General features: G+C 36.4%; 12 protein-coding genes, 3 long non-coding RNA genes and 1 pseudogene across 24 annotated transcripts in view; 9 read left to right on the top strand and 7 right to left on the bottom strand.

Moving 5' to 3' along the window:
- LOC137748331 (putative CoA ligase CCL13) overlaps positions 1-2507 on the bottom strand; it is a 14035-nt gene extending 11528 nt beyond the window's left edge. Inside the window, exon 1 of the mRNA XM_068488473.2 lies at positions 2183-2507. Coding sequence (XP_068344574.2) covers positions 2183-2386 — 204 coding nt within the window. The 5' untranslated portion in view covers positions 2387-2507. The remainder of the gene's footprint in view (positions 1-2182) is intronic.
- A 4783-nt stretch (positions 2508-7290) lies between these two features.
- LOC137748332 (basic endochitinase C-like) lies at positions 7291-9284 on the top strand. The gene is made up of 3 exons (XM_068488474.2): positions 7291-7794; positions 8286-8433; positions 8707-9284. Exon 3 carries the CDS (start codon positions 8819-8821, stop codon positions 9074-9076), a length of 258 nt encoding a protein of 85 aa, XP_068344575.2. The 5' UTR covers positions 7291-7794; positions 8286-8433; positions 8707-8818; the 3' UTR covers positions 9077-9284.
- Positions 9285-14425: 5141 nt separating this feature from the next.
- LOC137748333 (endochitinase) lies at positions 14426-16292 on the top strand. The gene is made up of 3 exons (XM_068488475.2): positions 14426-14908; positions 15235-15385; positions 15797-16292. Exons 1-3 carry the CDS (start codon positions 14479-14481, stop codon positions 16164-16166), a joined length of 951 nt encoding a protein of 316 aa, XP_068344576.2. The 5' UTR covers positions 14426-14478; the 3' UTR covers positions 16167-16292.
- Positions 16293-21112: 4820 nt separating this feature from the next.
- LOC137748268 (putative F-box protein At1g60180) lies at positions 21113-24052 on the top strand. 2 transcript variants are annotated; one of them, XM_068488395.2, is made up of 4 exons: positions 21113-21372; positions 21628-22779; positions 22875-23021; positions 23512-24052. In XM_068488395.2, exons 2-4 carry the CDS (start codon positions 21697-21699, stop codon positions 23830-23832), a joined length of 1551 nt encoding a protein of 516 aa, XP_068344496.2. In that variant the 5' UTR covers positions 21113-21372; positions 21628-21696; the 3' UTR covers positions 23833-24052. The 2 variants fall into 2 exon arrangements, 1 of the variants encoding a protein (XP_068344496.2); XR_015957597.1 differs by having other exon boundaries at positions 21144-21372; positions 22875-23432.
- Positions 24053-24398: 346 nt separating this feature from the next.
- LOC148698748 (uncharacterized) lies at positions 24399-26477 on the bottom strand. The gene is made up of 2 exons (XR_015957592.1): positions 26336-26477; positions 24399-24850 (listed from the first exon to the last, which is right to left on the bottom strand). It is a non-coding gene; the product is annotated as an uncharacterized LOC148698748 (long non-coding RNA).
- A 246-nt stretch (positions 26478-26723) lies between these two features.
- LOC137748335 (endochitinase) lies at positions 26724-28441 on the top strand. Of its 3 annotated transcripts, none has more exons than XM_088687335.1 (4): positions 26724-27045; positions 27369-27376; positions 27460-27611; positions 27954-28441. In XM_088687335.1, exons 1-4 carry the CDS (start codon positions 26724-26726, stop codon positions 28321-28323), a joined length of 852 nt encoding a protein of 283 aa, XP_088543461.1. In that variant the 3' UTR covers positions 28324-28441. The 3 variants fall into 3 exon arrangements, with proteins under 3 accessions (XP_088543461.1, XP_088543459.1, XP_088543457.1); XM_088687333.1 differs by having other exon boundaries at positions 27369-27392; positions 27482-27611; XM_088687331.1 differs by having other exon boundaries at positions 27369-27458; positions 27530-27611.
- Positions 28442-28660: 219 nt separating this feature from the next.
- LOC148698747 (uncharacterized) lies at positions 28661-31018 on the bottom strand. The gene is made up of 2 exons (XR_015957593.1): positions 30316-31018; positions 28661-29124 (listed from the first exon to the last, which is right to left on the bottom strand). It is a non-coding gene; the product is annotated as an uncharacterized LOC148698747 (long non-coding RNA).
- Positions 31019-31858: 840 nt separating this feature from the next.
- Positions 31859-32372, top strand: LOC148698746 (basic endochitinase C pseudogene; annotated as a pseudogene).
- Positions 32373-33730: 1358 nt separating this feature from the next.
- On the top strand, positions 33731-36725 carry LOC137748700 (F-box/LRR-repeat protein At3g59210). Of its 4 annotated transcripts, none has more exons than XM_068488877.2 (4): positions 33731-34061; positions 34337-35473; positions 35570-35716; positions 36166-36725. In XM_068488877.2, the coding sequence occupies exons 2-4, from the start codon at positions 34352-34354 to the stop codon at positions 36493-36495; spliced, it is 1599 nt and encodes a 532-aa protein (XP_068344978.2). In that variant the 5' UTR covers positions 33731-34061; positions 34337-34351; the 3' UTR covers positions 36496-36725. The 4 variants fall into 4 exon arrangements, with proteins under 4 accessions (XP_068344978.2, XP_088543451.1, XP_088543450.1 ...); XM_088687325.1 differs by having other exon boundaries at positions 33816-34061; positions 34345-35473; XM_088687324.1 differs by having other exon boundaries at positions 33816-34061; positions 34307-35473.
- Positions 36726-37111: 386 nt separating this feature from the next.
- On the top strand, positions 37112-40023 carry LOC137748258 (Tetratricopeptide repeat (TPR)-like superfamily protein). 2 transcript variants are annotated; one of them, XM_068488382.2, is made up of 2 exons: positions 37112-38661; positions 39358-40023. In XM_068488382.2, exon 1 carries the CDS (start codon positions 37261-37263, stop codon positions 38656-38658), a length of 1398 nt encoding a protein of 465 aa, XP_068344483.2. In that variant the 5' UTR covers positions 37112-37260; the 3' UTR covers positions 38659-38661; positions 39358-40023. The 2 variants fall into 2 exon arrangements, with proteins under 2 accessions (XP_068344483.2, XP_068344485.2); XM_068488384.2 differs by having other exon boundaries at positions 37150-38661; positions 38753-40023.
- A 1793-nt stretch (positions 40024-41816) lies between these two features.
- Positions 41817-42747, top strand: LOC137747764 (uncharacterized). The gene has a single exon (XM_068487914.2). The coding sequence runs from the start codon at positions 41817-41819 to the stop codon at positions 42708-42710; it is 894 nt and encodes a 297-aa protein (XP_068344015.2). The 3' UTR covers positions 42711-42747.
- Positions 42748-48138: 5391 nt separating this feature from the next.
- On the bottom strand, positions 48139-49005 carry LOC137747765 (uncharacterized). The gene has a single exon (XM_068487915.2). The coding sequence runs from the start codon at positions 49003-49005 to the stop codon at positions 48139-48141; it is 867 nt and encodes a 288-aa protein (XP_068344016.2).
- A 2977-nt stretch (positions 49006-51982) lies between these two features.
- Positions 51983-55664, bottom strand: LOC148698745 (uncharacterized). Of its 3 annotated transcripts, none has more exons than XR_015957571.1 (5): positions 54733-55664; positions 54074-54161; positions 53388-53980; positions 53032-53096; positions 51983-52345 (listed from the first exon to the last, which is right to left on the bottom strand). It is a non-coding gene; the product is annotated as an uncharacterized LOC148698745 (long non-coding RNA). The 3 variants fall into 3 exon arrangements; XR_015957570.1 differs by having other exon boundaries at positions 53388-53935; XR_015957568.1 differs by having other exon boundaries at positions 53388-54161.
- Positions 55665-56027: 363 nt separating this feature from the next.
- On the bottom strand, positions 56028-58113 carry LOC137738770 (uncharacterized). Its single transcript, XM_088687308.1, has 4 exons — positions 57758-58113; positions 56774-56862; positions 56504-56544; positions 56028-56383 (listed from the first exon to the last, which is right to left on the bottom strand). The coding sequence occupies exons 1-4, from the start codon at positions 57934-57936 to the stop codon at positions 56249-56251; spliced, it is 444 nt and encodes a 147-aa protein (XP_088543434.1). The 5' UTR covers positions 57937-58113; the 3' UTR covers positions 56028-56248.
- Positions 58114-61634: 3521 nt separating this feature from the next.
- Positions 61635-62641, bottom strand: LOC137747767 (uncharacterized). The gene has a single exon (XM_068487916.2). The coding sequence runs from the start codon at positions 62639-62641 to the stop codon at positions 61766-61768; it is 876 nt and encodes a 291-aa protein (XP_068344017.2). The 3' UTR covers positions 61635-61765.
- A 4153-nt stretch (positions 62642-66794) lies between these two features.
- LOC148698744 (uncharacterized) lies at positions 66795-68177 on the top strand. The gene has a single exon (XM_088687306.1). The coding sequence runs from the start codon at positions 67013-67015 to the stop codon at positions 67967-67969; it is 957 nt and encodes a 318-aa protein (XP_088543432.1). The 5' UTR covers positions 66795-67012; the 3' UTR covers positions 67970-68177.
- The last annotated feature ends 651 nt before the right edge of the window (positions 68178-68828 follow it).

Genomic DNA, 68828 nt, shown 5'->3' with positions numbered 1-68828 from the left:
ATATCATTTAATAAATTTGACATTTGCTTTCAAATTTGACAGCAAAAGGTTTTGTCTTCAAATGACTTAACTCTACCTAAGAAGGTTTGGTTGGAGAGAGTTTGCTGTAATTTTTTTACTGTTGTATACCTACATGGTAATTTTGACATCTCCTTTATAAATGCTCTTAAAAGAAATCTGCATACGTAAGCTTTTTGGGTTTTAGTCGGTTTGGCCAAAGACTCAAAGTGTTTGTGTTTCCATTGAACTCTTATTCTCACTAAAGTTAAGCAAAGGGTTAAAGGTCTTTATCTATAATATATCTTTGTCGGCCTAGGTCTGGAAGTTGAAAATACACACATACAAACGGACAAATTAATATACAAATGGGAATAAAATTAGTAATACACAACAAACATCTACGCATGCATGAGTCGATTTCAAGGACATAAAAAACTTAGAGCATAATTAAACCCGCATATATCAGTACATGAGGATCATACACATAATTCTCTACATGTAACGACTTATGAGTCATATGTATTTGGGACATACTTGAACTGAATATTCAATCTAAAATCAATTAACAATGAGTGAAAAGTCATAGCTAAATTAGAATTCAATATAAAATTGAAGAAATGAAAGAAATATGATGAACCGTGAGCTTTTCTGTTTGTCATGTTTCTTCTTGATCAAATACAGTCTTATTCTATTAAACTCTCTCTAGAATCTTATGATTGTTTTGAATATATACAGTTTTATTTATTATTTATTTATTTTAATATAGCTTGAGTAAGCTAGCTTTTGTACTCACTAAGTCTCCCACTTAGAGTTTAACAAACTATAACCACTTGATTAACATGCTAGGATGGCTTTACAACTCTCATTCAGATGGACTTGGATCCTCTCTTGAGCTAATGGAGAGGATCCTCCTCATCAATTATCATGGGCTGTTCGATTTTTATCCAACGGCTACAAACAGGGGATCTCTTTAAAGTTATAATGATTGTAGCCGTTGGATAAAAATCCAACGGCCCAGGATGATTAATGAGGAGGATCCTCTCCATTAGCTCAGGAGAGGATCCAAATCCCATTCAGATGATGACATCTGGCAATAGATAGAAAGAGACTCGATATTTTGAAGTACTTAATACAAGACTTTCATTTCAAATTTGGGAGATACCCTTAACAAGCACAATCTATATATATATATACACAGAACCTTTAATAAGAGAGATCTCTATTTTTCTAAAAAAATGAAAACACCCTCTTAATCGTTGGATTGATTTTAATGAAATTGTGTGGTTGAGATTAAATCACAAGTTACATAATTTCATTAAAGTCAAATTCAACAGTTAAAATGATGTCTCTCTACCTCTTGTTAAATGATTCCTCTCTCTCTCTCTCTCTCTCTCTCTCTCTCTCTCTCTATATATATATATATATATATATATATATATATATATATCACCGTGCACGTTACTCTGGCGGTTCCATGATCATGGTTAGTCATGGGACTTTGTCCATTTGACCCACCAGTCACGCTCTCTCTCTCTCTCTCTCTCTCTCTCTCTCTCTATACACACACACACACACACACACACATATATATATCACCATGCATGTTACTCTGGCGGTTCCGTGATCATGGTTAGTCATGGACTTTGTCCATTTCACCCACCATTCACGCCAAGATGCATGAACAAGTTGCAACTGTTGACTTGGTAATTTTGCGCCATTGACTTGCAAAATTCATTAACTATTTTGGGTCTTATAATATTGGATCCATAATATTTAAATACTAAATAAAACAATAAAATTTTGACTTTACTACAGTCGGAGTCGTTGGTGACTAGTTAGTCCTGAGCTAGATCGATCTCCATCGCCATGGCTAATGATGATCAAAGTTCCATGAAACTCAAATTAAAATGTAATGTGATCTTAATTGTTAGCAGACCTTCAGCTACAAGTTTGTGTTGAAAAGTATTACTGGTTGTGCAGACACTACTTTTAACAAAAAAAAATTGATTTTTTTTACTGAATGATAAGTGAGATACTCACACAAAGATATGTATGTAACATTCAAAATTTCTACTTTAATACTAAACCATATATTAATTAATATGACAATTCTTGAAACTAAACATACGGTGAAATCCCTATATACTCATGTTCATAAAAGATTAGTATATAGCTTACTTACAATATCATGGCGACATATGCCTAAGTGAACGAAAGCTGAGGCGACCTTGCGACATCTTTCAAGCGTCTGCTTCCATGAAAGTCTCACTCCACCGTAAACGATCGAAATCTTATCGCCGTGGACAACAGCAGCTCGCTCTAAGAAGCTTATAGGTGACAAGGGTATGTAGTTTGCCGAGCACTGAACAAGACTAGCCTTATTCATGACTGCTGGTCTCTAGCTGGCTTGGCTAGCTAAGTGCAAAAGTACAATATATATAAGACTCTTCCACACATAATGTCGGAGAACTGACTTCATGCGCACATGGTTCCCCTTCATCTCCATGTGTTTGACTCGGAAAATAAACAAACAACTAAATAGAGCATGAGATGTCACTTAGTACTACAATCTAGTAATTGTAGAATTATCAGAAAAACGGGCCATACGACCCACTTCTAATAACACCGATATTGTCCCCAACTAGGTAATTACCACCTGCACAATCCGTTAGATGTGAGATTTTATCACAAAAGGTCTCGGTGTTAGTTAGAGTGGAGTTATGATATTTAAACTATTACTTATCTTTAAGTATGGACGATGTGGGATTCAACAATAATATTCCTCTTATTTTACAAGTGAGAAACCTTATATTTGATTCTCGCCAAAGCCGAATTTGAACCACATTATTGCTAACTCATTCTAAGACTAAGCCTACCCTCTTCTCTTAATGCAAACAATATAGTTTGTTCAAAAAATAAAGCATTGAGATTAATCTAGATAAGGACGAAAGCATAATGCAGTCATACGCAGCTGATAGAGCATGAGAGTAATCTAGATAAGGACGAAAGCATAATGCAGTCATACGCAGTTGATGATAACTCTCTAAACAGTCTTTGCTCTTCTAAAATAAACTCTCTCTTTGTATTTGCAACCAAAGGGTAATTACTTGATCCCTTGTACAGCTGCTATAGTTGGAAAAATTACATGATCCCATGTAATTACTACAAACACCACCACACGGTATGGATAATCAACCGCGTGGTATATATAATCAGCCTACGTTTATCGTACGAGTAGAAAACAAGTTTAAAGTGCGGATAAACCTAAACCACATAACGTGGGTTTTATTCTAATCTTGAGACTCCCTGCAGTTTGAATTTTATCAATTGTTCAGTTTATTTTAAGGAAAACTAATGAAAATAGCTTGAAAACTTTGAGTTTTAACGATAAAGACAAAATAAAGGATAAAGTAAATAGTACCAGGATTGATTTTTTAGTGTAAAAATATGGTTTTTCGTTAAAATAAACAGTACCTGAGCTTTTCATGAAAATTCCCTTTATTTTAATCCAATTTCCATATCATACTTTAGTGAAAACTAAAAAATTTCAAATTAAACCCTTTAACCAGCATGCGTAAGCAATTTTTAAAAATATTATTTGGAAACGACTGCTCAGTTGTTAGACTAGATTTAATTAATTCGAAATTATCTCCGTAATTGTAGCATATATTATAAGAATATACGATAATTTTTATCAGTATAAGATTCCTACTAAATAGGGATTAATATAACCGATATATATTGAAATATTTTTTAAACATCAATGCAAGAAGTCATAATTCTACCTGATATCATTTGTCTAGGTTTTCATCCTCGTTGATCCTGGTTTTCTTTCTTCTCTCCCCGTTCAATACAGTTTATTTTCGTTCCCCATTTAAGGCCTACATCAAACTTCCAGAGTATTCTACGGTCGCTCCATCATCAATCCTTGCGTCTCTCAACCATCCATTACCCTTTTCATTTCTTCTTGTTTTCTGTGTCTCCTCCAAACGAAGCCTTCCCTTATCCGAAGCTTTCCCTTTTGTCCCTTAGTTGCTTCAAAGTTCCGCTTTTGTTTTTCTTTTTTTTTATGGCATCCCCTCTACCTTTAGTCCAAACAGCATGCAGTCATGGCCCTTCCACAGCATTCAGCATGGTCCATCAACAACATGCAGTCGTGGCCCAGCAGCAGCAGCTCACATGGCTTGGGCACTCATATGAGAATGTGAGGACAAAATCCCACATCGATGAAAACCAAACTATACAAGAGTTTATAAAATTTTAGACTACTTCTTATATTGTTAATTGATTTTATAATAGAATCTTAACTTCTTCAACCTAAATCTGCTATTGTTGGCCTTTTAGGCCCTCCATGGTGTTATCATGCTATACCTCTCAACACACTCATGCCACATGTTCTCACGCGCCCCATGGGCCCGATACTGCTCATCTCCTTGCCGAAGTCCAATTTACTCTTCCGTCTAATCCAAAATATTACTTCGATACCAATGCCACTCACCACATGACGGGCCAATCCTCTACACTTTCTGCTCCCCAACCATATACCGGTTCCAAAATGTTTATTTGGGCAATGGTGATTCGATGAATATACCCATACTGGTACAATTCCTCTAACTCTTGGTCCTACTAAATTTCATCTTCTTAATGTTTTTCTCATTCCTGAACTTCGCAATCTTCTTTCTGTTGTTCGTTTTTCTCAAGAAAATCTGATCTTTTTCGTATTTGCTCCTAACTCGTATCAATTTTACACCAGTATTTACGTTGAACATAACCAAACTAATGCACTTCATAGAACATAACCAAACCACAATCCCAAATTTGTTCACGTTTTACACACAACCTGAATTGCATTTAATAGAACCACCACGAGGTGATTTAGTGGTTGAGGTTGAATTCCAGACCCGTACTTCATACAACACATTCTGGGTTCGATTTCTGATGCTGATGAATCGTATGATGGTGGTAAAGGGGAGTCTAAATTGGTTGTGTGAGTCTTCCCCGATCCAAAAAAGTAGATTGTCATGAGAAAGACACCAGCTAAACTGTTTTTATTTTTATTTTTTAAAGGGTGCAACTAATAGAAAGACATTTCAATTAAACTATTGTAGTTCATACTTTCGTTGATCGTATGAACAAATACCCGATAAGTTTCTTGCTTACTAACACATAATAAAGAAGTGCGTCCCAAGTTGAAAAGTTTGGTAATTTTAATTATACTCATAAAACTCATAAATTCAAGGCATATTTGTCGATTTGCCTCCTGAACTTGTATTTAGCTACCAATTTCCCACTTGAACTTTAATTTTAGCCAATTACTCCCTTGAACTTTAATTTTAGCCAATTACTCCCTTGAACTTTTTTAATTAACCAATTTCCCCCTTAAACTTTAATTTTAGCCGATTATCCCTTGAACTTTTATAAATAGCCACTTTCCCCCCTCACGTTAGATTTCAAAAAATTTCATCCAATTTTCCATCCATCTTGATCACGGAAACAACATGTAACAACTGTATGAGGGGAAAAAAAATGAAAAATTGAATGAAAGTTTTTAAAATCTAATGCCAAGGGGGGAATTGCCTATTTATAAAAGTTTAGGAGTAATTGGCTAAAATTAAAGTTCAATGGGGAAAATTGACAACTACATACAAGTTCAGGAGGCAAATAAACAAATAACTCTAAATTCAATGATGAAAACAACCCAAATTCATCAATCACACACAAAGACTAATAAACATAACATTCAAACAAGAAGGAGTAAGTAAAAAATCTGACCTATAATAACAAGAAAGGCACGTAATTACAATTAGATGTGCAATTTGGGTTGGGCCAGTCCAAATCCACCAATGCCCAATCTGATTTCAAACATAATGGAACATGTTACAATGACTAAAAACTTGTCCAAACCCAACCCAACCTCACAATCATTTATTGGGTTGAGTTGGGTCAATGCCTTGTCTTGGCATGTCAACTCAAACCCAACTCCACTTCAAGTCCGAATTCGATTATGCACATTTTACGCACCTCACTTCATAATATATATATAAGCTACATATAAGTTTTGCGATTACTATACTATTTGGTGTAAAGTATCCCCTTGCTATTTGGTTTTCTTTTGTGAAAACAGTGATGTGTACAATGAAATTTTAGCTAGTATTGGCATTATTTGAGAAAAAAAAATTGAAAAATCCTGCAAAATAAGATATTACAAGATTGCATTGGATAAAGTTGGGCAAACCTGAACCCAACCCGCACAAGCCTAAACCTTATTCAAACCTAAACCCAAATGAACCCAAACCCAACCCAAAACTGAATTGTAAATGTTGGGTTTAGGTGTGGTTGAACACCCAATCTGTCGAATTACACCCCTAGTTACGATTCAAAAGATGTAAGCGCCTCTTTTTGCATGCATGTTAATTGTCAAAAAATTTCAAGATACAACCTTTGAACACAAGATATCTAATCTGCTAAGCAAGATTACGAATTTACGATAGCATGCGTGTGAAAGTGGGTAGGAAAGGACAATCCGAGATTTAGATGAAGTAATGTAGTTCAACTATTATTATTTTAAATGATAACAAGAAGAATCGTATCTGTTCAATTTAATGAGAAGTTTGCTTTGTTTTCCCTTTTGTTAGCAAGACAATGTTCATATATTAAGAACAAAATTTCAGATACATTCATGTATATAGACTTTCGAGTCGTCAAACCGGGATCAAAAGTGAATGTGAACTCATAAAAATTCAAGAGAGATTTTTGTGCATTATGTCTTTCCCTTAAAAGTTCCTGTTCAAATTTTGAATTGACAAAGTGATCTTCAAAGTAAACGTGAGCGACAAGTTTAGTTCGCAACTATTCCCGCCTGCCCATTTCCATAAATTCTACGATCTTAATCAATTGACGCGTTTCGAGGGAGCCTAGAAAGAGATGAACTAGTCAATCCTTGGCCAAATTTCATTAGGTCTGCCGTAGCATCCTGACCAAACTTAACGTCGCCAAAATAAATGAGGGAGTTTTGACGAAAAGTTCGCGATACTGTTTTTTTTAATGAAAAACCACATTTTTATACTAAAAAGTCAAACCTGATACTATTCACTTTACCATTTATTTTGTTTTTATCGTTAAAACTTAAAGTTTTCAAGCCTTTTCATTAGTTTTCCTAATAAATAATTTTCTACAATTTTCACAACAAAAACGAAGAAAGAAAGAAGCAAATAAATGGCATGGCACACTTGAAAAAATGGTCAAACAAAACCGCTCCCGAAAAAAACTATAAATACACACACCCAAGACCTAATTCATAGATCAGAAAACCATCAAACACTTTCACAAAAAAATATATATATAAAGAAAAAGAAATGAAGTTGCAAGTTCTCATTCTTTTGTCCCTAACTTTGTTGCTAGGAATCTCAGCAGAGCAATGTGGGAGCCAAGCCGGTGGCGCCGTGTGTCCAAATGGGCTGTGCTGTAGTCAGTATGGGTGGTGCGGCACCACATCTGACTACTGCGCCACTGGTTGCCAAAGCCAATGTGGCTCAACCCCTAATCCTACTCCAACCCCAACCCCAAGTGGTGGTGGTGGTGGTGGTGATATCAGCAGCCTCATTAGCTCGTCGGTTTTCGACCAAATGCTGAAGTATCAAAATGATCCACGCTGCTAGAGTAATGGGTTTTACACATATGATGCTTTCGTTGTTGCTGCTCGGTCTTTTAATGGGTTTGCCACAACTGGAGATGATGCTACTCGCAAAAGAGAGCTTGCTGCTTTCTTGGGACAAACCTCTCATGAGACTACTGGTCAGTACTCAATCTTGATCATGTCTTTTTTTTTGTTTGTTTAGGTTTGGTGTTTAATTAACAATAAAGCTGGTCTAATCATTTTGACTGACGCATCACATTGACTGATCGTCTCTCTAATAGGTTTTTAGATCGTGGGGCAAAATTTGAAAATCAATTGAAAATATGACTTTATTAATTCTTATTATATTCAAGGGAGTTCCACACTACCTTAATCATGTCTACCACAAATCCCCCATCATATGACCGTTGAATTAAAGTTTGTATTTTATTGTTGAATCATATTCGTCAATTTTCTTCACTATGAATTAATGTTTTAATGATTTTGGATTTATCTAATTTTTTTGTAAGAATGTTCTATAAATGATGTATAAAATTGTAGACAGATGGAATCATAGAAATACTTTACAAAATATGTCCTAACATATAAGTGTCAAAATATGATTAAAAGCGTGTATCCTCGTATTCTAACACATTATTTAATTATGTAGGAGGATGGGAAAGTGCACCAGATGGTCCATATGCATGGGGATATTGCTTTGTCAATGAAATAAACCAAGATGTGTATTGTTCTTCCAACCAATATCCATGCGCTGCTGGCAAGAAATATTACGGCAGAGGACCCATCCAACTCACCCAGTAAGTCTATCTTATTTTTCAACTTGAAAGCATTAATATTCACCAGCTTGGCAAAAGATCTGGAAATGTACTCATTATCGCTTATATTTATGTTATAATTCGGGTGAATGTCGAGTTGATAAACAAAAGCACTCCTTATTTAATGTATGAGTTATAATATAATGTTACAGTATTACAGTCATATCGAAAAATTTGTTATAAATATAGTCTGTTGAATTGTTGACTTTGACTATTGAAGACTGACTTGTTTTTCAACTTCTTTGACTTTTCTAGCAACTACAACTATGGTCAAGCGGGTCCAGCAATCGGAAAGGATCTGATAAACAACCCAGATCTAGTGGCCACAGACCCGGTTGTGTCATTCAGGACAGCTATATGGTTTTGGATGACTCCACAGAGCAACAAGCCATCAAGCCATGATGTCATCACTGGTACGTGGAGCCCATCTAGTGCAGACACATCAGCGGGTCGAGTTCCCGGGTACGGAGTGATCACCAACATCATCAATGGAGGGCTTGAATGTGGCAAGGGTCAGGATGCTAAGGTTGCTAGTCGGATCGGGTTCTACAGAAGGTACTGTGAGATTTTGGGAGTGAGTCCGGGGGACAACTTGGATTGTTACAATCAAAGGCCTTTTGCCTAAGAAAATGACCATAATCCCATGTACCAAATAAAATGCAATAATAATCCTATGTAATAGGAAATTTCTTGTTTCTATTTTCATAGAAAAAGCTCCCTAAGTTATTGGTTTTATTGCGACATTGTGAAGAAGAGAATCGAGCTCAAAAACTTAGTTCTTGTTACAAAAGCGAATCACTTAACCTTATACTACTATTAAGAAATTCTCTAAATTTGTGTATATGTACGAATAATGTCTAAATATTGTTTGTTTAATTCAATAATTCTTGTTCATAAACTTTGATTCGAAAGATTAACTCCGATAAATTTAGAAGCAAAATTAGATAGTGACTCCTCTAAGCTATAGTTCATCCCATATTTGGAAAATTTAGCCTTTTCTACGTACGCAAAAATTCCACTCCAACAAGATAAAAAAAATGGTTGACACCTATTTGGATTCCTGGTCTTGCCCTTGAGCTAGTGAAGACCGAGAACTATTATGCCAGTTACCAAATAATAACTAACAAAAAAACTTTACCAGATAATAATTTACAAATATTAAATCACCTTCATAACCTACCACTTCAGAGATTATGTGCACAAAACCACAAACAAAAGTAGCAAGGAAATACTCTTTGAATAAAAGTAGCACCGACTCTGAAAAAGGAACTTAAAAGAAACAAAAAGTGTAGTGATCTTGGTTCTGTCACTCTCTAAGTGCTAAATTTTTTAATCAATCCATTATTCGAAGCACCGCGTGACATAGTGTCTGTTACATTAGAGATAGACACTTTGGGCACTCTTTTAATAATATTGACAATGAGGATGTTGTTATTAATAGTTAGCACATGTATGATTGTATAAATCCCAAGTAGATTGAGTTCATGATTACTCTTTATACAAGTGATTCTTTCCTATTAGATTTTGTATTACTTGGAGAGTAAGTTTCTCTCTCATGTTTTACTATAAATGAAGGTGCTAGCGTAGGGATATACATCCTACAATTTTCGTATGCCTTATTCTCTCCACCCTCTCTACTGCCGCGCCCTCTCTCTCCCTTTAATAAAATTGGGACCCACACGTTATCAACACGCTCTTAACATTACGCTAAGGAATCTGAAGGGTATTTTTTTGTTACAAACCAATTCACATTTATATTCATGCAATCTAGATTGTTCTAAAATATGGTTTTAATTATCGATATTTTTCAACTTCGATTACATAAAACATTCACCATAATACTTAAACCCAACTTTCACACGTTACAGATTAAAGATTATGCTTAAATTGTATTCACATTATTTTCCGCATTTGTATTGAGAATTGATGATTGTGAAAGAAGGAAAGGAAAAAAAAAAAAAAAAAAACTAATGAAAATGGCTTGAAAACTTTGAGTTTTAATGATAAGAACAAAATAAATGGTAAAGTGAATAGTACCAAGATTGATTTTTTAGTGTAAAAATATGATTTTTCGTTAAAACTCAAAAAAAAAAAAAACATAAATTAGTTTTTTTTAAACAAAAACCCGAGCGAGCCACATCATTTGAGCCACCAGCGCGCCAGGCCTGCAGCCTGAGCAGCTGAGCCGAGCCACCGAGCCCTAGAGCTAAACTGCTCCGCCAAAACCTTCAAAACGACGTCGTTTTGGCATCGTCCATGTCCTTGGACATGGGCAACCATGGACCTCGCCCAAAGTTGAGCCCAGCCGTCATGGATCACCAGTTTCTGGTGATAACTCGCCAACCCTGATGACCCGAAGTCATTCCCAACGTGGATTGTAGAGATTTCCGCCAAAACGCCGAAATCTCGCCGGATTTTCGAACTTCGATTTCGAAAATCCACGGGTTTTGGATTTTAACGTCGATGAATTTTTCCTCTGTCTCGACCATTGGGTTCCAGTCGAAGCCACCACCCCCTTGGCATAAGGTCACTGCTGCCTGCTGCTACGCCACCATTTTTCGTGACACCGACACTCAGCCTTGTTGGGTTAACCTTCAGCCCACCCCAGAAACCTTTAGGCCTTCTCTCGCTAGGCCTATATCCAAAAGCCTCTGGGCTTCCTTCTTGGATCGGTTGCAGTAGCCCAGCCTAAATGGGCCAGACCTCCCATTTTTCTCTGATGTCTTTGTTCATTTCAGTCCCCACCCCAGTTTTTTGGGCATGGGAAGTTCTACTTCTGTCTTCAGCCCATATGGGCTTGGTCCTTACTGAGCCAAAATTAAATAGACTAATTTTTGGGCGTTGGGCTTCCTGCCCGTGTGTTGTTCTCTACTAGCATGCAAACCAACAACAATCACCTCCTTCTAGTCGAAGCCCGAATAATTCATCATTGAGAAAATGTTTACTGGACACAATTTTGCCCATATAAACATTCTCCAACTTGTCTCATGCTTACTTAGTTATCATATTTTCTATGATGTAGGGCCTGACTAATTTCGTGAGGTGGATCTAGGAGCTCTTGGCCTTCTTGAGAACCTTGGTCCATGCCTCTGCTATCATGATCATAGGCTTCTCACCAACGAGTACATCATCCAAATTCTGCTGTATCAGTACATGATTCATCATCCTTTGCCAATCCGTGAAGGCATCCTTGCCGTCGAAAGGTTTTAACGCAACCCTAAGTCTGTAGTCGTCTTTCCTTTTGACATCGTATAACACCTTGAACTAAGCTCTCGATAACAATTGTTATAATCTGAATCCCTCTTGATCTTACTCCTTGATGTATTTGGCAATAGACTAAATTTTGAAAGATAAAGAGAACTAGAAAGACACAAGATTTATATTGATTCAGCAGAACTTTTGCCTATGTCCAGTTGTGATTTCCCTGGGTAGAGAAACTATGGTTTCTTTGATTAATAATAGAGTTACAGTCCTTTTGCACACCCTAAACTAAGGCGGTCGTCTCTCTTTTTTCCAGCTGCTGTCTTTGACTATTTTCACACTTTTCCTAGCCTTACTGCACCCTATTTATAAGTATAGGATGCGGTTTACATGCATATTTTCTAATTAAGATTCCTATTCTATATAGAATAGGAAAGTACACTTTCTTTTCTTTTCCAAGATATGTTCTAGGATTCCCAATTTAATTGTACAACGAAACTTTGGTTCATTCGTAGATCTTTTAGGAGAAGCATCGGTGCACCTTTAATTTAGCTAATACAATCCTAAATAAAATATGTTGATGCACAAAATTAGTGAGACTTTGGAACAACGTAAAGTTCAAGTTGGTGATCTTCGCTCGGTTGCTCCGGTCACCTAGTGATGATAATATGTAAAGAGATAGAGATAGGGAAACAAACACAAGATGTACGTGGTTCACTCTAAGTTTGGCTACGTCCACGGGGTAGATGAGTTCTCATTAATTTACACAATACATAGGTTTAAGCATAATCACCATTAGTGGGTTCTAATGACGAGTTTAAGTATAATAATAACATTCGGGATTAATTGTTTACTACCAAAGAAATACTAAATACAACCAATACTAACACTACCAAAGATATACTTTGATGATGAATCAAATTGTTTACTATTTATAAACGAGTGTTGTTATTCCCATCCAGTGTCCTATCTCTCCACCCATTGTTACTGCTTTTTTTTAATTACAAGTTTGTTCATCTGTAAAATGACCGCTAAAAACCTTAAAAGATATTGTAATAACAATAGGTTGTGCACAAAAAGGTAACAGGAGCCCTAAATTTGCATTGGGTTGTAAAAAGAATGTAAGCCGACTTTGCAAAAAGACATAAATGATGAGGATAAAAAGAATTCTTTAACAAAAAAGTGTGGATGCCCTTTCCAATCAAAGGGTAATAATCTAGCAAATGATGATGATTAAATATTGATGTTACTTATTAGAGTGCATAATCACACATCAACAGAACAATTAGAGGGTCACTCATTTACTGGTAGATCATTGTCGGATGAGACTTCATTGTTGAGGAATAGCATTTCAATTTTTTAGGAATAATAGTAGGTGATGAAATAGCACATTGGAGATTACTTTAAGAATAATAGTAGGTGTGGAAATAACATTTTAAATTTTTAACTTTTTATGATGGTGGGATTATAATGTGGGTGGGGAAATAAGACATTGGGGCGAATCTATTAAGCTTTCTTATAAACTCATATAAAGTAGCCCCAATATTTTTGATGCCCCTAATTTTTTTAGGCCCCAGATAGTCGTCTTGTTTGCACTTGGCCAGAACCTACTCTGACCTCCCATCAATGTGGAATTCGAAAAAAATGTCGTCTTGTTTGCACTTGGCCAGAACCTACTCTGACCTCCCATAAATGTGGAATTCGAAAAAAATGCATTCTATCTCGGATTCAACTAAATGGTCTTGTGAGATCCACTAAAAGGTAAATCCAAAGTGAGAAAAATTGGTACAGGACCAAAATTTTCTAACCGATCCACTAAAAGGTTAAATCCAAAGTTGATTGAAACTAATTGGTAAAAACCAAAATTTTCTAACCCTCACTTTGGATCAATAACGCTATCCCATGACCAAGACTAGCTTTTTACTCAGCTCAAAGCATATATGATCACCAATAAAGATGAAAATTACCAATACTAACTTTTACTCACACTAGGACGAAACTATTCATTTTGTAAGTTTGTTTATTTCAAATAGTTAAGATTGTCCCACCTAAAATTGATATTCGCTTTGATCTTTCCTTTTCATTTAGCAAGACCGAAGTGTAACATATTTTCAACAAAATTCCGGATACATTGAGTCAATTTACATATTTTCCTTCGCAATGACATTCAGAAATTTATTTTTCTTAAAGGGTTTGCTAGCAGATTAATTAAATAGAAGTTTATTATTTACGTTCATCTCAATTTCTATAGACTAGCTAGCTTTTTGATTGAGTTGTCACAAATCTAAATATTTTGAGTTGTCATTGTTTTTTTAAGAAGGTAATCATAAACTTTCTTTTTCAAAATACAGTTGAAAGACTTTAGTACATGATGTCTTTCCCTAGAGTTCCTGTTCAAAATTTTGAATTGACGAAGTGAGATTCAAAGTAAACCTGAACTTCAATTAGGTCGGCACAATTACTCCCCTTTTCCTTAATTCTGTGATATTTTATCTATTGACGTGTTTTCGGGGGAACTGGATATATATGAGATGAACTAGTCAATCAGTAACCATACATATTTAGGTCTCCTTTGGCATATCCTCCCAAAATTCAACGTCACTAAATATAAACATTTTTTCTGCAATTTCCACAAAAAACGAAACCAGCTAGAAAAGCGCGTAAAATGGGGCACTTGATCTTCAAGAAGAAACTTGTACCCACAACCCAAATTGAGCAAAAAGTCAAACAAAACCGCTTCACAAAACACTATATATACTCACACACCCCAAAACCCAGTTCATAGATCAGAAAAACCATCAAACACTTTCACGGAAAAGAAAAAAAATGAAGTTGCAAACCCTTATCTTGTTGTCCCTAAGTTTGCTGATTGGGATCTCAGCAGAGCAATGTGGGAGGCAAGCTGGTGGTGCCGTGTGCCCAAATGGGCTATGTTGTAGCCAACATGGGTGGTGCGGCACCACGTCTGACTACTGCGCTGCCGGTTGCCAGAGCCAATGTGGCTCAACCCCTAACCCTACTCCGACCCCAACCCCAAGCGGCGGTGGTGATATCAGCAGCCTCGTTAGCTCGTCTGTTTTCGATCAAATGCTTAAGTATCGAAACGATGGGAGGTGCCCTAGTAATGGGTTTTACAAGTATGATGCTTTCATTGCTGCTACTCGGTCTTTTAATGGGTTTGGCACAACTGGTGATGTTGCTACTCGCAAAAAAGAGCTTGCTGCTTTCTTGGCTCAAACCTCTCATGAGACTACTGGTCAGTACTAAACTAACGGTCATGTTTTCTTGTTTAGATTTCTGTGTTTAAACTGCCATGAGATCATAAAAACTAGTTTAGTCACGATCATCTCTGTAGTAAGAGTGTTACTAAATAACCAAGTTAGTTAGGTCAGCGTATTTCTGTATCTGCATTCAAGTTCGAATCTCTTTTTCGGTAATTTAAAAGAATTTGGTATATATCGCTTATAAAAAAATTGGACGCATCATTTTGATGGTTATAACATACGAATTCTTTATTTTTAGTATAGAACATTACTATACATGATCATTATTTTGTGCTTAATCATCAATTTAATTATGTAGGAGGATGGGCAAGTGCACCAGATGGTCCTTATGCATGGGGATATTGCTTTGTCAATGAAAGAAACCAAGATGTGTATTGCACACCATCCAGTCAATATCCATGTGCTGCTGGCAAGAAATACTATGGCAGAGGACCCATCCAACTTACCCAGTAAGTCTCTCTTATCTTTCAACATCAAAGTATTCACCAACATGGTAGTTGGTCAAGAAAAGTAATCGGGTGTAACCGTAAAATTATTTAGTAGTGTTTCTAATATATGTAATATATGAATAGGGGTGAACAAGTTTATGTTTTAATTAGTGTACTAAATTGATTTTTGCACGCCACATTTTTCACATATTTTTTTATTTTTAATATTTAAATTAAATAAATCAAATAAATAAATAATAAAGCGTTAATATTCAAACAAATAAGTGCATAAAGAAAAAAACATGAGTGTAAAAAGCCATTATCTTTCAAGAATATATATATAGGTTTACTAAATAAGAAAGATGAAATATAACACCATGTTGACAGTTGAGGGGAGATTGACATGTTTTTCAACTTGTTTGACTTTTCCAGCAACTACAACTACGGTCAAGCGGGTAAGGCAATCGGAAAGGATCTGATAAACAACCCGGATCTAGTGGCCACGGACCCGGTTGTATCATTCAAGACAGCTATATGGTTCTGGATGACTCCACAGGGAAACAAGCCATCAAGCCATGATGTCATCACTGGTAGGTGGAGTCCATCTAGTGCAGACAGATCAGCGGGTCGGGTTCCCGGGTATGGAGTGATCACCAACATCATCAACGGAGGGATTGAATGCGGGAAGGGTCAGGATGCTAGGGTTGCTAGTCGCATCGGGTTCTACAGAAGGTACTGTCAGATATTGGGAGTGAATCCGGGGGACAACTTGGATTGTTACAATCAAAGGCCTTTTGCCTAAAAAACAAATTGCTCAATTAAAGTTTAGTCTTGGAGATATTGTTCATAAGACAATAATCCCACCCTATCTACTAAATAAAATTCAATAATCCTACGTAATAAAGAAATTTCTCATTTACCCTTTAAATTATTAGTTTTAATTGCCATATGAAGATGAGAGAATCGAACACGAGAACTTAGTTGTTGTTGTTGTTGCGATGGTAAATCATTTAGTATTACACTACTACTGAGAAACTTGCTTTATTTATAAAGTTATAGGCAGAATCATGTACGCCTTGTTTATAAAGTTACAGTTGATGGTATCTTGCAATTACCTTAAGGGAAATTTTATTTGAACCCAACTCCTGTTTTCACACCCAACTTTAATATTGTTGCACCTAAACTCTCAATTTTACCCTTACAAAAACTGAAAGGAAAAAAAAAAAAAAAAAAAAAAAAAGATCAAAACCCGAACAACATTATTTTCGACAATACTCTGCCAGATGTAGTCAAATAGGATCAGATCTCGCCTGGTGTTTTTGGCCACAACGATGGGGGCTGGAACTGCCACTTTAGACCAAACCTTGGCGGTGATGGAGCGTGCAGGTAATGAGGTGGAACTAAGCGTCGTCGTTGGCGAACGTCGTGAACAACTTGTCATTGAAGAAGTTAAAGACGTAATAGGATGTGTAGGTGTCGGGATTAGGTCCGATGTAACTTTTGTTAGGGGAGAGGGTAGTGAAGATAAAATTGAGACGGAGGCACATGGTGGTGGCGCTATGTCTGGTGATGGATGGGTTTCAACCGTTAGGTTGAAAATAGGTGTAGAAAGATTATTTTGCATAAAGGTAAAATGGGAATTATGAAGAATAATTTTTGTAAATGGGCGTAGAAAGATAATTTTTGTTAATAGCCAGCCTCACTTAGTGGGAAAATGTTTTGTTGTTGTTGTTTTTGTGGTGTAAAAAGATAATTTTTGGGTCTAATTAAAACTACTCTTACCTTAAATTCCTTTTGACTAAATAGAAATAAGCATTAGTGGGAGAGGACATAAATTGACAGGCATAATTGACAGAAAAAGTAATGTCTGGCCTTGTAAAAGCAAGACATTGTACAGCTCATAGTAAGCTCCTAAACATTGTGGACTTAGTCAATGGAGTACCTTCATCCTTAAGTAATTGTGTGTGAGATTTACAAGGAGTAAGACATGATTTACAAGATTCCTTTCTAGCCTTTTTTCAACAAATGGTCTATAAACTTTGATTGAGAAATGAAGACATCACTAGTGTTGTCTTAGAGCTCGTTTTGCTTTTGAAATGACTGAAAGTGTTTTTGGTGAAAATATTTTTAGAACCAATCATTAGTAAAGATGCAAGTAAATCCTGAAAAAGCACATAACTGGTGCTTTTTGCAGAAAGCACTTAAGGTGCTTTTGAAATCCAAAAATATTTTCTTTAAAAGTGCTTTCATTCATTTTAAAAACATATCCAAACGAGCCCTTATTTTAATGTTATTTTTATGTGAACTTTTTGACATATTGTGGAGCCAAAAATAGTCCCATAATTCCTGGAGGCGACATGTGGACTTTTAGCGAAAAAAGACAAGACAACCATTGTTAAATAAGCAGGGCATCCCATGCGTAGCTCAGCATCCTAAGACATGCAAGCAGCAAACTATGACTGCTCAGAGCTTCACTACACGTGGAAAATGTCAAAGGTACTTAATGATAGGATTATCCCTAAATCCTATCACTAATATACTCTCAATTGAAGACAAACTATATCAACTAAGTAATCCCAATTATATTTAATTAGAGATAATTACCTTTAATTCCAAGATATTATTTACATAATATAATATTTTGACCAAATCCTACCCTAATGGATAGTACCCCATTTCTCCACCAAAAATGGGTCTTTTCTATATACAGAAAACTCTAAACACTCACTCTTTTCAGGGAGACTAACTTAGGCATCAGGGATCTATTGGCCAAAATCCCCTCCCCCCCCCCCCAACTCATCGTGGTCACGTGAGACTTTTGGTCTTTGATCAAAGGTGTTGATTGTTTTGCAGGTGCATTTTCGTCAAGAATGAAGACAACGAAATTTGCATCGACACAGATCATTTGAAAGATGCTCTTATGCTACTAATGAAGATGCTCTTATGGTACTTATCATATAATGTTAGAGGTCCTTTTTTTTTTTTCATATTTATTTTAGAATTTTAAAGATTTTCTTATAAGTCTTATTTTTCGCACATGTCTTCCCTTAATGAAAATGTTCATAACAAAATTTATATAAAGTGGGTCGGAAAATTGAATGAATAGGTGAGAATAACAAGATTCTATCTTAATATCTAAATATCAAAACTGTTACTCTTATCATATTTTTATACCATATTTGTACTCTTATTTAATAGAGATAGGACACACTCGTGTTGATGGGCTCTACCTTTATTAGCGAGGTAGTACAAATATAATATGAAAAATATAGTAATTGCAGAATTATTCCTAAATATTCATCATTGAGAACTGAGAATTAATATAGTCTTGAACTATAACTAAGGCTCCTAACATGTGAAAATATAAAGGAGATAAGCAAGAGGAAAAGTGCTTATAAAGGAAAAACAAGTGGGAGAGTGCAAAATAACTATTTTTGGGCAATAACAATTTCCTTAGTTATATGTTAAATCAATTTTGTACTAAAAAGATCAATTTTGTAATTATTTATTATTTTTTTTCGTTTTTAACTCATTATGTCTCGATTCAAATTCTTTCTGATATCTATTAGTGTACATCAACTATAATAAAATAAAATAAAAATAATTTATTATTTAGAGATTGTTGTAAACATTCCTATTTTAAGTGTCATTGTGTAAATCCTATATTAGATTTGATTCTAGTTATCCTTTCTAATTGTATCTTGTATTCCTTAGGGAAGAAGGAATATCTTCTCTCCTTTTACTACTATAAATAAAAGCACAATATAGGAGGGATAACAACACACATATTCCCCTACAATTCTACAAACACATCTCTCTCACTCTCTCCCTGTACTTCTGGCCCTATTCCCTTTGTCAGATAAAATAGGCTACAACACATTATTAGCACGCTCCTATCATTGTGCTTAGGAATCTGACTTTGAAGAATTTTTCTGCATCAAACCAGTTCATCCATATTATCACGCAATCAGGTTCTTTCAAAACAATGGTTTTTATGTCGATATTTTTGCAGCTTTGATAGCATGAACATTCACCATGATGCATGACCCAACTTTACGTTTTATGAATTTTAGATTCTACATAAATTGTGTTTGCATCATAATCATAATTGTTGAATTATGTGAATTTGATATTTGCCATGAATTGCATCAAAAATATGTGCATTAACTTATTGAAATACATATGCATCAAATTGAATATGCTTTTAATAGTATTGTATATGTTGATGACATAAACCTCATCGGAACTCCTGAAGAGCTCGCGAGAACTGCCGCGCACCTGAAGGAGTATTATTTGGGCTTGTTTTATCCTTATAGATCCTCGAGTGATGTCGTACTCTATGCTCCTTGAGTTGATTCTCGCCTTGTTGGTTATGCTGACGCAGAATACTTATCTGATCCGCACAAGGTGCGTTCTCAAACGAGTTATGCCTTTATTGTTGGAGGTACCGCAATCTCTTGGAGGTCAACTAAACAGACCTTAGTTGCCACTTCGTCTAACCATGCTGAAATTCTTGCCTTACATGAAGCAACTCAGGAATGCTTTTGGTTAAGAGCAATAGTGGGCCATATTCCAAGCTCTTGCGATCTTTATCTCGCCGTTGATGTCCCGACGACGATCTTTGAAGACAATGCAGTTTGCATTGAACAACTCAAGAAGGGTTACATCAAAGGAGATAACACTAAGCACATTGCGCCGAAGTTTTTATTTTCACATCAACGACAAGAGTATCAGAAGATTGAAGTCACACAAATCCGTTCACAAGACAATATGGCCGACCTCTCACCAAATCACTACCAAAGACGACGTTTTAGAAGTTTGTTCATGAAATTAGTGTACGTAAACTTTCTGAGTTGTAACTTTGCTATTTCTCTTTGGAATTATGTCATACTCAGGGGGAGTATCCTGTAGATACTTGCTTGATCTTAATGTATTTTTTTTCCCTACGATTATGGGCATTTTTCCCACTGAGTTTTTGCTACCTAATTAGGTTTTAACGAGGCACCCACCTTGGGCTGGTCAAATCCCTGATGACGTCATCTAGACGTTTCTTTTCACTTTGCATCTCTCATGCATTTTTCCTTAGACTATGGATTTTGTCCCTCCTTCTATAGCCTTAGGGTTTTTTAGTGAGACTTACTACTTATGCAAGTTCCTACCTTATTGAGAATAAGCGTTGTTCTTTAGAATCAGTGCTGATGAGTCAACTTCCTCAACTTCTGCATGATATTAAATCTACCTTGAGTATTTACTCACTCAAGGGAAAGTGTTCTAAAAATTCCTAGTTTAATTGTGATTGTGTAAATCCTAGATTAGATTTGATTCTAGTTATCCTTTCTTATTGTATCTTGTATTCCTTGGGGAAGAAGGAATATCTTCTCTCCTTTTACTACTATAAATAAATGCACAATGTAGGAGGGATAACAACACACATATTCCTCTACAATTCTACAAACACATCTATCTCACTATCTCCCTCTACTGCCAGCCCTATTCCATTTGTTAGATAAAATAAGCTACAACAGAGATGATATTGAAAAGGTGATTTTTTATTTTTTTAACAAACGATATTATCGTTACTAAGAAAAATGGAGTTTAGTCTCACGATGGGCGGGCAATAAAGTGATTTAAATTCGCTTTTGGAAAGAATCAAAATTAAAACCTTCCACTTATAAGTAAAAAAGAATACCATTGATCGTAGGGCTAAGTGACATATTTAAATAGTGACTTGAAGGTGCAAAGAAAAGTATAAAGAGGAAGGTATCTAGCTTTATGTTTCCTCCATGCCTCTTTTTTTCTACGTGTTAACTTCTCTAGTAAGCTCGGGTATCCATTTTCCAACTCCAACACCCTCCCACATTTCCAGCTGTCCACGTTGGCCAATCATCACCTGAGCCACACCCAACCCTCACCGCGGTGCCCACCCCTCCACCACCACCACCACCACCTCCTCCTCCTCCTCCTCTCTCCGATCTCCCCGAAAACCAGTTACGAAATCCTAAAAACAAGTAAGTTCCCTTATTCCTCGCTCTTTCTGATTTAACATTATGTAGCTTATTTGATATCTTCCATGAATTTATATTTTATCGCCTTTGAAATCGACGAATATTAAGTAATTTAGTTACATTCATCGTGTTTGGAAGTTTCAAATCGATTATTAAGTAATTTAGCTGCTAAACTGACTTGCTAGTAGCTAGCATGAGACTCTAGGCTCTGGCATACTTACTGACTGGTTCTTTGTAAATTTTGCTGATTTGCCTCAGAATCTGCAGCTTATCTGGCTAAATTGTTCCAGCATTAAGTTCAATAGTTAGCAAATCGAAGAAGGTTCGATGGAAATTCCAACTGCATCAACATATGATAAAAAACAAGATAAAGCTCCAATGAATTTGTGTGATAAGGGAGAAACAAGTAATCCGTTGGAGGATCGGATTAGTCAACTGCCGGACGCGATTCTGGTTGACATCATTTCCCCGTTGAGGATTAAGGAAGTAGCAAGGACTAGTATCCTCTCTAAGAGGTGGAGATATTTGTGGACACATGTTACAAGTCTCAACTTTGATCATCATGATGGTGAACATCCACGTACCTCCACAAGGACCACAACAGTTAATCGGTCAGAGAGACGTCGTCTGGAAGAAGCGACAAACAGAAGACAACGAATCCGGCAATTGCGCCAGGGTTTAACACCTTTAAACTTAGGTGAATGCAGAGGTGGTTCTTCCTCAGCGGGTTCCGGTTCAAGATCTAGGCACCCCGATGGGATTCCAAGACTAATTCGCCCACCATCACCACCACCGTGTACGGTGGTAACTAAAGTCCTGCGATCGCATCAGGGTCCAACCGTAGATGGAGTCAGAATTTGTGCATCTTGTTATAGCTCGGATAATGTCGATGATTTTATCGAATTTGCAATTCTAAAGGAAATTCAAAGGCTTGAGATAGACAAATCAATAGAAAAAGACGCCAAGTCTTGGGAGAAGCCTTTCAACAACCCTTTTGGTGTTTCACGCATTAAGTCCCTCAGACACCTCTCTTTGAAGTACATACCTATAACTGATGAAGTTGTTGGGCTGGTTCTATCCGAATGTCAACTTCTTGAACACCTCAGTATTTGTCGCTCAAGCGATCTTTATGCTGTTAAAGCAGTTGGTTCATCACTCCGGTTGAAGTTCCTACAAATAAGTTATTGCGGTGGCATAGTCAGAGTTGATATTTCTGCCCCTAATCTTGTGTCATTTATATATCGCGGACAACATGTGTATAGAAGAGGAATTGTTTTGAAACATGCACCCAAACTCGTTGACGTATCTCTCTCTGAAGACGAACCTGATAGCATTACCAAACATCTTCTATCGATATCAGCTCGACTTTCATATCTACAGACTCTCCACCTGTGGATGAATCTGAGAAGGGTTAGACTCTCAACCTGTTATTTACTTTAAAATTTTCCTAGCTTCTTGTACTTGTTGGTTGATCATTTTCAAGTCTTTGTGTTCCTGTCTTTCAGACAAATGTTGTGCTTCCACAATTTCCCGAATTAACTAGTCTCAAAGACTTGTCGTTGACTGTACATGCCAAAAATGGTGGGCAAAGTCTCCTGGATATGACTTCCTTGTTAGAGCAATCTCCCTTCTTGCAGAGATTAACATTCCAGGTAAATTCAATACATCTATTAACGTGGTTTTTAGAAGTCATATGTTGATCCTCTACTTTTCAAATATATTAACGTGGTCATCAACATTGTAGTATTGATAATTCCGTTCCTCCTAGAAATCGCAAAAGCATGGATTTAAATGATGAATTTAATGTTCATTTGGAATTGTTGAAGTTTTTATCTGTTTTTTTCAATTTTTTGCATAGAGTTGAGATTAGTGTTCATTGAACAACCGAGTGGAAAATAAAAGCAACAGGAAAGCGTATTTTTACCATTTGTGATTTTTTTGTCATTAACGCATGAAACTTCTACTTGTTTTGAACTTTTGATACGAGCGATAGTGGGGGAGGAGAAACCAAACTCAGAGACCTTGGGTATGAGGGTGGACGCTCCTAACCAACTAAACTACAAGTCATTTTCTCAAACTTCTGTGTGTTCAAGTAACTTGTCATGAGAACATTAATATGATTGTGGTATGCCCCTCTTGCAGATACAATGGGGACTTGTTTGCGAGGGCGTTACCAGAAACATGCAGGAGATTAAAAGATGTCCTCATCAATGCCTTAAGGAGGTGAGATTTTCTGGGTTCATTGGGATGGGCGGGTCAATTATCGATACGGAGTTTGCCATGTATCTGGTGGAAAATGCTGTGGTACTTGAAAAGTTTATCATCGAACTTGAAAAGGTCAAATTAGCTTATAGACTGCTAGAGTTTGCTACAACGGAGGAGAAATTAGAAGCAACAAAGGAGCATGCTTTGCAGCTAATTGGAACACGATTACCTCCAGGAGCTGAGTTGTTTATCATATAAGTCCTTTCATTTATCTGTTTTTGCAGCATACTTGAAGCTCTCTTTAGTCTGCAACATTTGTATAATTCGCAGTTTGCAAGTTTGCAGTTACTGATCATGTAAAGATTTAAGGGTATCAATGGATTAGTTTTGAGTTGTCATAAGACAATAATCCCATCCTATGTGCTAAATGAAATGCAATAATCCTATGTAATAAAGAAATTTCTCGTTTACGCTATAAGTTAGTTGTTTTAGTTGTGATATGAGGATGAGAGAATCGAACACGGAAATTTAGTTGTTGTTGTTGCAATGGTAAATCACTTAGGGTGCGTTCGTTGCACCGGACTATCTCGGACTGGATTAACTTCGGGGACTAAACTGGATTGACTTGGTTTGGACTAAGCGGGATAAAACTAGTGAAGTATTTGGTGCAGTGCCGAACTAGTCCTGGATTAAAATATTTTTTTGGCTAAAAAAATTAATTTCAATTTTTTTTTTTTTACTTTTTTACTTCTCTCCATCTATTGCACCACTCACTCAACAAACAAATAGAAAAAAAAGAAACATAATTAATAAGGTGAAGGAAATGGTTGTAAATTTGTATCTCTCATTGTAGTCAAGATGAAGTGAAATGACATTAAAGAGAGACAAGAACAAACGCACCCCGGTTCTTCCTTCCTAACACACACATTCATCGCCCAACATCAAGTCATGAATATTAAGAAAGTGCAACGAAAGGTGATATACATTCATGCCCCATGGATTGTCTTATCTGGATTTATTTCTCTACCATAATCTCCAAGAAGACAGTCCACAAGCTTTGGGGCGTGCGCTAAACACTGGATGGAACAATTCAAGTATTTTCAAGGTTCTGTAATCCTGTCAATCCTAAAGAACCTGTTTCGCAAGAGCTTCCCCAACATGAACGGATGAAGTTAAAATTTGCGATGGTAGAATGTTACGCGGACATCTCACCTTTTTTCCCTTCCCTGCACTTAAAGGAATCTGACAACCCATAAACTTGCAACTCCAACCGTATCTGCGCAAAATCATACATAAAATTTACATATATCAGATATTGTGCACCAAAATGACACAAACCAAAATATGAGAAGACAACAAAAATAGTACTTATGTGACATCCCACATTGTCCAGGGGAGTGATCCTTATATGTATATTCTCATCCCTACCTAGCACGAGGTCTTTTGGGAGCTCATTAGATTCGGGTTCCATGGGAACTCCGAAGTTAAACGAGTAGCGCACGAGAGCACTTCCAGGATGGGTGACCCATTGGGAAGTTCTCGTGTGAGTTCCCAAAAACAAAACCGTGAGGGCGTGGTCGGGACCCAAAGCGGACAATATCGTGCTACGGTGGTGGAGCATCAAATTAAGATGTGGAGGACAAACAAAGCCCTCAATAATCAGAATCAGAATATATATTTTACATGTGAAAAATTAGAGCAAATTCAAACAATACTAAGAAAAATAAACTATGTGGCAACTCTTCATGATCACCCAAATGACCAACTGCTAATTGATTCTATATCATTTGTGCTTGTGTCTAAGGCACGTCATGTAAGTTCCCAACTACTTAATTCAACATCTCAGAAGATCGAAATTGAACAATTAACTCTGGCCGAGTTCACCATTAAGAATTTGGGATAATGCAAATATCAAATCTTATTGATGTGGATAACACTCAGTTTAGGACATACCATTAACAATTGGCATCACATATACAAAGATCATCTATACTAATGAAGGCCAGAACTCTGTCTAACATGTACTGAACCTAAGAAGCATATGTAGATATCTGAATTAATCACAGCCCGCGAACAACAAAGATGTCTGAACATAGCTCTTACAAATAAATAAAATAAAAAAAAAAAAAAAATAAAAAAAAAATGAAAAATCACATACACAAGTAACACAACCCACGAACAAACAAGTTGGAGGTAAGAGCTATGTCATAAACAGGTTGTTGAAACATAACCCAGACGAAAATCTTCAGGACTAAAGAGGGGGAAAAATAAAGCCTGAAATAATTTTAGACATTGGTTAAAACCACAACAATTGAAATAAGTTAATTTGTGGGTGAAACAAAAAGGCTAGAGGGATGTCAAAGGCATCATCAGTGTGCAAATAGTTCCTAATCTGCATATTTTTTGGTACAATTCAGAACATTTTTTAATATATAGTTATCAGAACTTCCATCAGAATCATCTAATTCATCTGAGTTATGAGAATCATCCTCACCCTTAATTGGCTCTTCGGTCTTAACCTTCTGTTTTCCAGAAGATTCTGGTTTGACAGTAGTCTTGAGAAATCAAACAAACAATCCAATATAAAAACCCAATTGAGAAATCAAACAAACAATTCCAGAAATCCAATTGAGAAAAAAAAAAAAAAAAAAAAAAACAATCCAATATAAAAATCTACGCAATTCAGAGAAAGAAAAGCTAAAGGCCCTAAAATCCGAATAAATTGTAATTCAGGAAAGACAGATTAGGGAAGAAGACGTACTTGAACCTGAGCTTCAATTAGGTCGGCACAATTACTCCCCTTTTCCTAAATTCTGTGATCTTTTATCTATTGACGTGTTTTCGGGGAACTGGGTATATATGAGATGAACTAGTCAATCAGTAACCATACATATTTAGGTCTCCTTTTGCATATTCTCCCAAAATTCAACGTCACTAAATATAAACATTTTTTCTGCAATTTCCACAAAAAACGAAACCAGCTAGAAAAGCGCGTAAAGTGGGGCACTTGATCTTCAAGAAGAAACTTGTACCCAGCAAAAAAGTCAAAACAAAACCACTTCACAAAACACTACATATACTCACACACCCCAAAACCCAGTTCGTAGATCAGATAAACCATCAAACACTGTCACGGAAAAGACAAAAAAATGAAGTTGCAAACCCTTATCCTGTTGTCCCTAAGTTTGCTGATTGGGATCTCAGCGGAGCAGTGTGGGAGGCAAGCTGGTGGTGCCGTGTGCCCAATCCCAAGTGGCGGTAGTGACATCAGCAGCCTCGTTAGCTCGTCTGTTTTCGACCAAATGCTTAAGTATCGAAACGATGTGAGATGCATTAGTTACGGGTTTTACAAATATGATGCTTTCATTGCTGCAGCTCGATCTTTTAATGGGTTTGGCACAACTGGAGATGTTGCTACTCGCAAAAAAGAGCTTGCTGCTTTCTTGACTCAAACCTCTCATGAGACTACTGGTCAGTACTAAATTTAATGGTCATGTTTTTTTGCTTAGATTTTTGTGTTTAAACTGTCATGAGATCATAAAAACTAGTTTAGCATCTTCTCTCTAGTAACATCATTACTAAATAACCAAGTTGGTTAAGTCAACGTGTTTTTGTATCTGCATTCTAGTTCGAACATCTTTTTATGTAATTTAAAAGAATTCGTATGATATCGTGTGTGTAAAAAAATTGGACGCATCATTTTGATGGTTATAACATATGAATTCTTTAGTTTTACTATAGAGCTTTACTATACATGATCGTTATTTTTGTGCTTAATCATCAATTTAATGTAGGAGGATGGGCAAGTGCACCAGATGGTCCTTATGCGTGGGGATATTGTTTTGTCAATGATAGAAGCCAAGATGTGTATTGTACACCATCCAGCCAATATCGGCAAGTGCACCAGATGGTCCTTATGCGTGGGGATATTGTTTTGTCAATGATAGAAGCCAAGATGTGTATTGTACACCATCCAGCCAATATCCATGTGCCGCTGGCAAGCAATACTATGGCAGAGGACCCATCCTACTCACATAGTAAGTCTCTCTTATCCTTCAACATCGAAGTATTCACCTACTTGGTAGTCGGTCAAGAAAAACATTTAGGTATACCCGTAAAACTATTACGTGGTGTTGCTAATATACATGTAATCTAATGTGAGTGAACCAGTTTGCGTTTTAATTAGTGTAGTAAATTGATTTTGCATGGCACTTTTATTATATATATATATATATTTTTTTTTTTTTTTTTTGTTCTCAACTTTCAGATTTGAATAAATCAAATGAAAAAAAAAAAAAAAAGGAAAAAAGAAGAGACGATATTAAAAAAAAGTGCGGAAAGAAAACGTGAGGGGAGACTGACTTGTTTGACTTTTCCAGCAATTACAACTATGGTCAAGCGGGCAAGGCAATCGGAAGGGATCTGTTAAACAACCCGGATCTAGTGGCCACAGATCCGGTTGTATCATTCAAGACAGCTATATGGTTTTGGATGACTCCACGGGGAAACATGCCATCAAGCCATGATGTCATCACTGGTAGGTGGAGTCCATCTAGTGCAGACAGATCAGCGGGTCGGGTTCCCGGGTATGGAGTGATCACCAACATCATCAACGGAGGGCTTGAATGCGGGAAGGGTCAGGATGCTAGGGTTGCTAGTCGGATCGGGTTCTACAAAAGGTACTGTGGGATATTGGGAGTGAGTCCGGGGGACAATTTGGATTGTTACAATCAAAGTCCTTTTGCCTAAAACAATATACGGTGAGGTTCAGTCTTGGAGATATTGTCATAAAGACAGTAATCCTGTCCTATGTACCAAACAAAATGCAATAGTCCTATGTAATAAAGAAATTTCTCGTTTACACTAAGTTATTAGTTTTAATTGCTATATGAGAATGAGAGAATCGACCAAAAGAATTTCGTTGTTGCTGTTGTTGCAATGGTGAATCACTTGATATTATACTACTACTAAGAAACTAACTTTGTTCATAAATTACAGGCAGAATCATATACGCCTTGTTTATAAAATTACAGTTGATGGTACTTTGCAATTACCTTAAAATCCTTTTGACTAAATAGAAATGAGCATTAGTGGGAGAGGACATAAATTGACAGGCATAATTGATGGAAAAAAGCAATGTCTGGCCTTGTAAATGTAAGACATTGTAAAGCTCTAGCTAAGCTCCTAAACATTGTGGGATCAGTCAATGGAGTACCTTCATCCTTAAGTAATTGGGTATGTGAGATTTTCAAGGAGTAAGACATGGTTTACAAGATTCCTTTCCAACCTTTTTTCAACAAATCGTTCATATACTTTGACTAAGAAATGAAGATATCATTAGTGTTGTCTTAGTTTAATGTTTTGTTGATGTGAACTTTTTGACATATTGTGGATCTCAAAATTCCTAGAGGCGACACGTGGACTTTCAGTGAAAAAATACAAGACCCTTTATTAAATGAGCATGGCATCCCACGTGCAGCTTAGCATCCTAGGACATGCACGCAACAAACCATAAACTTGCAACTCATAAACTTGCAACTCCAACCGTATCTGCACAAAATCATACATAAAATTGCATATATCAGATATTGTGCACCAAAATGACCCAAACCAAAATATGAGAAGGCAATAAAAATAGTACTTAAACCGAGAAACTCGAAACAGATTCTGAAGTATACGAAGATCATATCAATCTGCCACTTACCTCATCTATAAGAGAAATGCATACACAACAAAATGGAACATCAAATTAAGATGTGGAGGACAAACAAATCCCTCAATAATCAGAATCAGAATATATATTTTACATGTGAAAAATTAGAGCAAATTCAAACAATACTAAGAAAAATAAACTATGTGGCAACTCTTCATGATTACCCAAATGACCAACTGCTAATTGATTCTATATCATTTGTGCTTGTGTCTAAGGCACATCATGTAAGTTCCCAACTACTTAATTCAACATCTCAGAAGATCGAATGCGAACAATTAACTCTGGCCGAGTTCACCATTAAGAATTGGGATAATGCAAATATCAAATCTTATTGATGTGGATAACACTCAGTTTAGGACATACCATTAACAATTGGCATCACATATACAAAGATCATCTTTTCTAGTGAAGGCCAAAACTCTGTCTAACATGCACTGAACCTAAGAAGCAAATGTAGATATCTGAAGTAATCACAGCCCGCGAACAACAAAGATGTCTGAACATAGCTATTACCCAACAAAAACAAAAAAAATCACATGCACAAGTAACACAACCCACGAACAAACAAGTTGGAGGTAAGAGCTATGTCATAAACAGGTTGTTGAAACACAACCCAGACGAAAATCTTCAGGACTAAAGAGGGGGAAAAATAAAGCCTGAAATAATTTTAGACATTGGTTAAAACCACAAGAATTGAAATAAGTTAATTTGTGGGTGAAACAAAAGGGCTAAAGGGATGTCAAAGGCATCATCAGTGTGCAAAATAGTTCCTAATCTGCATATTTTTTGGTACAATTCAGAACATTTTTTAACTTGTGATGAATCCAATTGAGAAATCAAACAAACAATCCAATATAAAAACCCAATTGAGAAATCAAACAAACAATTCCAGAAATCCAATTGAGAAATTAAAAAAAAAAAAACAATCCAATATAAAAATCTACGCAATTCAGAGAAAGAAAAGCTAAAGGCCCTAAAATCCGAATCAATTGTAATTCAGGAAAGACGGATTAGGGAAGAAGACGTACGTGAACCTGAGCTTCAATTAGGTTGGCACAATTACTCCCCTTTTCCTAAATTCTGTGATCTTTTATCTATTGACGTGTTTTCGGGGGAACTGGGTATATATGAGATGAACTAGTCAATCAGTAACCATACATATTTAGGTCTCCTTTTGCATATCCTCCCAAAATTCAACGTCACTAAATATAAACATTTTTTCTGCAATTTCCACAAAAAACGAAACCAGCTAGAAAAGTGCGTAAAATGGGGCACTTGATCTTCAAGAAGAAACTTGTACCCAACAACTCAAATTGAGCAAAAAGTCAAAACAAAACCGCTTCACAAAACACTACATATACTCACACACCCCAAAACCCAGTTCGTAGATCAGAAAAACCATCAAACACTGTCACGGAAAAAAAAAAAAAAAATTAAGTTGCAAACCCTTATCCTGTTGTCCCTAAGTTTGCTGATTGGGATCTCAGCAGAGCAATGTGGGAGGCAAGCTGGTGGTGCCGTGTGCCCAATCCCAAGTGGCGGTAGTGACATCAGCAACCTCGTTAGCTGGTCTGTTTTCGACCAAATGCTTAAGTATCGAAACGATGTGAGATGCATTAGTTACGGGTTTTACGAGTATGATGCTTTCATTGCTGCAGCTCGGTCTTTTAATGGGTTTGGCACAACCGGAGATGTTGCTACTCGCAAAAAAGAGCTTGCTGCTTTCTTGGCTCAAACATCTCATGAGACTACTGGTCAGTACTAAGCTTAACGGTCATGTTTTTTTGTTTAGATTTTTGTGTTTAAACTGTCATGAGATCATAAAAACTAGTTTAGCATCTTCTTTCTAGTAACAGCATTACTTAATAACCAAGTTGGTTAAGTCAACGTGTTTTTGTATCTGCATTCTAGTTCGAACATCTTTTTATGTAATTTAAAAGAATTCGTATGATATTGCGCTTGTTAAAAAATTGCACGCATTATTTTGATGGTTATAACATATGAATTCTTTAGTTTTACTATAGAGCTTTGCTATACATGATCGTTATTTTTGTGCTTAATCATCAATTTAATGTAGGAGGATGGGCAAGTGCACCAGATGGTCCTTATGCGTGGGGATATTGTTTTGTCAATGATTGAAGCCAAGATGTGTATTGTACACCATCCAGCCAATATCCATGTGCCGCTAGCAAGCAATACTATGGCAGAGGACCCATCCTACTCACATTGTAAGTCTCTCTTATCCTTCCAACATCGAAGTATTCACCTACTTGGTAGTCGGTCAAGAAAAACATTTAGGTATACCCGTAAAACTATTACGTGGTGTTTTTAATATACATGTAATCTAATATGAGTGAACGAGTTTGTGTTTTAATTAGCGTAGTAAATTGATTTTGCATGCCACTTTTATTATTATTATATATATATATATATTTTTTTTTTTTTTTCTGTTTTCAACTTTTAGATTTGAATAAATCAAATGGAAAAAAAAAAAAAAAAAAAAAAAGACGATATTAAAAAAAAGTGCAGAAAGAAAACGTGAGGGGAGACTGACTTGTTTGACTTTTCCAGCAATTACAACTATGGTCAAGCAGGCAAGGCAATCGGAAAGGATCTGTTAAACAACCCGGATCTAGTGGCCACAGACCCGGTTGTATCATTCAAGACAGCTATATGGTTTTGGATGACTCCACGGGGAAACATGCCATCAAGCCATGATGTCATCACTGGTAGGTGGAGTCCATCTGGTGCAGACAAATCAGCGGGTCGAGTTCCCGGGTATGGAGTGATCACCAACATCATCAACGGAGGGCTTGAATGTGGCAATGGCCAGAATTCTATGGTTGCTAGTCGGATCGGGTTCTACAAAAGGTACTGTGGGATATTGGGAGTGAGTCCGGGGGACAACTTGGATTGTTACAATCAAAGTCCTTTTGCCTAAAACAATATACGGTGAGGTTCAGTCTTGGAGATAGTCATAAAGACAGTAATCCTGTCCTATGTACCAAACAAAATGCAATAATCCTATGTAATAAAGAAATTTCTTGTTTACATTAAGTTATTAGTTTTAATTGCTATATGAGAATGAGAGAATCGAACAAAAGAACTTCGTTGTTGCTGTTGTTGCAATGGTGAATCACTTGATATTATACTACTACTAAGAAACTCACTTTGTTCATAAATTACAGACATAATCATATATGCCTTGTTTATAAAGTTACAGTTGATGGTACTTTGCAATTACCTTAAAATCCTTTTGACTAAATAGAAATGAGCATTAGTGGGAGAGGACATAAATTGATAGGCATAATTGATGGAAAAAATCAATGTCTGGCCTTGTAAAAGTAAGACATTGTAAAGCTCTAGCTAAGCTCCTAAACATTGTGGGATCAGTCAATGGAGTACCTTCATCCTTAAGTAATTGTGTATGTGAGATTTTCAAGGAGTAAGACATGGTTTACAAGATTCCTTTCCAACCTTTTTTCAACAAATCGTTCATATACTTTGACTAAGAAATGAAGATATCATTAGTGTTGTCTTAGTTTAATGTTTTGTTGATGTGAACTTTGTGACATATTGTGGATCCCAAAATTCCTAGAGGCGACACGTGGACTTTCAGTGAAAAAATACAAGACCCTTTATTAAATGAGCATCGCATCCCACGTGCAGCTTAGCATCCTAGTACATGCACACAACAGACCACGACTGCTCAAAGCTCCACTACACATGAAAAATGTCAAAGGTATTTAATGATAGGATTATCCCTAAATCATATCATAACTCTATCAAGTAAGTAATCCCAATTATATTTAATTAGGGATAATTACCTTTAATTCTAATATATTGTTTACACAATATCTAGGGATATTCTCATCAAATCCTACCCTAATGGCTGACCATCTCCTCTATAAATAACCGATTTCTCCACAAAAAATGGGTAAGCTTTTTTATATGCTGAAAACCGTAAACACTCACTCTTTTTACGGAGACTAACTTAGGTGAGATCCATTGGCCAAAATCTACCCCCCCCCAACCACTCATCGTGGGCACATGAGGCTTTTGATCTTTGATCAAAAGTGTTAAATGTTTTGTAGGTGCATTTTCGTTAAGACTGAAGACATCGGAAATGTGCATCGACACATATCTTCTTTTTTTTTGTTTTGGTCAAACGATATATTTTATTAGATTACTGTGTCTTGGTTCAAATTATCTATAATGATTAGTGTATATCAACTATAAAAAAATAAAATTAAAGTAATTTATTCTGTAGAAATGACATTTAAAGGGTGATTTTTTTTTTTTGAACAAACAATATTATCGTCATTAAGGGAAAATGGAGCTTAGCCTTATAATGGGCTAGCAATAAAGTGGTTCAAATTCTTCTTTAATAAGAATTGAATCTAAGATTTTTCATTTATAAATGAAGATGAATACTATTAGATTACACTATTAAGTGACATATTTACAGAGTGACCTTGAAGGTACAAAGAAAATTATAAAGAGGAAGGTATGTAGCGTTATGTTTCCTCCAAGTGTTTTTTTTTTTTTTTTTCCCTACCTGTTAACTTCTCCGGTAAGCTTTCCTACCTGTTAACTTCTCTAGTAAGCTCGAGTATCCATTTTCCAGCCCCAACACCCACCCACATTTCCGGCTATCCACGTCGGTCAATCATCACCTGCGACACTCCCATCACTCACCCCCGCCACTACCACCTCCTCCTCCTCCTCCTCTTTCCGATCTCCCGGAAAATCAGTTAAGAAATCCTAAGAACAAGTAAGTTCCCTTCTTCCTCGCTCTCTCCGATTTAACATTATGTAGCTTATTTCATATCATCCTTGAATTCATTTTTTTGGCCTTTGAAATCGACGAATATTAAGTAATTTAGTTACATTCATTGTTTTTGAAAATTATAAAAATTAATTTTAAATCGATTATTAAGTAATTTAGCTGCTAAACTGACTAGCTAGCATGAGACTCTGTTCTTTGTGAATTATGCTAATTTGCCTCAGAATCGGCAGCTTATCTGGCTAAATTGTTCCTGTATTAAGTTCAATAGTTAGCAAATGGAAGAAGGTTCGATGGAAATTCCAACTGAATCAACATATGATAAAAAACAAGATAAAACTCCGATGAATTTGGGTGATAAGGGAGAAACAAGTAATCCGTTGGAGGATCGGATTAGTCAACTGCCGGACGCGATTCTGGTTGACATCATTTCCCCGTTGAGGATTAAGGAAGTAGCAAGGACTAGTGTCCTCTCTAAGAGGTGGAGATATTTGTGGACACATGTTACACGTCTCAACTTTGCTCATCATGTTGGTGAACATCCACGTACCTCCACAAGGACCACAACAGTTAATCCGTCAGAGAGAAGAAGTCTAAAAGAAGTGACCAGCAGAAGACAACGACTCCGGCTATTGCGCCAGGGTTTAACACCTTTAAACTTTGGCGAATTCAGAGTTGGTTCTTCCTCAGAGGGTTCCGGTTCAAGATCTAGGCACCCCGATGCGATTCCAAGACAAATTGGCCCACCATCACCACCACCGTGTACGGTGGTGACTAACGTCCTGCAATCGCATCAGGGTCCAACTGTAGATGGAATCAGAATTTGTGGGTCTTGTTATAACTCGGATCATGTTGATAATGTTATCGAATTTGCAATTCAAAAGAAAGTTCAAAGGCTTGAGATAGAGAAATCGAAAGAAAAAGACGCCAAGTTTTGGGAGAAGCCATTCAAAAACCCTTTCGGTGTTTCACGCATTAAGTCCCTTAGACACCTCTCTTTGAAGTACATAAGTATAAGCGATAAAGTAGTTGGGCTGGTTCTATCCGACTGTCAACTTCTTGAACACCTCAGTATTTATGACTCAAGCAATCTTTGTCTTGTGAAAGCAGTTGGTTCATCACTCCGGTTGAAGTTCCTACGAGTAAGTTGTTGCCGTAGCTTAGTCAGAGTTGAGATTTCTGCCCCTAATCTTGTGTCATTTATATATGACGGTCCAAATATGTATAGAAGAGGAATTGTTTTGAAACATGCACCCAAGCTTGTCAACGTATCTCTTTCAGAAAACGAACCCGCTAATATTACCAAAGATCTTCTGTCGATTACCAGAGATCTTCTGTCGATCTCAGCTCGATTTTCATATCTACAGACTCTCAACCTGTCGATGAATATGACAAGACGGGTTAGACTCTCAACCTGTTATGTACTTTAAAGTTTTCCTAGCTTCTTGTACTTGTTGGCTGATCATTTTCAAGTTTTTTGTGTTCCTGTTTTTCAGACAAATGTTATGCTCCCACAATTTCCAGACTTAACTAGTCTCAAAGACTTGTCGTTGACTATACATGCCCAAAATGATGGGCAAAGTCTCCTGGATTTGACTTCCTTGTTAGAGCAATCTCCTTTCTTGCAGAGATTAACAATGAAGGTAAAAATCAATATATCTATTAGAGTGGTTTTTATCATCGCAAAGCGTCTATCACATTTTTCAAGTCATATTCTGATCCTTTACGTTTCAAATGGATTAATGTTGTCATCAACCTTGTATTACTGATAATTCCGTTGTTCACAGAAAGGGAAAGTTCGTTTCATCAGTATAGTTTACAAGTAGAGTTTTAGAAAGGGAAGGGCCATTTCATGATTTGAGATTGTAATAAGTGAAAGTGTTCAAGTTTTTTCTTTACTGAATTAAACTTCTGCTTGTTTTGAACTTTTGATACAAGCGATAGTGGGGAGGGGAAACCAAACTCGAGACCTTGGGTATGAGGGTGGATGCTCTTAACCAACTAAACTACAAGCCATTTTTCACAAACTTTTGCTTGTTGAAGTAACTTGTCATGAGAAGATTAATATGATTGTGGTATGCCCCTCTTGCAGATACAATGGGGATCTGTTTGCAACGGTTATACGAGAAACATGCAGGAGATTAAAAGATGTCCTCATCAATGCCTTAAGGAGGTGAGATTTTCTGGGTTCATTGGGATGGGCGGGTCAACTATTGATACGGAGTTTGCCGTGTACCTGTTGGAAAATGCTGTAGTACTTGAAAAGTTTATCATAGAACTTGAAAAGGCCGAATTAGGTGGATGGCACAATATACTGACAAAGTTTGCTACACCGGAGGAGAAATTAGAAGCAACAAGGGAGCATGCTTTGCAGCTAATTGGAACACAACTAGCACCAGGAGCCGATTTGGTTATCATATAAGCCCCTTCATTTATCTGTTTTTGCAGCATACTTGAAGCTCTTTTTAGTCTGCAACATAGTATAATTCGCAGTTTGCAAGTTTGTAATTAGCAGTTTGCAAGTTTGTAATTACTGATCATGTAATCTATTAAGGTTATGAGCTGGGCATGATCTTGGTTTGTTGATGTCTTTTTACCCATATTTATTTTATAATTATGACATTTTGTGAAGAGTGCTACTAGATTTACCTACATGTCGTATTTGCACGCCCATTCTTCCTTAATGAAAATGTTTATTGCAAATTTTATATAAGGCGGGTTGGGTCGGAAAATATGATAATTGTAGTCTGAAATAGTGCATGAAATTTTTTCGATACGGTTGATATTTTCTTGAAAATATCGGAATAATCAGAGAAAATATGAAATTAGGGATAAAGTCTAAACTTCATAAGATATCAGAGGAACTCTTAAATTTCGGATTAAAATTAACAGATTTTATCAATATTTTTAACATCTCAATTAAATATTAACAAACTGCCACATGTCATTCTATAAATTTTCATTTTAAATATCTACATCTTTTAGCAAATATCCATCATTTCCATAGAAAGCCACTAGTATTATGTCAATCGATATTCATTGCAGTTTACGACATGTCGTCCAAGTACCAGGGCTTTAGCGCCCCCACCCCAACACGGAATCCCCAAATCTCAAACCCCTGCAAAACCCTAACCTCTTCAACCTCGCAGACCTTCCACCATCCTCGACGAGGAACCCTAAACCCTAAATGGGGAAAATCCCACCATCTCTGCGCTCATCAGTTTCAACCTCCATCATCAAAAAGCCACAATCTTTAATCCGAAACGAATCCCCATCTCACAAACCCCATCACTTTCCCAAGAAACCCGCCAGGAAAATCCCACCCCAACTTTCCGAGAAAACCCAGGAACCCACCGCCTTCCGCAACCCCTTCACCTCCCCAAACATCTCTGACGCCAAGAGGGTCTTCACCTCCATCGTCGCCGCCACGAAATCCCCACTCGACCTCCGCGTCCACAACGCCCTGCTCCAATCCTACGCCGCAATCTCCACCGTCAACGACTCCATATCTCTCTTCAACCACATGATGAAAACCCACCCTGCGTTCTCCCCCGACAAATCGACCTACCATGTTTTGCTCTCCCAGTCCTGCAAAGCAGGGGATGAGACACTGGGGTCCGTACACCAGGTACTCAACTTTATGCTCACCAATGGCTTCAGTCCCGATAAGGTCACCACGGATATCGCTGTCCGGTCACTCTGTTCTGCCGGTAATGTTGACCTCGCTGTTGAATTGGTTAAAGAAATGGCGATGAAAAACGCAGCCCCGGACAGTTATACATACAATTTTCTGGTGAAGTGTCTCTGCAAGTCGAGATCTGTGAGTAGTGTTTATGAGTATATTGAAAGTATGAAAAGTTCTTTGAATTTGAAGCCTGATCTTGTCACTTATACTATTTTGATTGACAATGTGACGAATAGAGAGAATTTACGCGAGGCGACTAAGTTAGTGGAAATGTTAGCTGAGGAGGGATTTAAACCTGATTGCTATATTTACAATACAATTATGAAGGGTTTTTGTAAATTGAATTTGGGCAAAGAGGCAGTTGATGTTTTCAAGAAAATGAAGGAGGAGGGCGTGGAGCCTGATCTTGTAACGTATAATACTTTGATTTTTGGGTTATCGAAATGTGGAAGGATTATGGAGGCTAAGAAGTATCTGGGTGTCATGGTGGAAATGGGACATGTCCCGGATGCGGTGACATACACTTCATTGATGAATGGAATGTGTCGGAAAGGGGATGTCTTGGGTGCAATGGAGTTGTTGGAGGAGATGCAAGCACAGGGGTGCCAACCGAATGTTTGCACGTATAATACGTTGCTTCATGGATTATGCAAGTCGAAACTTTTAGAGAAGGGGTTAGAATTGTATGGGCTGATGAAAGAATGTGGGATGAAGCTTGATACAGCTTCTTATGCTACACTTGTGAGGGCACTTTGTAGGGAGGGTAGGGTTGCAGATGCTTACGAAGTGTTTGATTATGCAGTTGAGAGTAAGAGTGTAACTGATGTTGCTGCTTACACGACTTTGGAGGGTACGCTGAAGTGGCTTAAGAAAGCAAGGGAGCAAGGTCTTGCTGTCTAACTGGTATTTCCTCTAATTTGTACAACTATGTTTGCTTGGCGAATTCTAATAGTTTTTGAATGTTCTGTGATTTAATTTATCTTTGTAACTGAAGGTGCTGGTGTAATGTTATCAATTCCCATATTGGCAGAAGTGCTCTATGGCATATACAAAGCTTGGATTTTGCTGTTGTTTCAGCTTGATTGCTTTCAGTGACATCTATGTTTGTTTAATGTTGATTTGAAAAGAGAGATTACACAGATTTAAAAGTGCTGTAGTGAATTGCGAGCATTCGTTTGGCAACACTCAGAATTTTTTTTTCCTATGTGGTATGCCAAAGTTATTTTGATTTGTATGCTTTCTAGTTTCCTAGGTTTAGATCATTTTCAACTTGAATTAGGTTGTTAAATTGGAAATCAGAGTTTGTCATCTTGGTTTGACTGCAATCCCGACTCTGAACTCCCTTCGGTGGTGGAAATTGAAAGTGTAGAACTATTTTAACATCAATGCTTATTTTTAGTACTTGATGTCCAAAACATAACCATGATGTTTATATGTCTTTCACTACTTGTGCAATGTGTACTAAGGCTAGATATGTTCTCAAAATAAGTTTAGAAATGTGAATTGTGATTTTTCTTTTCCAATTATCATGCAAGTAAGGCCTTCACCCTACAATGTCCTGACTTGATTGAAACACTTCTTGTTATTTTGGGCCACCAGTTTCGTTACAGGGCTGTTGGAGGTTGTTTGAGTTGTCAACGGTTGTCCCTGGTGAAGCAACAAGACTGTATGTAGGACGTTAGCAATCCCGAGTCTATCTTCACCAGGCCAAACGACTCTTCTGATGAACTGGAACGATGACAAAATCCCCAACTGGAAAGCCCTGGACAGGAAGCCACGATAATTTTTCACACGTCTAGTCATTGGCTGTAAGATCTATACTAGATTTTGTGATGCTAATCATGCTACAAAGAGTTGCAATTTACAGGAAAGTTTGAGCATCCAGTGGAGCCAGAGTAAATGACGGGCATAATAATCTCCGGAAGCTGAATTCCACCATTTTTGTATTCACCATCCAGACAAACATTTTACCCTCTTGACAGATATCCTCCAACAAAGTCCCCATGGTCGCAGACAAACTTCTCCACCGGATTTTGCATCAGACACTATCTGCTATTTGTTGTTGATGAGCTACTCCTGTGGAGCTCTAATTGTCTGCTGTTGTCCATACAAGTACAAAAATGGCCTTTCTTCTTGATTGGGTGGTTGCATAAAAAACTAGCCTATACAAATTGAGTCAAAAGGCCTTTAAGCAAGGTTATCCAAATGATATCTGTCTGTTCTGATTCGCATTAACAATTGAGTGGGATGTCATTATTCCGAATATTTCTAATTCCCTAATCCTGGATGGTGGATGGTACATATTACTTCTCTATTCGACTTTTAACCACAATTGAACCCTGACATGGAGTACTTGGAGGTAACTAAAGACTAGGTGTAAAATCAAGTGCAGTGTCGTTTTAGGATTCATGCAGCTGACCTCACTTAGTGGGGTAAGAATTCATTGTTGTTGGTTTATGTTTTTATAAGTAATTTCATCAAATAAACATGAAAATTAGTCAACAAAACCAAAACAATAAAATCAACACTTCTAGTGGGCAAATCCACACAAACAACTAAATAACTCACGATACAAGATCACCAAAACCCTGAGACAAACCAGAAGCCTAAATCATGTGAACTACAGCTACATGAAGTGTAGCCACCATCAAACTCACTGCATCTAACCAAGAAATAACTATGGAACACTAGATGGAGATGGGGCAAATATGGTCTCCGGCGATCCAATAGGTTGTTTAATCATTTTAACTAATGTGATAAATCTAAAGTATTTAATTTGCTCTAACTTACGGTAGGACAATTGTAACTTGGTTGCAAGTGGGCGGACGAACTGCCTTGACCAACTTACCTAATCATATTTGCGTCCTTCTTGTTTATTCAGTGAACACAATTAAGCAAAGCCAGAAAGAGGCCTAAAAAATGCAACAAAGAGTGTAGCATTACTCTTTGTCTTTGATTTAGTGTTTGCTTGGTTTGCGTTCTTCCAACAACGACATGCAAAATGCATGTGTTACAAACAATACAAGGGGCGTTTTTTAACTCCTGATGTTTAGGCTCTTTTGTGACACTAACTGGCAACAACCTGCCGCCCCTCCTAACCCAAATATGTTTATCTATAATCCTAATTAAAAGGTGAATTAAAATAAGTGTCAAAATATTTCATTGTCTTTGAATTAAAAATTGGGTCTATATGGTACACAAAATGATACGGAAATCAGTGATTAATTTACACAAAATGATACGGAAATCAATGATTAATTGATTAGATGAACCTAGCTAATTACAATTATTATTGCTACCAAAGCCAGCAAACCCTAGCTAGATTCTTGTATTTGAGGCGTATAGATTTATGCTTAAAACTTGTCTCAATGTTGTTGTTTTCTTTTGTTTTTAAACCTACTGATACCTTCTTTCGGTTTCTCTCCAGTGACCAGCAAAGCACTTGCCAGCCTTTCATGTTCCATAAACAATCAATCCAAATGATTATATATGATTGAGTTCTGATTGTGGAGCAATTGTGCAATGAATTTGAAATACGGTCATGTGACGTTATTGTTTTACTCAAATTATAACACCTGAATTTTTTTTCTTCTTAATATATTTAGAAGTGTGACATATCAACCACGTCTTTCACTTTTTATTGTAACTCGTGAAATAATACGTCATGTGATTAGTGACTCTAGTGCTCATAAAAATTTGATGGAGAGAGAATGGGCAGGTAAATGATTGGAGGAGACAAGGAGGCATACGGTTCACACGGCCTGTACATTGCTGTTTGCACATTGAGGGTCCAAAACCCTAAAAGAAATCAGACCTAAATTCATAAACTGAGTTTAAAAAGATATGGAATTTGTGGGTTGTTAGCCAAATTTGATACAGGATCTTCAAATTGCAGGGCGATCACATGCCGACCGTACTGGGTCGGCACCAAAAAAGGACATAAATGCAATCCTCATAATTTTATGTTATATATAGAGATTTTGAGAGTTGAGGTTTTCCAATTAATTCAGGGTTTATTTCCAGTTTGTGCAAAAATATTAGACTGTTTGCAAAAGCAAATGGCTGTTTCATTTGCATCCATAGTGCCTGTGAGGTCTATTAGCCTACCATCTAGGCTAAACCCTAAATCTGAAAAAATTGAGTCAGATTTAAACAAGTTAAAGACTTTGAAATTTTCAAGTTCTCTAGTGAGCAAGGATCTTCTGGTGGGCTTTTCTGGTCTAGCAGAGTTGTACAATTGCATTGAGAAACTTGTTCTCTCTCCACTGACCCAACAAGCACTTCTCAACCAGCAGTGCAAAGCACTTGTGGAAGAAGCACTTGACGGGTCAGTTGGGTTGCTAGACTCATGTGCTAGTGCAAGAGACATTCTCTTGACAATGAAGGAACATGTTCAGAACATCCAATCCGCCTTGCGCAGGAGGACCGGAGCTTCAAGCATTGAAACCAGCGTTCATTCCTACATTTGCTTCCGAAAAAAGGCGAGGAAGAGCTCTGCAAAGAGCCTCAGAGATTTGAAGAAAATGGAAACAAATCTTGGGTCATTCCGTCTGTTGGATTGCGACTACAATGTACAAATAGTTCTTAAATTGTTAAGAGAATTAAGTGATGTAACAATTTCCGCATTTCAGTCCCTTTTCATGTTTCTATCCATGCCTGCAACCAGCGCAAAGGGTAGCATATGGTCATTGGTGCCGAAACTAATGGCAGCGAAATTTGCAGCCGCACAAAAAGACCAAAAGGTTTACAATGAAGTGGGAAGTGTTGATGTTGCGCTTTGCTCACTACGTGGAAATACCAGAAAGAGTGATCCCAAGACTGATGTGCAGGTGGTTCAGTGGAGACTAGACACACTTGATTGCAGCATATCTGGCCTTGAGGCTGGATTGGAAAGACTCTTCAGATGCCTATTGCAACATAGAGTGTCTCTACTTAATGTCCTTACACCTTGAATCTCTAAGATATCTGCAGAATCAGTCATGGCATCCACATTTTACAGGATTGTACCATGTTCAAGAACCATTTTGTACAATTGTTCCAAAATTATAGAGAATTCAATACTTGATATTATTCTTCTCACCTTATTTGTGTGTTTTATAAGATTTGCACTAAGTATATATGTTCTATACGAATATCGTAGGGTTTCGATTCTAACATTTACTAACTCAACTTAATTAAGTAAACATTTTTGTTGAACTCAAATTATGTAAGATTGACTAGGTTTGAGCTAATGGGATCAATTATGTAGGTATTGTGAGTTAATTGAGCAAAATTGAATTTCATTAATAGAAAATTAGACTGTCATTATAAAATAACATTTTCTTTATTTAACTCTGGTGAAATTACATTTTGATTTACATCTTACATTATAAGGTACAATCATAATAATGTACCTAACTTTTTGGCAAAAAAGAACGTACCTAACCAGAAAGACAAAAATTAGAATCTAACACTATATGGGTTAGCATACAAAACTTATAAACTCATTCGTAAGTTAGCTCTTGATCTGATGATACCTACCTAACTAACCGAATAAGGTGCAAATTTGAATCCTCCTCTCAATTGGTGAAAAATAAAATTCAACAAACGAAACGCCACAATCAATGTACAAAAATTCACAAATATTGATCAAAATGCAATTTGGCTCAAACTGATTGGATCTAAGAATATTATCACCAAATGTTCACCCCCAACCTAACATGATGTATTTTCCAAAATAAAAAACCTAAGATGATGTATCCTATAAATTTCAATGATTGAGGACTATATTTATAGACATAGGTTTATGCCACCTATATAGAATATAAACTTTTTGGCATGCACTTGATCTGCCCAATAAAAACTCTTTGATTCTTGCTGAATCGAGAAAACCTATGTGAATGCAGACGAGATAATCCACTATGATAGAGCATGAAAAGAAAAATGCAACATTATTGAGAGCACATCGGCTAACCAATATAAAATTGCTAATCATGTTTGCCTAACAAAATTAAGAAAATGACATCCATGCATCACGCTTATAATTTTTTTGTGTGAACATGGTCAGTCCACATGCAACTCATGAATTGGTGCTGCTCTTGCTCATGGCTAGTTAATTTGGGGTTTGGCCCTTGGTGGAGTTGATTAGGTAGTTAGCCCAGTACGGTCAAATGGGGCTCAAAGGCTAGGGATTTATTTTGTTCAAGTTTTCACCCCCTCTTTGGCATGGAGAAAAGAGGACAGAATTAAAACCATGAACATAAATTCGTTAACTAGGTTAGTCGAATTTGAGATCTTGCCCATATAAATAGAGAGAAATATTATTAGACTTTCCACTTATAAATAGGGAAGTGTTATTGGCACTTCAAAAATCTCATTCTACACTCCTTAAAAATGTATTTTTCTTTCCAAATATAGAAAGTTTGGAGTAGAATGAGATTTTTGGAGTGTCAATAACAATTCCCTATAAATATAGAGAAACTCTACTTATCAAACAATCTAAACCCACATATCAATTAAATGAGACAAAACAAACGGACATGACGACAAAACTGATACCAACCAAAGCAAATTAAATTTTCAAGGATTGAACTTGCTTTGATACCAAGTTGAAAATTAGATTACTCTACGAATAAACGGGATATAAAACTAGAAAAAAATAATACTTTATTAATCTTAGAGAAAGAAACACTGCAAGGTTACCATGATGTGACTGACTTATTATTCTACGAGTTACAATGCTTACTATTTAAACTAAAACATCCCCTGATCCCTAAAGGGTAAAAAAATATATCACTTAAAAAAAAAAAAAAAAAAACCCATAATCCTTAACCCACAAGAAAACCAATAAAAATAGAAAGCTACTAGACCCGCCTTATTGTCTTATTTCTCTACTCACGTTATAATCCCACCCACCTTAAAAAGTTAAAAAATTAAAATGCTATTTCCCCATCCACTATTATTCCCAAAATAACCTTTAACATATGCATACATATGAAATTATAAAACAACATATAATTTTCATAATGCATCACAGACGTGGTATTTCAACTGGCTTTCGTGCCAGGGTGCTGCAGATTCATTCCAAGCGTTCTAAAATGCACATGTCAATGAAACAACAAAAAAAGGAAAGGATTGTTTGATTTGCTTAAAGATTTTCGTAGGTGAGTTTTGTGTTTCTCAACATATTGGCCAAATTCAAATAAGCAATAAAAATAAGGATACATTGCCCAAATACTTTTTGCTGATCTTGAAGTCACAAGTATGCAAATTCAATTGAAAAACACAAAGGTATCCAAATTCAAAGGGAAAACTTCGACGACATATATATGCTGCGGCAAATGCAAACGACCCACATACAAAATTATTCTTTTACCTTTTCAATAGAAACATAATCTTCTACCTCTTTCATATAAGCATCATCTTCTACTTCTTCAACGAAAAAGTCATCTTCTAAATCCTTTTTTTTTTTTCTTTCTCTAGATGAAAAGAGATGGAAAGATGAGTTAGGGTTTAAGATAGACTGAGCGTGCAACCCAACCTTTTTTTTAACACAAAAGAGGATAACTAATGTCCTTATCAGTCGTTTTACAAATAAAAAAATTTGTAATTAAAAAATTCAATAAAAGGTGGGTGAAAAGATAAAACATAGGGGGTGAGAATAACATCACTCTAAAAATAACAATAACACTAACGCTAATTTTCCCACAAAATTCTCAACTAGTCTCTCTTAAGGAATATTATCGAATACATACGTTATCGATGTGAATGCATATGTTTAGTATAAATGAACTGTACTATGGTTAGGTGCATATGTTTTCTAATGATTTAAGCCTAAGGACAACTCTTTGTTCGATTGGCATCGATCATTTGCGTGCATATGTGTGTAGTTTATTTCTTAATTTCCTATTAAAATCTAGTAATCAAGTGTTATCCAGCAGACTGAATTATCATAAACTAATAAAATGAGTCTTTTCCATCTCTTTTGGCTTAGGATAAGCCCTTTCACATGTTGTCCATTTGTCTTCCTTATTATATCCCGTGGTTGCCTAGCTGATAGGGTCAACTATCCAACTGAGCCGTTGGCTACCACATCACTTCGTCGTCTGCATGACTATTAAACCTTGTGGCGTGCAATCTATACAACTGGCCTTATGGGACGGCTAAATTATATACCCTTAAATTTCAATGGACGACGTGGACCTCCCCATGACTTCAAATTATGCATGGGATAACATTACAAATATTCTGCTTATACTCAGAGAATGTACGTGACGTATGAATATTATAAACACATCTTTTGTGTAATTAATTGGTTTAGTACTAATAGCACTCTTACATGTTTCGGTAGTAAACATATATCAACTAGCTAGATAAAGGAAGATATAATTAATACAGGGTTTATATAACTATAGGAGGAAGATATTTGTATATTTTAATTACTATATGTGTTAAGCAAAGAATGGGGTTAATTTATGCACACTGCAAAGAAAATGAACTGTGCTTCATTAATTATGAAGAACAACAAATTATATTAATGCATGCAGAAAACTAGCTCAAGCAGACAAGAAGAATCATGTCCTCATGTGTGTGTGTGTAATTTTATACAAAATGAGCATGTGGTTTTGTCAAGTTTTTGTCTGATGTGTGAAGAATTGTAGCTTTTATCTTAATTGCGGGATTGAGATAATATATTTGTAAATTAATTTCCTATTATATGTGAGGGAGAGAACTCATGATTTTTATGTACGGTAATTTGTGTATTCATTTGTTTCATGCATGATAATGTAAAGCTGAGCCAGCATCAATTTCCAATGCAGGAATGTGTTGTATCCGTATAGAAGAATAGGAGGAATATCTACTGCCTTAATGCCTCCTTGTCTCCCAACTTACACCAACATCACCATCATATATCACGATACATTATACATATATACCTAGTTCCATATATAATTCAGTGCCACACTGCATAGTGCATACTTAAAGAACGGGCAATTTGCCAATTTGAACTAAACATATATTATGATCGATTATGATTTATTCCAACCCTCTTCAAGTATGATATGTTCATGGCCCGTAATAGCAGGGCTGGTGTCTAGGTAGTGCATGAACAGCTCAATTCATTGTGCAACATTACAAAATTAAAAAGAATACCCCTGAAGATAAACGGAGAAGTTGCCATCATTCCTCAAATTCTAATTTTAATTAGTCATGACCCTCTTGGGTTCTCAGAAGCAAAACACATGGACTCATGGGATCGGCATGCAAAATTAACAAAAGTTTGAAAACCACTGCGTCAGACCGAGACATATGCATATGAGAAAACATTTGTACATCAGACACGGTTTTTTAAAATAATCCGTCAAATTGGTTGGGACTTAAGATGGATGGAAATATCAGTGATGAACTCATCGATCATCATGTATGATGTTGGGAATGTGCAACATGAACAACAAGTGCAGCAGAATAACGTTACAATGTTGTTCTTAATGAGCTGATGGAGACTGTACCCGACGTTCACGTTTTCAAGAATATGCAATGCATCATGGCACATGAACAAGTGCAGCAGAATAATGTAATGTTGTTCCTAATGGGGCTGATGGAGACTGTACCCGCTGTTCACGTTTTCAAGAATATGCAATGCATCATGGCATGATATAAATTTATAGAAAATATTAGGGGATCATCTTCTTAGATCATAAATTTTGTTAAAAAATAATACGACAGTTGATGATTGGGCGACTATTTTAATATTTAAATAAAGATTTTAACACCAATCGACACATCATATATCTACAAAATACGGTCTAATCTCTCTAGCATCATCCTAAATTTATTACCAAACAATATATATAATAAATTACTCATCAAATATCTCATGTGCCCCAATGTGACTAAAGAAAGTGTGTCATTTATCTTTTTTGTTGGCCAAGAAGGTTTCGGGGGCCGGCATTAGAAAGTTACAGGATGATGACATAACATTAGTTATCTGATCGAAGCCCTTTCATACGTATGAAATCAAGATATAGGATGACGACATCCTTAGTTTTCTGATGCCTCTTGTTCAACAAGACAGCTGAAGAGAGGATGACATAGGCAAGAAACCTCTTTAATGGTCTTCTTCCTGTTCCTAGAAAATCAAATTCCTCCAAAAGTTTCACTAGCCTTGCAAGTTGTTTAGGGTTTGCGATATCGATGCTTTTGGGATACAAATCACAAGACGATTACTTAAAAGATAAAGGAAGGAAATATCTTGATGTGATTCAAGGTGTCAATTGTATTTCATTGTATGGCTATACATTTTACAAATGTATCAAAAAGTGTTAATCCCAATGGAAACCCTAATAAAATGTGGATGCCTTAGAGATTTTGAAACAAATAACTGTGGCCTTTTAAAGCACATCATTGTGAGATTATGTTCAAAAGAAAAACTCTTGTTTTAATCAAGCGCCTAAAAACGCTATCCAAACCATTCTCAAGGCCTTCAACGGTGACTTCCAAAGCCTCCAATTTTTTATGTGCGTTTTGAATCTTCTCAACATTAGCACCTTCTGTAGGAGTCGATGAAGATTTGCATAGAGAATAGACAGCAGCATCAACAACATCCAACTCATGGCCATTATTATCCTCATTCTGATCTTCACATGCTATCCCTCCCTTGTGCATAAACTTTGATACCAAAGACCACTTTTTTGGCCTTGGCTTTGAGACTGGAACTGCTAGGAAGACCGATAGGGATTGAAAGATAGACATGTTCTTACCAAACACTTCTTTAAGAACTCGAGTTACCGTGGAAGCATGCTGATCTTGTTCTAGATGTTGTGATGCTTTGATGTCTACTTGCTTCAGTGATGTGATCAATTTCTTGGCATCCTTCTTCATCTTCTTTCTGAAGCAATTGTAATTTGCAATGAAGCTTGAGTCTCCCTTTCTCCTCCTAAGAGCAGATTGAAGGTCTCTAACATGTTCCTTGATTTGTGACATGACATCCCTTGTGATGCCACATTTGTCCAAGAGCCTCAGTGATCCATCCAACAACTCATCCATACACTTCTCTTGTTGGTAATCAGAAAGGAGTTGTTGGGTTGATGCCATCTGTAAAAGATCATCCACACAATCATACAACTCCTCTAGTCCACATAGATCTTTGCAGATTGAAGCAGAAGATGAAGATGTTTGGAGCCTACTCAGCTGTTCTTCAACCCTAAGAGTGGTGGGGGGTGATCTTGAGGGAAGGCTGATTGATCTGACTTTGTACTTGGCAGCCATGGTTGAAGCTGTTCTGTATGTTTCACAAGAGCTCAAGTTTGAGGTTTTTGATCTCACTATATCTTGGAATACGTATATATACATTGATGAAAGGTGAGAGTGACAAGACTTTTGCGTTAATATGGAGATGTTACTTTGTCACAATTTCAGGTAACATTATTGCTTCAATAATTTGAGGCCCCAATTGTTTGTGGCAAAAGCCTCATGAGTCATCACCAACTTTGCCTCCCCTTGTGCCACATTGCCCTTCATTTTTAATTTATTGAACTGTGGCAGGCCAGTCCTCCAATCGGTGGCCTTATATAGTTTTTTAGAAGATCCAACACCAAAGTTGCATTAGATATAGAGATCCCGATCTATTGGGATAATAATTAAGATATGTAACATATTATTGTATACACGAGTGACTTGTACTAATCATGTCTCTATTAGACTTTTGGTAAATGTTTGCATAGAAGTCATGACTACACTAGAAGTCGACGTGTGGACCTTGGGGACATTTGGTGCTCTCTGCTTGGTTCTCATATTTGAGTCATCTCACCAAATCATTGATGTAGATTTCCTTTTGAATTTTATTTAATTTTCTGTACTTATTTTATGTATGGCTTTTCAGTAGTTTTGTGGTTGATATGTGTTAAGTTTATGACAACCAAATTAAGCAGAACCACAAAAAAAACCACATACAAAAGGAATACAGAAGATTTGAACTCCCAAATTTTACGTTTGGAATATAGGTAGGAGAAGATCTTTGCTTGACTCTGTCAGTTGAGTCACATCACCCAATCATCGGAGATTTCTTTTCCTTGGGTCAGTAAAATCATTCGAGAGTAGTATTTCCTATTGAAACTAACTTTGCATAACTGCATTAAAATAGACAGGTACTACTCGGCATTTAAAATAGGTGAAAACTGACGAGTGCTGAGTATGGTTCAGTATGAAATCTAAGGTGTATTCTATAAACTATTGGTTTGAGTAAGTCTAGAGTTTCAGGGGTTAAGGTATAGGAGGATTGAAGATATTGTTGGTGTGGTTTGGCTTATACAAGCAAAAGGTGCGCCAGACCCTTATCGAATGAGCAGTTTGTATAAGTTTTCAGATCTAAGGAGTACAACAATAATGTTTAAAGCTTTTGTTCCATTACTAATAACACAGACTTCTTAGAATAAAACTCCACACTTGAAGTCAATTTAGCTTCTCCAAGTGCATGGGGGTATAAAAATTCTCTGTTTCTTTTATGTGAAAAATTTCTAAAGAAATTGAGGGGAAAGCTTGGCTCTTTCATACAGTTCATCCATAGAACGTATGCATGTGACTCTGTGATTGCATGACTCATCCCAAGGCTCTCTCGATGTCCCTGCAACTTTCTTGGCCCACAAAAACGACAAATTACGCTCTTTAATCCCATTGGGAGTTGTAAGGTTTTTATTACAAAAACTTGCTATCATCATGCATGATGCATTGCTGCATAAAAACGTGAACAAATATTAGAAAATTACAGCCTATAACCGAGCCTTCGTTCTGTTGTCCTTTAATTTGTATGGCTTGTGATTCATGCATGATGATTGATGAGTTCATCATTTTCATCACTAATTACACAGATTTGTAAGTATATATAACCGTGGTTGACACATATGAATGGTTAAAAGATTTTCAAATTGAATGATTTTTTTGTAGATCTTTAGATAGTAATAAAAAAAAAAAAATTAACGGTTTCAATTATATTATTTGTACAGTAAAGATACGTTAATCTCGAATGGGAGACAAGCAAGGTCCCATAAGAGGGAAACAAGTGCTTTCCTATAACATATTGGTTAAGGACTATCCTGGCAAGCTAGATAGCCAGCTAGATCAACATGCGCTTTATAGATGCACAGGCCATGAACCATACCTGGTTTGGTACTGAGGTGATTCTGAAAAAAGCTGCTGTCAAAACAAGCTGGGAGCTGTTTTTGTGTTTGGTAAACACTCAGCTTCAGCTTTTTTTCACAGTTTTGGGTGAAAAAAAGCCAAAAACAAGAAGCTGCAAAACCCAGCTTTGAAAAACCGGCTTTTTTTCACATCTGTTTTACATAAAAGTTTACCAAACACTCTAATACTGCTTTTTTTTTTTCAAAAGCACTTTTACAAAAAAGTTTACCAAACACTCTGTTGCTTTATTTCACAGCTGCTTATTCTCACAGCACAGCAGAAGCAGCTTTTTTTCAAAGCACAGCAATACCAAACCAGCCCTAAGATCGATGCTTTATATTATAGATAATACCCAATATCTAATGTGTGTGCACTGCAAAGACAATGTAATGTGCCCTAGTGACATTCCAAGTGAATACCAAATTAAATTAATTTATGCAGAAAAATCTCTTGCGGCCTTCATGGATATGAATGCAATATGTTGAGCATGTAATCGATGTGCCATTAATTGTGTGTTCTGATTAGTTTTATACAGTTGGATTGGTCTGATGAATTACATAGAAAATATTGCAACTTTCTCCAGCAATATTAAGCCACCCACACCATCAAATTTTGCATCTTTGGTATACATTCGTTGCATGATGTAGCCGGCCAGAAATGTCAGTTTACAATGAACGAATAGGTTCTGTGTGTATAGGAGAATAGGAGAAAAGGAGAAATATCTTCTGCCTTAGTGCCTCCCGTCTCCAAAACGATACCAACATACATCACGATCCATATATATATTTCACACAGTAAAACATCAAATCTTAATGTTATGAAATTATGAGTTATTGCAGGCCTGTGGTTACCTGTAATAGAACATACTAGAAAATGTGCCCGTGCGTTGCTGCGGGACTTGAATGCATGACCTTGAACTACATGAATAAGATACATTTTACCTGAATAAATTCAACAGAATCATAAATGAAGAAAGGGATAGATGAGTGAATGAGGTCAGTACGATATGCAGCTTCGTTTTAATATACATTCAACTGAGCTGACATAAAAAGACATTGCACAATGAACAGGTCGAAACTGAACGTTTTGGTTCCCTAATAAACAGAAGTAACATACAGTTCACACAAATCTTGCCCCTGTAGTCAATGTGGCAAAATATATACCCTATAGATTAGGCAACATAAAAACTGTTTCGTTCTTATTCTAGCATCAAAGTTTTCAAGCACAAACGTGCAAAGCTAAAAACATGCAGGACGCCTGTTTCAGTAAGAAACAGAAGTAACATCCAGTCCACACATATTTTGCCTTGCAGTTAAGATGGTGTTTCGTTCTTGTTCAAGCAGCTAAGTCTTGAAGCAAAAATGTTGAAAGCCAAAAACATGTAGAACGCCCTGCAGCAGTCGTTCTTGTTCAAGCAGCTAAGTCTTCCGCACTATAGCAAAGAATATAAATCATAGTTTAAAAGAATATCTCACGATGGTCCTGTTTAGAATCACAATTTACTCCCTCCCAATTTCCACTCCGAACAAACAATGTTGATAAATCTTTATCATCGCCTTTAACAAAACAGATCACAGCGAAAAGAAGAAAAAAAGTTCCTATGCAAACAAATTCTTCTGGATGTCCATCTTAACCCATCTATGGGAAGGCAAGCAATCGAACGTGCATTTAGACCAATGAAAATAAATTATACAATTAAAAACATCAACCGATCCTCCTAAAGAGAACACACACACATGCCAACATATTATTCACCAGATTCTACGCTTTCATTTTCATTCTATCCCTTTCGTTATCTAAACTTATAATTATCAAAACAGCAAAAGAATCATAGAGCAACCTTCAATCATTTATCAAAACTGAATCAATTAAACTTCTGCTCAGCACTCCGTTAATTTTAATTGCAACTCTCATTCTAAAAATTAAAAATTTTGCATTTGAATAATCAAACTCACTTACACATTACATTCCTTTTATTGGTTCTTGACACAATACATTTTAGGATTTGATGTTACAATAATATCACTGCAAGCATGAATTGCGATAGATATAGAAACCAAACTTGCACACAAATGTTCGACTGAATTCAGAACCACTTAATTCAACACAAAAAATTACCTCACATGCTTGCTCCCCTTATGCTCTCACATCATTGGCTGCGCTTCTAAACGATTAATGAAGTCCTAAAAACAGAACAACAAAAAACGTTTAGCTATCCAACATTTCAACATAATGGTTTTGGCAGGTATAACATTTCAACATAAGCATGATATAGAAAGACAGAAATCCACATGTCGCTTTGTTTTTTCAGAACCAACACCCTCTCCTCTCTCCCCCATATCACACACCCCCATCCCATGAAGGCACTGACACCAGACCACCTCCCTAGAAACCGGCCCTAAAAACCCATACCCATACCTCCCTTACCCGTTACCTTTCTCAAAGCAAAAAGTGTTATATATGATAGTACTTACCCCAATCTGGTTAATGACATTCACTGCATAACGCTCACCAGTAGGTATAGTCTCGCTCTTTGAGAAAGGCTTGAGGTCAAAATTGGCAACAACAAATTAACAAAGCAAAATGAAAGATTAAATCTATAGTCACCACAAATATTTTCTAAAATAGAAGATAGACCAGAGTCAAACAGGAAAGGGATAGCATACACGGTGAGCTTTGTCTCAGTTTGAAAAGAAAAAAGAAAAGAAAATTGGGTAGTTTCAGGAGCAATAACTATGTTGAGTATAGTGAAGGGGGAAAGCCATATCTTCCTATGAATGAATTTAGAATAGGGGATTTTTCTGCATTTTTAGGACAAAAAACGAAGCAGCTAACATTTCTTTCTGTTTTTTGCCTTTTATGATCTACTGATCTTCTTCTAGTAACATGGATAGCTGAAGTAGGATTGCCATTGTATCCAACATATATCAAATTCGCCAAACTTTGGTTTGGATATAACAGTGTCATGAGGGCCCACTGGATCTACAGATTCAGAAAAACTCTGTGAGCCATTCACATATACCTGTCAAAGTGCACAACACCATTAAATGCTAGAGTTGACATCTACCTGTTCATCCACATAACAGATACAGTGAAGGAGACACAGAAAACAAACCAAGCTTCGAATCCCGATGTCTAATCTAAATTAGAGAACGCTCACCCAGAAGACAAAGTAATACGCATTTCTTAGGAAATTGTTTTGCAGTAGAGGCTATATAAGTGATCATTTCAGCAACCTGTTGCTGAACCTGCGTTTATCAAGACATAACAAAGTAAAGCAAACAAAAAAAGGCATTGTTAAATCTTCCTAACTAAAAATTCATAAAGTAACACCACCAAAACAAACAAAAAAACGCGTTGTTAAATCTTCCTCACTTTAAAGAAAAAAATTAACGAATATCCCCACTGTAAAAAGTAACACCACAAAAAAAAAAAACAAAAAACAAAAAAGACTTCGTAAAGACAGCACTCTTGTTAAGATACCCCAACTAAATCAGTTAGCAGCAAGAGAACAACATGGCAATGGGAGTCTACAAAAAGGAAAAAGAATAGAAGATATAAAATAGTAGACAAATGGTCATAATTATATTAATTGAAATTGTTCAAAAAAAAAAAAAAACAATGATGAATACATACTTCCTTAGAATAAAAAAATTGATTAATTCATTATAATGGTTTCTTGGAACCCAAGTAGAAAAGGATACAACTTAATAACAATGGAAGCCACAAACCTATGTCATTTCTTGTTCGGGATCAAATAGAGCATATTTCTTATTCGGGAACCAGAAATTTAAGATTGCAAGCTCGAGACTTCCATACCTCAAACCGAAGTCGGCGTGTTGTCTAGTAGTCCAAACCTTGATCCTTGATAAATTGAACTTCCTTCTTTGATCGAACAATCGAAAAGTCGAGAAATAGATAAATTAGGCAGCATGTCATATCAATATAACACCCCTATACGTACACACACATACCAAAACAGCCTACATTCAGATTTGCATCATATCCTTGTTTCTAACTCTCTGGGGAATTTTCACAAACACCTAATAGGCAAGATTTGCTTCCATTTAAAAGAAATCTGATTTAATCAGTGATCTCAATTGCATGTATATCTGAACGACCATGCTTGTTAGTCAGTCATGTTATAGGATGTATTTAACACTTACCAAGCGGTTCCAAAACAACATCCTACATACATTTTATGTTGCCAAACTATGAATCAAGACCAAACTTTCCTACTTTGGTAATGTAATCTCCTAGTCTAGTTTGGTTCCTGTATTTTGACCTGAAAACAATTTTGGTCCCCTAGAAGTTGCCAATGGCACCCAAATTGTAACTGGAAAACAACTCAGACACAACTATGAAAAATTAAAACTCGAGGCACTAAAGCGTGAGAACAAAGAAACCAAAATAGTTAAATCTACCCTTTTATATCATACATACCATTAAAAATTTGTTTAGAGATAAAAATGGTAGTCATAGTAGAGAATCCAATGACCAAAGAAAGTGGATTTCCTCACTTTCTAGTGCTATTATATTTACCGTGCTTGAGACTATTCAAAGATGAAAAAAGTGGAAATTTCATGCAATATGAAAACAAATCCCTGATCGTTAACACTGCTTACCATAGAAGCTAACAATCTTATTTTGTACGAAAAACATGAAGATCACTAAAAGACACCAGAATATAACTTTCATCAATGACATACTTTATGAGAATTTTGGATCCAAAAGTGGCTCCAATAAAATAAATTTAGGCTTGTATATGCAATATATTAACATGAGAAAAAAAAACATGCATCCCTAATGAAATAATGAGGAGAATGGCCTTTGACCATTTGTTGTCTTTGATACAACTCTTTTCATCCATGCCTTCATGTTTGTATCCTTTGGGACATTGACATGAATAATTTCCAGGTGAATTTATGCATGTTTCAATATCTGGAAAGTAAGGAACCATGGACGAACATCAGTTAAAATCCCAATTTTTAAATTGGTTGAATTGGGAAAGAACTATTTGTACATTCACATGGTGTTGAGAGAAATAACCTTGAAAATAAAGCACTATACATACACAAAATCTGTTTAGTATAAAAAGTAGCAAGAAACAAATGTAATTTTCAGCTTCTAACTCATCCATTTGATCAACATATTGATGGAACAAATGTAACTTTCAGTTTCTAACTCATTCATTTGATCAATATCATCCAAGTCAGAAAAGATAGAACATAAAAATGATCAGGATATATAAATAGGGGCTTCATCTGAGTCAATATGAGCCATCATTCCCTAAAAAATTGATGTCAAGACTCTGCCAAGCATCTATGAAGCCCCTTCAAAGAAAGACACTTGTTAAGGAACAAAACGGTGAAGAATACAAAAGGTAAGTAGCGACAATCATCAACTCAGCTACATATCCAGCACAATAGCCAATGTCTTCCTCTCTTTTGGCAATATGCAAATCCCTAATCTGCAAACAATAATTTGGAATCTTGAGATACCAAATCAACTTCAACAGGGTTTGAAGGTTGCATTTTTCATAAAATTTAAAAACTAAAAGCAACAACAATATTAATAAGTGAGCACTCACCAAAAAATAAAGGAATGGAAAGAGCGATGATATTGTCAGTGCTACAAAACGATCATCAAACAATAGATCAAGGTTAAAACATTTATAAAAAAGTTAGAAGATGGTGCAGATATAAACATTACTTAATAAAATTGATAAATGATTTCGAGTGTGACAAAGCAATCAAATTACAGGATCAGCTCTTCCGCCTTCAAACACTCTCATCAACACCATATTAAATTTCAGATTTTTAGGCGACGGTAAACTACCAGAAACGAAAAGGATTTATACCTTTTATCAAAGATCTACAGCCTTGGTTCCTCCGCCATTGCTTGTCTTCTCCTGTCTGGGTTTTACATTCCTGGCAGTCTCCTCCTTCCCTGGTAGTTTTTGGTCCTGCAAAGAGAAAAAAATTAGGATTAAATTCTAATGCAGTTCCTTGATTCTTCTGCTTCAGAAATTTGTTGTCGCATAGCCAAAAATTAGAGAAAATAAGCTTTGGTTCAGAACTTACTCAGTCTCTGCAGACATGAGTTCCTCCTCAATTTTTGTCATCCTCCTTTTTCTGCGATCTCTCTCTGTCTCTCTCCTTGTCTCTGTGCAATCGTTCCCACCCTCTCCCCCTCTCTCTCTCTCTCGTTTTTTGCGTTCTTCCCTCTGTGCAAGCCCATACTCACCAACTCCCTCAATCAACTCTCTCCATTCTCTGTCCGTGAAGCATCAATAATCTGAAAACCCAATTCGATTTTTCATTGCTCGGATGGAGAAAATTGAGGAATGAAAGAACAAATTAGGCTTAGCACTAAAGTTGAGAGAGATGGACAGTTGGGAGAAAGGAAGAGTCTAAAAGAGAGAGAAAGAGAAAGGATTAGAGAGAGGTTGAGTGTGACAGAGATGAGGGGAAAACACGGGATGGGATTACCAATCCCTGAAATCACTCTCCCTACCCCCAAATCCCTCAAATCACTCATCTGAACGTGCAACAGAGCATGGTCCCATCGACCCCATTCCGGTTCAGAAACAAAGGAAATGAAAGTTCCACTCTAACCAATGCTCGTTCAATCACCGACAACAACAATTGATTTTAGGATAAAAAATCAATCCTAACCCCCTTTTTGGCAGCCTCACTCCTTCCTCTCCCTTCCCCTCCCTGCCATCCCATGCCTCTCTCCCTGAAATCCGTCCACAAATCCTCCTACACCAAATTTAGATCAAACCCTAATTTCCAGAATAATGATAAAAATCGACGAAAAATATATACAATTGGCACGTTACCATTGATTCGAGTTCTGGTAAGGAGTGCGGCGGCGAGGTAAGGCGAGGTGTGCGACGGCGAGGGGAAGGCGAGGTGTACGACGATGAGGCGCTGAATCGACTTTGTCGTTGAAGAGCTCTGGAGCAAAATGGGCTTGTCGTCGAAGAGATCTCTGGAACAAAATCGGGTTTGCTTCCATCCCCCACCCTTTCTACGATGGTCGACACGTGCACGCTGAAGGGTGGCAATTTCGTAAATAAATCGAAATTTTCAATCTGAAACTGGAGAGGCGGTGGCAATCTTGTAAATAAACTGAAATGTGGTGCAAAACACTGTTCATTTCTACAGTGCAATTTTGCTAGCTTCTTTAGACTAAAGTAATGTCGAGCGATGTTTGAATTGACGACTAATAAGATTGAGGAGCAACTTGACAAACAAGTTCAAAAACAGTAAAATTACCTAAACTTTTGCATATTTAGCTCTGGGTTTCGATTTGGGTCAAATTCTATATTGTATACTAGGTTAAAAACTAGAAAACTTTAACGAAAAGCTTTTGGTACTGTTCACTTTAACGAAAAACCACATTTTTACACTAAAAAGTCAATCATGGTACTATTCACTTTACCTTTTATTTTGTCATTTTTGTTAAAAATCAAAGTTTTTAAATCCTTTTTATTAGTTTTCCTTAAAAACTATGGTTTCAGTTTTGAGGTAGTTATATTTTAAAAGAGATTTTAGTTAACAGACCATAGAGTAATTAAGGGTATTTTTGTATTAAGATGATTTCAAGTCAAGGGTATAAGCCATTTTTAATTTGAAAATGTGCAAAATTCGTCTTCAATAAGCGGGCTATATGGTTGTCAGCATAAATGGATGGGTATTTGTTGTAGTCCTCAAGTGGGATACATTTAGGTCTCTTACAATTTATGGGTATTTGTAGTCCTGTGGGATACATTTAGGTCTCTTACAAAGCTTTTTGGGGAGCTCACGTGGGCTTCCTTTCTCCTTATTTTTTATTTTTCCCTCTCTCTAAATACTATGAATTATTAGTATATAACCATGTATGTAATAGTCAGCAGTGGAGATGGAAATAATATAGTTGAGACTACACGTTAGAAGAACAATATTTGGAGGAAGTGCTGCATGCTCGTTTTGATCGGGAGCGGGGTGGGCAACTTCAGCCGGTGCTAGCGCCTGCGGCGGTGCCTCGTGAGTTGCAGCTTAAAATGTGGCTCTCCTCACTCTTTAGCTCTCTACTATTGGGGATGACCAAAGATTGTTATCCTATATTATCAATAAAAAACTTTGAGTTTCTTTCATATTTCATGTGTTTTACGTTATCGTTTGATTTACTTCATTACTTGAGCTTGTGAGCTTGCCAACTTGCCAATACAAATTTTAAATTAGTCAATACACATGCCTCTGTGGTTCTTTGAAGCAGGACACAAGACCAATCACTGACAGGAGCATGAGAACATTATTGTAGACAAATCACTGACAAGAGCATGACAAAATTAATTGTAACATGAAAAACTAAAAACCAAAAAAGGGCTAAGACCCTCAACTTCAACTAACGTCGAACATCGCTTGAACGAGAGCAAATTCCTTGCGCCAAGTTATGCCGAAATAACTCTTACCTGAATTCACTCCCCCATTCCCAAAAGTTCGAATTACTCTGTCTTCCTCGGAACTTTCGTTTTCCTTCCTCTGTAAAAGTGAAAAGGTCAAGTCATCTTTCGCTTCCGGTCGAAGAGTGTAAACTTACCTTCTTCTTACTAATTATAAGCCTGCACTGACTTCTTTGCCTCATTTTCCCGCATCAAAAAGACAGATCTTAGTCATAGACTATTTTCTTTCTCCCTCTTTATAAGTTCTTAAAGAGGATTATGATATGTCACAACTCTAGAATAGAGTAGTCTCCCGTCTCTCTAAACTTGTTCTCACAAAAAAAAGAAGGAAAAAAAAAAAAAAAAAAAAAAAAAGGGAAAAAAACTATGTCAGAACTGAAACATAACCATTAGAAAATTAGATATTGTACAACACAGTAATTGTAAGAAACAAAAATGTTAAATGCTGATGAATTAAGGTTATGGGTGAGAATTTGAGAGGCATATCATGTATGAATCTATGATGTTGGGGAGGAATAACAGCAAGGCTGCAAATAAATGGTGTGCAGTATTATTCGTAATGGGCTGATGGAGAGCCTGCAGCAGTTTTTCACGTTTTCAAGAACATACAGATGCATCATGCATGATATAATATATACAACTAATGTTAGAGAGATCAAATTTGTAGACTATATTTGCAAACTAAATAATGTGTTACGAATAAAAAATAAGCACGTTAATCTACACTTAAGTAATAATCGAATCATCAACTTCGATATTATTTAATCCATAAAATTTAATATCTTTAATATTACATAATATATGCGCCACTCATCTCATCGCATGCTCCAGCCTCCAATGCGATTAAAAGAAAGTGTTTTATGTTGTCTTAATTTGTTGGAGTATGATTCTTTCCTTTCTTTTTTTTCCTTTTCCTTCCCTCTCCTTCTATTTGAACAGTCATGGTTAAGTCACGTTAACATCTTATATTTATTTTTTATAGTAAGAGAAAGACAAAATAAGAGAATGTTAAAGGAGAAGATGGAAAAGAATGAGAAGAGGAGAGGAGATAATCTCAGTCCTAAATTGTTGGCAAATAAAGTTGCAGGGGGGACGTCATATTTTAGGGATTTGGATACTCTCCGGATCCCCTTCCTGGGGATCCCGGGGATCATGACATAAGGACCGTTCATCAAAGATCGTGCGGTCATAATTAAATGTTTTTTACGCAAAACAAAATTGTTTTACTTCTAAAAATATAAAAAATATTTAATTATAGCCGCATAATCTTTGATGAACGGTCATTGTGCCTTGATCCCTGGAATTCCCAAAGAAGGGATCCGAAGAGGATCCAAATCCATATTTTAGAGCGATGATGAGAGCGAAGACAGGGGTAGACCCACGTTGCGTGCCGTCACAGACTCACATGCATGCGTATGGGATCTGCATGCTTTGGGATCGATGACCTATACGAAAGAGCTCGATTCCTTCATATCTAATCAACTAATATTTCCTCGAAAAGAAAATAATAACCAACTAATACATTTCCTCTTCATAAAAAGGAGTCACTATATAGGTAATTGTCATTGGTCACCTTCTAAAGCTTTACTTTACTGGAAGAGTAATGTTATTCATACTATATTTTTGTACCATATTTTCATACCATTTTAATAGGTATTTGATGTGGGCAGCCACATCATCTGAATTAATCAGATTTTTAATTTTAGTTCATTATTTAATAAACTAATAATTAAGAAAAACTAGTTAATTAAATGATGATTGTGGTATACGAGGAGTCTTTCTCCTTCATTTCCTTGGGTTTTGTAAATTTTTCAAATGATGTGGCTATCCACATCAGATGCCACCTAAAATGGTATAGAAATGTGGTATAAAAATATGGTATGAATAACATTATTCTTACTGGAAATTCCTCCCAAACCCTACTACTGAAAACCTATCTACCATCATATTAGAATTTTCACTTTCATAAGCCAGCTAACTCTAGGTAAACCCATCCAAAAATGAGATAACAAAGAAAAAAAAAACAGCACCTGTCTGCTTTGCAAGATTAATTTCAACAAAAAATACAACTAAAATTCTCCGTTCTCCAATGATTTTTGGTGCAAAGACTAGAGAGAGATAATTAAGCAGAGATCACCACTTGTATCTTACAAAGCTAGAATGTAAAATAATAAATATTCAATATATGATTTGGTACTCAAGTCCAATCCATCCGTTACAACTTAAAATTTCAAGGAAATATCATGATGTGATTCAAGAACTTGGGTATCAGTTGTATTTGATTGTAAGGCTATATATACATTACAAATGCATAGCAGAAAATATAATCCCAAAGGAATCCTAAAAAATGCGGATGGCTTGAGGATTTTTTGATACATATACATGGCCTTTGAGAGCACATTATTGTAAGATTATGTTCAAAAGAAAAGCTCCTGTTTTAATCATGCCCCTAAAAACGCTCTCTAAACCATTCTCAAGGCCTTCAATGGTTACTTCCAAAGCCTCCAATCTTTTATTTGAACATTCAAATGTAGCGGTTGATGATTTGCATAGATTGTATAGAGCAGCATCAACACCATCAAACTCATGGCCATTAATGTATTCCTTCTGATCTTCACATGCTATCACTCCTTTATGCATGAACTTTGGTACCAAAGACCACTTGTTTGACTTTGGCTTTGAAACTGGAACTGCTAAAAAGACCAAGAGGGATTGGAAGATAGACATGTTCTCCACACAAACTTCTCTAAGAACTCGAATCACGGCAGTGAGATGGTGATCTTGCTCAAGAAGTGGCGATGTTGCAATTTTATTGTCTACTTGTTTCAAAGATGTGATCAATTTCTTGGCATCCTTGTTCATCTTCTTTCTGAAGCAAGTGTACTTGGAAATGCTGCTTTCAAGGCTTGAGTCTCCCTTTCTCCTCCTAAGAGTAGATTGAAGATCTCTAACATGTTCCTTGATTGTTGAAATGGCATCTCTTGTGATGCTACATATGTCCAAGAGCCTCATGAGTGATCCATCCAACAACTCATCCATGAACTTCTTTTGTTGGTGTTGAGAAAGGAGCTGTTGGGTTGATGCCATCTGTAAAATATCATCTACACACTCATACAACTCGTCTAGCCCACATAGAGGTTTGCAGATTGAGTCTGAAGTTGAATAAAAAGATGACGATGTTTGGAGCCTGTTCAGCTCCTCTTCAACCCCAAGAGTAGTAGGGTGAGACCTTGAGGGCAAGCTGATTGATCTAATAACATGGTGCTTGGCAGCCATCGTTTAGGGTTTGACAAAAAGCTCAAAGTTGAGATTGTTCTTTGTTTTTTAAAGAGCTCAATTTTGAGGTGTTTGATCCTTACTATCTTTGGGAATGCCTATGTGTAGAATTATCAGAGAGTGGTGCCAAAGGCCCACTTTCAATAACACCGATACTGTCTCCAACTTGGTAATTACCATCTGCACAATCTGTCAAGTGTGAGGTTTTTATTACAAAATGCCTCGGTTTTAGTTGGAGTTAGGTTAGGATATTTAAACTCTTCTTTTCTCATTGATATGGTCGATGTGAGATATTTCAACACACCCCCTCAAGTGAGACCCAATTAGTGGGTCACAAGTGGGAGATCCACACATCGACAACCACGTGGAATCAAGGGGACTCACCCTACACGCGGGGCCAAGGGACCCACCATCATCGCGCTAGGCCAAGGGAACCCACCCATCACGTGGCAGTACAGTACAAGCCCGTTCCCTGGCTCTAATACCATGTAGAATTATCAAACAGACGAGCCAAATGCCCAATTTCAACAATACCGATATTGTCCCCAACTTGGTAATTACCACATGCCCAATCCGTCAGGTGTGAGATTTTTATAACAAACAACCTCGGTTTTAGTGAGAGTGTGATTAGCATATTTATACTCTTCTTTTTTCATAATACGGTCGATATGAGACATTGCAACACTATATTATATACTAATACAGAGAGGAGAGAGGAGAGAGGGGAGAGGGGGTAGGGGGAGGGGGGACCAGGACTGTTCAAGTCAATGTGGAGCAGGTGGAGCCAGAGTGGGCTTTCCTTGATTTTGGTTACCTTGTCACGTATTTGGGTAACATTGCCTCAATAATTTGCAATTTCTTTAGGTATGGCAATTAGCATGAGGATCTTGTCATTGGTGCATTGGTTAGGGCAAAAGCATCACGAGTCATCACAAACATTGCTCCGCTAGTGCCACATTACCCTTCAATTTGTATTTATTAATGTGTCTTGTCTTAATTTTGGAGAAACTTCAACACCAAGACAAGATTGCATTACACAAAAACGTAACGTGTTACATATATATATATATGATGGTAGTTAGTAAGCCAAGATTAACATCATCATTATTGGAATTAATCAGTTTTATATTATGTGCCCGAATGGTTTGTACTATTCATGTCTCCATTAAAATTATGGTAAATGCATATTAAAATTGGTTAATTCAGGACAAAAGGTTCCCAAACTGTTTCATTTGTGTATAGGAGGTGTGAAACGTACGTTGCTGCTTATGTAGACACGTGTTGCTACTCCTTCGATAGTATAGAAGTAAAGAGTTGATAAAATTTGTCACTTAGTACTATAGACTAGTATTATTTCTCTTCATTTGTAAGTGAGAGGTCTTAGATTTTATTCTCTACTTGGTTCTCTCATTTGAGTCTCTCATCACCAAATCATTGAAGTAGATTTATTGTTGAAATTTCCTTTTTGTTTCTTGCATCTCTGATTCCTATCAAACTCTAACCAACTAGCACATCAAGTCTAAAGGAACTTGTGAAGAATTTCCATAGTTAAAACAGCATTTGATCAACATCTACAACATTTCAAATTCTCCAAAAAAAAAATATCGATGCTTCTATACATCTCTCTGTTGGGTTCCTTAGTGCTAGGAAAAATCCTTTTGATCTTGGTTAGTTTTGGCGCACCATTAATTTACAATTCAAATTATGCCAGACATTATTCACTTCATAAGAGATCCCTGTGCTTATTCATATTCGTGTGTGTAAAGTTGTAAACATAACGTATGCTCAAGCCCAAATAAGTTTTGAGTTCCCTCCACTACTAAATCTCTTTATTGGTTTCATCGAGACTTGGATTTTTGGGCTTAGCTCCAACAGCACTCTCCTTGTCCTCCCTTAGTCTTCATTGGAGAATAACATTTTAGTTTTCACAATAGAATAACGTAAAATTTCAGTGTGATTATAACGTCATGTGAATTTATAAACGTGAACTTAATGGTTAAAGTTCGAGATTACAGTTACACTGATTTTATTTTCTTTTTGCTCATCAAAAATTAAAAAAGAAAAAGGTTGCTTTCTAGTTTACTTGGCAATGACATGCTAGTTTTTCTCTACCCTATATCTTAACCATGCTTATTGTTAATTAATTTATCAACTTCACACAAAGTCAGCTAGCCATCTCTTTCGACATTTATCTGTACTTTTCTTTTGTTGTTTTTACTAACCAAATGTATTAGAGTAATAATATAAGAAGTAAGACGTCGTACCATTGTAAACAATTTATGAAGTGACTGGTCCTTCCCAACAAATTATTCAAGATTTTTAAGAATGTGAATGTGACATATTTCATTTTAAAGTCTCCATTTCCCACTATATATGGTGGAGTCATTTCCTTTTGCAATAATATGATGTGCAAACTAATTATTGAATATGCTTTAGCTGTCCTCGCGCAGCTTGCTTAAGGACACTTGGCAAGGAAGCTCAAGTATTTTCTAACATGTGGCTTTCTGTTAAATGTGAAATAATATAGTAATATACCTTAAAATCTTCTCACCTTGTCTCTTTCCCAAGCCAAAGTCACGAAATCAAATAAATTGATATATTTGGAAGCAACACTAATCTTAACCCCTTCGGAGTTTGTTCATACTAAGCGATCTGATCAACTAAAGAAGCTAGTTTCACTTGCAAGAGGTGTTATAGTTTGATATGAACCACCTTATGTCATATTTTATTCTCTATATATGAATCGAGCTGTGATAACTTTGATTATATGATATGCTATCTTTCTAAGCTAAGAAGACATGTTTCACGCTTTCATATATAGAGAACACTCAATGATAAGTTGTTATTATATGACAATTCTTATAACTAGTTTTTTTATTGTACATCACGCTTTTTCCTTGAATCAAAATAAGAGTTATAGCAAGGATTTTTAACGAGGGCCACTTTCACGTTTTCTTAATCTCTTTTTCATGTTCTCTTCATTTCTTAATGAATATCATAACTTATCTTAAAAATTGAAGCAAATTCACCTGTCCCATATATAAAAAATATTGAATCAAATTGTCGAATGCATGTGCTTCATATGGAGTTTTCTTTCTTGACTTTTCACCCCTTTCCATTGAGTCCGTCCCAAAACTTATGAAACTTTCAAATAAGTGGTCAAAAATACTTCTACTTCAAACCACTGATTAAGAAGTACCTTGAAAACTTCTTATTCAAACCTGTCAGCAAACATGAAGAAAAATTTGGCTAAATAGTCAAAGATCCGTCAAAAAGTTACCAAGAAATCATCGTTTCCTTCTTTTAAGGCCAAAGCAAGAAGAAAAAGGAGGAAAGATCAAAGAAAACATCAATCTCACTACTCATAAAATTAAAGGAAAACTAATGAAAATGACTTGAAAACTTTGAGTTTTAATGATAATGACAAAATAAAGAGTAAAATGAATAGTACTAAGTTTGACTTTTTAGTATAAAAATGTGATTTTTCTTTAAAATAAATAGTACCGTGAGTATTTTGTTAAAACTTCCTAAAATTAAAAGGACCACAATCAGATTCCAAGACCAAGTATGAAACCTAGTAGTTACACGCATCAAATTCTACATAATCAAGTACTATAAACTGATGTGGGTTTAATTACATTTGGAAGGGTGCAAGCCTTCAAGGGAACATCGAAAGACGTGACACTCGTGCAACCCACATACATATATATTATGAATATAATTTTGCTTTCAATTTTGTTTAACACCCCACATTTCCAACCAAATTCCAAAACTAATTAAAAAAAATGGTTTCATGATCTTGTTGGATGTATGGATTTCTCGATATTCAACATTCTAAGGCTTTCTCAGCGAAAGAACTTTGAAATGCTCAACCTCTTTAAATTTTTGCTACCAACTTTCTACGAATTTGGGTTATTTGACCACATAAGAAACCAAAATTTAACAACGCTGGCCAATTAATTTTTAAAAGTATTCATAATACAGTCCAGTAATAATATATTATCCACGATTGAACTGATTTTTTAGACCGCAAACAAAAAAAATCAATTTTTAAATGATACCGTACCCAAAAAATACTAAGCTGATTTTAAAATTAGACAAATATTTAGTTCATATTTAATGCAAGAAACGTGACAACATAACTCACGCCATGAAATAATAGCCCATCGGCCTCCACATGTTGATCGCATTGACCTAAGGACCCAAAAGATGCTTCTAGCGAATCTGGCCTCCCCTCCCATCTTCTTTCAAATTTGTACCTCGGTATATATATGCGACTTCGAAATCTGAACCATACAACACAACTTCTTCAATCCAATTCCTATAAGTTTCTATAAGTTCTTATAACTTTCACAAAATTTCAACCTTTCTATGATGAAAAGAGCAACAATGGCTTCGTTCTCTCCAAAACCCTCAAAGCTTTACAATGTTGGATCAATTAGTATGCCGGTTAGGTCACATCCAAGCACATCCAAAACTGAGGAAAAGCTGAACAAGCTCAAGGTCTGGGAGGCACAGTTGACCTCTTCGTCGTCGTCGTCGCCTGTGTCATCAGAAGCGGATTCAATATGCAAGGGGCTAGGTGGTCTCAAAGAGTTGTACGTTTGTATTGAGGAGCTTCTTCACCTGTCATTGGCGCAACAAGCTCTAGCCCTTCACCAAAACGAGAAATGGGTTGAAGAGCTGTTGGATAGTTCTGTCAAGTATTTGGATGTATGTGGAAACACAAAGGATTCCATTGGGACCATGAAGGAAAGCTTGAGAGGTCTTCAATCTGCGCTTCGGAGAAGAAAGGTGGGAGATTCGAGCTTCGAAGACATTGTAAGTTCATATGTTTGCATAAGAAAAAAAATGAACGAGGAAATTGTGCAGTTTGTGGCATCATTGAAGCAAATGGATCAAAAGTACGAAGCATTTCCTTTGGATCTCGACAACCATCTGGCCCCGATGGTGCGGGTGTTCAGAGAGGCAAGTTTGATCACCAGCTCCATTTTTCAGTCACTTTCTTCATTTCTGTCCACTCCAATTTTGAAGCCAAGGCCTAGCAGATGGTCGTTGGTTTCGATTTTGTTGCGCAAAGGGGTGTTGGTTTGTGACAACAACCAACGCAAAAGCATGAACGAGCTGGAAAAGGTAGATATTTCAGTTAGCAACATTGTTGTGCATAATTCAGGTGAAGATTTTGTGGATGCTCAGAAGGTTCAATTTGTACAACGAAAGTTGGAGGTCCTGGCTTCAAGCATTGAAGGCATTGAAAATGGTTTGGAGGGATTGTTTAAGGTCTTGATCCACATCAGAGTTTCTCTCCTAAACATACTTTCTTGTTAAGATCATCCGTCGGTTGGTTTCCATTTGCACCATATAATCTCCTTAGCGGCAGAATTTAAAGGATCAACGTATATTCTTTTTCATATTTTTGTCTAAACTAGCTATTAGTGCCCGCGCGATGTTGTGAGGATTAAACATATGTTAAACATGTCAAAAATTCTAAGTATATATATGATAAACAATACTATTTATATACACATGATTCATACCTTGTTGTCCATTAAAAGAAACGCAAACTGAAAAAATGCAAAGCAAAAATATGAATTGTACATGAAATTGTCTTCGATCCAAAATAGATACTATCTACAGTCCGACAGACAACGGGCAGAGGTAGAATAGAGTAGTCTCCCGTCTCTCTAAACTTGTTCTTACCCAAACAAAAAAAAAAAAACTATGTCAGAACTGAAACATAACCATTAGAAAATTAGATATTGTACAACACAGTAATTGTAAGAAACAAAAATGTTAAATACTGATGAATTAAGGTTATCGGTGAGAATTTGAGAGGCATATCATGTATGAATCTATGATGTTGGGGAGGCAACAACAGCACGGCATGCAAATAAATGGTGTGCGGTATTATTCGTAATGGGCTGATGGAGAGCCTGCAGCAGTTGTTCACGTTTTCAAGTATAGATGCACCATGCATGATATAATATATACAACTAATGTTTGAAAGATTAAATTTATAAACTATATTTGTAAATTAAATAACATGTCGTTAATAAAAAAATAAACACGTTAATCTACATTTAGTGTAACATCCCACATCGTCCAAGGGAGTGGATTCTGTAAGCATCATATGTATATTCTTATCTCTACCTAGCACGAGGTCTTTTGGGAGCTCACTAGCTTCGAG

This window comes from Pyrus communis, chromosome 2 (genome assembly GCF_041283825.1).
Source record: "Pyrus communis isolate YQ-2024b chromosome 2, ASM4128382v1, whole genome shotgun sequence".
In the NCBI taxonomy this organism is placed as follows: Eukaryota; Viridiplantae; Streptophyta; class Magnoliopsida; order Rosales; family Rosaceae; genus Pyrus; species Pyrus communis.
Note: the sequence above shows the minus strand (reverse complement) of the source record. Positions and strands in the feature narration are given on the sequence as shown.

Coding starts and splice junctions, on each gene's coding strand:
- LOC148698744 (XM_088687306.1), top strand. CDS start 67,013: ATGATGAAAAGAGCAACAATGGCTTCGTTCTCTCCAAAACCCTCAAAG.
- LOC137748332 (XM_068488474.2), top strand. CDS start 8,819: ATGACTCCACAGAGCAACAAGCCATCAAGCCATGATGTCATCACTGGT.
- LOC137748333 (XM_068488475.2), top strand. CDS start 14,479: ATGAAGTTGCAAACCCTTATCTTGTTGTCCCTAAGTTTGCTGATTGGG. Junction 14,909..15,234: donor AACCTCTCATGAGACTACTG/GTCAGTACTAAA, acceptor TTAATTATGTAG/GAGGATGGGCAAGTGCACCA. Junction 15,386..15,796: donor GGACCCATCCAACTTACCCA/GTAAGTCTCTCT, acceptor TGACTTTTCCAG/CAACTACAACTACGGTCAAG.
- LOC137748700 (XM_068488877.2), top strand. CDS start 34,352: ATGGAAGAAGGTTCGATGGAAATTCCAACTGAATCAACATATGATAAA. Junction 35,474..35,569: donor CGATGAATATGACAAGACGG/GTTAGACTCTCA, acceptor CCTGTTTTTCAG/ACAAATGTTATGCTCCCACA. Junction 35,717..36,165: donor TGCAGAGATTAACAATGAAG/GTAAAAATCAAT, acceptor CCCCTCTTGCAG/ATACAATGGGGATCTGTTTG.
- LOC137747765 (XM_068487915.2), bottom strand. CDS start 49,005: ATGGCTGCCAAGTACAAAGTCAGATCAATCAGCCTTCCCTCAAGATCA.
- LOC137748335 (XM_088687331.1), top strand. CDS start 26,724: ATGAAGTTGCAAACCCTTATCCTGTTGTCCCTAAGTTTGCTGATTGGG. Junction 27,046..27,368: donor AACCTCTCATGAGACTACTG/GTCAGTACTAAA, acceptor AATTTAATGTAG/GAGGATGGGCAAGTGCACCA. Junction 27,612..27,953: donor GGACCCATCCTACTCACATA/GTAAGTCTCTCT, acceptor TGACTTTTCCAG/CAATTACAACTATGGTCAAG.
- LOC137747767 (XM_068487916.2), bottom strand. CDS start 62,641: ATGGCTGCCAAGCACCATGTTATTAGATCAATCAGCTTGCCCTCAAGG.
- LOC137748258 (XM_068488382.2), top strand. CDS start 37,261: ATGGGGAAAATCCCACCATCTCTGCGCTCATCAGTTTCAACCTCCATC.
- LOC137748268 (XM_068488395.2), top strand. CDS start 21,697: ATGGAAATTCCAACTGCATCAACATATGATAAAAAACAAGATAAAGCT. Junction 22,780..22,874: donor TGTGGATGAATCTGAGAAGG/GTTAGACTCTCA, acceptor CCTGTCTTTCAG/ACAAATGTTGTGCTTCCACA. Junction 23,022..23,511: donor TGCAGAGATTAACATTCCAG/GTAAATTCAATA, acceptor CCCCTCTTGCAG/ATACAATGGGGACTTGTTTG.
- LOC137747764 (XM_068487914.2), top strand. CDS start 41,817: ATGGCTGTTTCATTTGCATCCATAGTGCCTGTGAGGTCTATTAGCCTA.
- LOC137738770 (XM_088687308.1), bottom strand. CDS start 57,936: ATGGAAGCAAACCCGATTTTGTTCCAGAGATCTCTTCGACGACAAGCC. Junction 56,863..57,757: donor TACCAGAACTCGAATCAATG/GTAACGTGCCAA, acceptor AAAAACTACCAG/GGAAGGAGGAGACTGCCAGG. Junction 56,384..56,503: donor TTCCATTCCTTTATTTTTTG/GTGAGTGCTCAC, acceptor TATTGTTTGCAG/ATTAGGGATTTGCATATTGC.